Source organism: Oculina patagonica, chromosome 10, assembly GCF_052425735.1.
Source record: "Oculina patagonica isolate OP01 chromosome 10, crgOcupat, whole genome shotgun sequence".
NCBI lineage: Eukaryota > Metazoa > Cnidaria > Anthozoa > Scleractinia > Oculinidae > Oculina > Oculina patagonica.
Window position 1 is genome coordinate 2,599,722 of NC_135767.1, and position 65,941 is coordinate 2,665,662.

Consider the following 65,941-nt stretch of genomic DNA (forward strand, 5'->3'; position numbering starts at 1 on the left):
CGAGTAAATCGGCGACGTAAATATATGCTTTAGCTTAATGACGCAATTTTCTTAAGTTTCCCAACTGGCTTATTACTGGACAAGTAAAATTTAATTTATTTCTGTTGCGAATATTCGCCATGATGTTTTACTGAAAAGCCTTTGCAGCCTTTATCGTTTTATTGGTTTCCAGGCTTTAAAAGGGCAAGTTAAAACCGAAGAACTGGACTATGCAAAGAAAGTCGATAAACATATAGTGCAAGAGATGTGAAAATGTACTTCATATATATCCGTAAAAGTTGTTGATTGCGCACATTATACCAACTAAACCTGTTTCTTAAGCGAGTTAAACCTGTTTGGTCTAAGTTAAGCTTATTTACGTAAACCGAAAACAGGGAGCTGACTTTGGCGGCTATCTTGAAACGAAATGGAAGCTTGTACATCGCTACAATTGCGCGCAACGTTTCCTTAATTCTAAGTGAGAGCAGTTTTTATAGATCTTGCTTCAAGTTTTCCGGATCTCGAAATAAACATTTCAGCCCAACAGTCTTCGCTGAATGCTGTCCAGCATTTGTACCAGTTGCTGTAGATCTGGGATTTCCGGTATCGCCCTCTTTGCCATTTGCCTGTTACTCGGCTGGGTAGCAGTGGGGCTAAGTAACTGATTTTCAATCTGCCGTAAGATCTGCAGCGTTTCATCTGCGAAACAAGATAAGAAGAGAAGTGTTAATAAGCTAAAGTCTTTAATCACCTTACTAACTCTTATCTACATAGAGGGGGCCTGAATCGAAGGGGTAAAATGAGAATTGCGATTTGGGACACTGGGACTGGGAATCACAAACAAATAAACAATAGAACAAAGGCTGGGAAATGGGATTTTATACTCCACCTCGGACCTCCTTCAGGACTCTCTATATAGGAACTACACAGAATCAATACACAGATTATGAACTGCAAGATTTAGCAATCTCTAAGGAATGCAGGAACTTCACAAACTACACGAATAACTTGACCTGTACTACCTCACAAAAGGCAGGGGCTTTATAAGGAACTACACTAAATACACAAAGTGTAAAAACTACAGCATGTACAGGAACCACACAAACTGCCCCAAAAACATAAACTTCAGGAAGATCTGATGTTAGGTGCATTGTTTTAATGTTCCAAGTTGATGATGTTCTATATTTTCATCACCTGTTTGCTTGACAATATATTGATATTGTAAGGAGAAGTTAGATTTTTAGCGGAGCTCCTTAGCGGCCCGCAGGCCGCAGAGCGGAGCCCCATACCCATAAAAAAGCACAATAAAATAAGAAAAAAAAGCACAAATGCAGGAAAACCTTGCCTCTCAGTTTTCATGGTCAACATGGATAGCGGCATGGTTCGCGGGCGCGTACGAACGTCGTACGGAGTTGCGCAACATGGCCGCCATAGTTTGATGGTAGAAATAGTGAAGCAAGAAGGCCGTATAAAGGCGGCCGTATAAAGGCGGCCTGTAAAATTTAAAGAGGTTTGAAAAGAAAAACAAGAAGCAATGAAACAAAATGTGGCTGAAAATTACGTGTAGAAAGTAATCGACCGCCAAAAAAGTGGACATTGAGAGCCATAATCGATCGACAGGAGCCCATTACTAGTAATGGGCTCCTGCGATCGATGACTTTCGTGTCTATCTGTAAAGCCAGCATCGTACATAAAGGAGCATTCGAAAGCTAAATCGGGTTGATATAATAAACAAACCATTTTATTGCAACGGGGTAGTAAAAAAAAAAAAAAAAAAAAAAAAAACACCCTGACCCTCTGGGGTTTTGAACTCGCGACCTCCCGATCCGCAGACCGGCACCTTACCGATTGAGCTAATCCGACAGACACTACGATTCACGTTGAATATATCCTATATCAATGTAATAGATATTGTGGAGTCTACTAAACTGCTGCGAAACTATAACAGGATCGCGAAACTATTTTCTATTGCCAGAAAGCAGGTAATTTACTGTACTCTAAAGTAATTTTTCGTGCCATGAGCAATGATTTTGCCCCGCTTTAAGATTATTATTTTTGTCGTACTGCTGACATTCAGTTTAACCGTGAGCTATTTAAATTTGTCTTGCACCTATAAACCGCCATAAACATTAGTACTTTGGCCGCTTATTCACTAGAATGAAAACATTGTAAGCTCCAGTGAAAATTAAATAAATGGGGAGCTCCGCTTTTAGGCGTGCCTAAATCTATATATTATCGCTCTTGCTGTTAAGCTGATAGCAAGGAATCGCACAGTGTTCACTTACTTCGAAAGCTTTCGTAGTCTGCAGGAGTAATCGGTTTGCCGATAAGTCCTGTAATCTAAAAAATAAAAACAAAACCAATTAGTCAGTGGCAGATGGATAAGTATTTCAAAAGAGAATTAAGTATGAAATTAGTCTCAAACCGAACCGGGTGAATTAATTTGCCAAGAATTGTAGTCCATCATATATTTTGTAAGCGCGATTTTTTTTCGAAGTTTTGATTCTTTTCGGATATTCACTTTTCGTCCACCTTAAATTTTAACTGAATAGAACTGAATCTTTTGAGTAGACTTGCAAGGTTAACTTTCCGGGCTGGGCCTAAAACCCCCACAAAGACCAGCCTTTATAAAAATGCAAAGCCTTATTTGGCTTAAAGCATATGCACAAATATTTGTCCTTGACGAATTACAAGATACGTTGAGGCAGCGTGGCCGAAAAGCTTAGGGCGCTGGTGCTGCAACCCAGAGGTGCAGGGTTCAAGCCCTCCCCCCTACCACTAGCTGGATTTTGTCGTCCCGAGTTCAAACCCTAGGTCACGCTTTGTGTATAGCCAATCGGTCTGCCTCCTGCCAGTTGGGATTTTTAACTATGTTATGTTCATTTGAAATATTTGTTTCCGCTGTTTCAGTGGCTTGCCTGGAAACCAGCTTTCTCGACGCTAAATGCTTGACCACTATAAAAAAACAACTTTTTACATTTTTTTACAAGAACTTACCTGCTGCATAATTTGGCTGACAGAACTGAGTAAATCAACAAGCACCCTACAAATGTAAATAACGCAGTTATTACATAAGTTACATACATGATAAACGACTGAACTCATCATGCAATCAGCCAGTAGATTGATCGATCAATCACTTATAATTAATAGTTAAATGAGTAATAATCAGTTAAATGAATGAGTCAGTCACATGTCTTATTTATGATCAATCGATATATCATTTAGTTAACTACCTGATCGGTCGATCGATCGGTTGGTCGGTCGGTCGGTCGGTCGGTCGGCCAGTCAGTCAGTCCGTCCGTCCGTCCGTCCGTCCGTCTGTCCGTCCGTCCGTCAGTTAGTCAGTCCACCCATCCTTCCATCGATCAGTCAATCCGCCAGTCTGTCTACCATTCAAGCCAACCAACCAACCAATCCACCAACCAACCGACCAACCAACAAACCAAGTAATCATTCCAAAATCTAAATAGTAATCTTTTGTCATATGATCGCTCTCTCATCGATCGCGACAACGAGCGTAAGGTCATCAAACAAATTCAAGCTTACAAACATCATGAAACATTGAACTTATTTCAGCCTACCTCTGGACATCAGGCGGAAGAATTACCGGTGGCACAACCGCAGATGTCATCACGGGTGATAAGCTAGGAGCAGTTGAAGGTGTTGGTAGTGCTGTGGGCAAAGTGGTTGGGAAAGGAATGGAACTCAATGTTGGTAGTACTGTGATTGGCGTGGTAAAGGGCACAGTAGGAGTTGGTGGCACTGAAAGACAAAGTATCAACGATTAACGTCAAATTTATCCGCACAATATTACACACTGTTTATTGTGCTAAATGAATAGCTAGTTACCATGGTTACGTTGTTATTACTTTTAAACCAAAAATTCAACTTCTGAGACTACGGTGACGCAATACGGTGGATATTTCTTGCAGTTCAAGTTGAAGACAAATTCGGTAAAAAATTTATAGGATCTTTATTCAGAAAGGATATTTGTTTCAGAAGATAAAAGAGTTTATTTAGCCTATGCTATTATCATCTCGCAGCTGCCGCGCGGTTAGGTAATTTGCTATCAGCTGGGATATTCAGGCTCCATGGGTTCTTAAGTGAGGCCTGTGTGATTTCGATCCTCTTTCGTTGACGTTCTTAACAATTTAAGGCTCTGAAGACTTGAAGACTTAACTAAGATAAAAGTTCTTAAACCGAACTTTTCATGTTTTACTTCATTCCGGCTTTAATTAATTTCCAGTTTGTTTAGCATGTCGGCTTTGTAAGAAGTAAAAGCATTAGTTTATCGTCTTGAGCATTACTTACAGGGTATAATGTGGTACTGAGCCAGGAAACCTCTCCTTCTAACAGATGAGTCAGTGTCCAAACTGATTCTTACCAAGTCAGTTCGGGTGCCGTCCACTCTGACAGTGTATTGGGGCTTAAAACCACTGAGCACTTCTATAACCTGTCCTGCGCTATCGATCAACTCAACCATATCACAGCTGCGAGAAAAAAATGAATAAAATTACAATGAACGCATTCGTGTGCGGCAAAACAAGCCACTTATTGCAGCCACAACGAATGAACTGAATTGTCTAAACTCGAATGAAACATTTAACGTGTGGATTGCAATCTCAAGTGCGGGAAAAATTAATGTCGACGTCAAAAATTAATGTCGACGTCAAAGGTAGAGAAACCTGTAGCTGAGTGCTAGAAACGATAATTTTTTTTGTAAAAGGCGGGAAAATTTGCAACCGATTGCAAGCGCGGGAAAGCGTGCAACCAATACAAAACGCGGGAAAAATTCGTGGTAACCGCTTAAATTACTAATTTCAGCTTATTACTAGGACGTACCATTGCTCTGTATGAAACACTATAAATTTGAGCCTGAGATAGCTATCAGCGGAAATACGCAAAGTCCAGATACAGATCAAGTTGTTCGGGTAAAGCGAGGGATATCCAGGAGTCGCGAATGATCCTGAAGACCCGTTCAACATCCCGCCACATCCTGAAACAAAGAAATGTCAAATACGTGTCTTAATATTTCCAGCAGATCAATGCTTAATAAATTAAAGGGTAAAACAACTGTATTCTGTTTGCTTTAGACTAAGGGAGTTTCGTTGGTTGGAGACAAAATTACTCGAAGAATAATACTCGAAATCTGCAAGTGATACAGGGGATGCGGGGAGGGGGGATCGGTTGTGAGGCCTCCGCTCGTATTGAAGCATGGATAAAAAGCTTAGGGGTCAGTTGAATCTTTTAAGTAAGTAAGTAAGTAAGTAAGTAAGTAAGTAAGTAAGTAAGTAAGTAAGTAAGTAAGTAAGTAAGTAAGTAAGTAAGTAAGTAAGTAAGTTGCCTTTCTTTAAACACGATAAAGTTAAAAGCTTACGAGCTTGTGGGGTCGTGTAAATTAATATAAAAGTTAAAAATATTTAAAATTATTTAAGCTCTTTACAATTGAATTTAATTTTAAACTAGTAAAAATTAAAAATATTTAAATTATTTAGCTATCTAAGTTTGAATTTAAATTTTAAAAACAAGTACCAAAGGTAGGTAAAATCTTTCTGTTTAAAATTAATGGTTTTCACAGATAAAACTTTAAAGGTAAAATCGGTAAAAACATCCGAAGTTTTAAACATGTGGACGAGATCCTTTCGGCGTGTCACATATGCCAGATCCTTATGTATGGATTGGCCGTATGTCAATCCATACACTTAACTCTTATCAAAACTTCCATACAGCGGCCATCTTTCTATAAGGGCTGGTTTACAAGAGCGATGCAAACACAAGAGCAAAATAAATGCAAGGGTAACTGCAAGGAAAAACACGTGTGAACTAGCACAACGCAACACAAACGCAAGTATAAATGCAAGCGCAAGGAATGGAAAATTGCTCTTTTTTCTTGCAACTGGCCTGCTCTTGCATTTGCACTTGTTTTACGTGTGAATATTGCTAACGCAAATGCAAGGCGGGAAGCGTGACTTGTCCGCCATCTTGAAAAAAAACTTCAACTGCGTCTGCGTATCGCACGTTCCTTGCGTTTGTGTTCTACGTCTGAACGACTCTTGCATTTGCGCTTGCATGTGGGTTTATATTTGCATCGTTTGTGTGAACCAGCCCTATCGGCCAGTTAATTCGATTCTTCCCCAGGGCGGCCGCTGTAGAGGGTTACAACCTTATCATTAATCATAACTATTTTCACTAACCAATGAAGGGTGGTTGTGTAGTCACTGGCATTGTGGGCGTTGGTGTTGAAACAACAACTGAAGAGGAAGGTGTAGGTTAATGACTTAAGTTAAAATAAAAAAAGAAGCTATATTAGCGGAGTTCCCAGCGGCCCGAAAGGGCCGCAGAGCAGATCCCCATACCCATAGAACGTTAACAGACCCATGCTTTTGGTTTTTCATGGTCATGGCTCGCGGGCGCGTACGAAGATGTTGCCCCAACATGGCGGCCATACTCAAGAAAAAAATTGCCGAAGGAAAGAAAACGCCTTATTTGGACAATGACGTCATAATAAAATGCCCCAAAACATCATCTTAACACAAGAATTGAGCTTGGCAACAATGACCTTTTTTCGGAATTAGCGTACACGAGTTAGTAAAAATAGATATGTTGCCAAAAATCAGACAAAAATGCCCGTGGGTATCACATTTTGGGCTCCTGTGTACTGTTAGACCATATGTACTTTCCTGGCATCTGGTTGAAACAAAATACTCTCTGCTATGTGCCCATCTGAAAGTTACGAAAAAATTGACAGTTTCAAGGAGACACCACTTAGCACTAGCCTGTTTGATTTGCTTTAGCTTTCGTCGTTTGAATGTTTATTTGGGTCGTGATGATTTCCCAAATTCCCGACAGACAGGCAAAAAATCCCGCATCCCGTGCCCAAAATTTTGGTGAATCCAGCTTTACGGGGAGCAGCCAAATCCCGTATCCCGTCAAGATATTTTACGCTCTCCCGAATCCTGCACCGTATTTCGGTCAAATCCCGGATCCCGAAAATACCCTTACAGACCCTGATAGAATTTTCTTTGAAAGATGTGTCAAATCTTTGTAATCGTGGGTCTACAAACTAAAGTTGATTTTATTAATACGTGCCTAGTTTTCTTTGTCACTTCAATACATGAACATACACGGTAAATTACATCAACTTTGCAACATTTCGACAATCTTGAAATATCAAGAACGTCAATATCAAGTGTTTAATGAGCTTTTGAAAAGGGTTTCAAACGCTTAACATGATATTTTTCGTAACTTTCAGGGCTAACATTAATTCTGATTAACTGCTGATAAGCTCCATATGAATTCAACTTCTTTTATTACTTATTTTTTATTTCAAGTTTTTAAAATATTGGCATTCTTTTTCTACATGAAACAATATAGCGGCGATCCTTTTTATTTGGCGTTACTAGTATTTGCTTTAATAAGTTTTCAAAGGAGCGACGCTCCAATGCAAAAATTTTCTTAATTAGACTCCAAAAGTAAAAACATTCATGCATTCTGTTAAATGACTACTTCTTAGACAATAAATCTTGTTGTCTTTTAAGTGACGGCATTTATTCCCTATTAAAGTTTTAGCTTATTAATTTAGTAGATTTTGTAAAGAAAAGCTGCTTTAAAAATGTTTTTAATCTTTTCAAGTACTCTCTAAAGTGAGACATAGATAATAATCTGGGTTCCAGTAGTCCTTGCGGACAAGTTATAGTAAAGTTGATATTAAGTGGTTTTCCTAGCGCGGCCGCGGGGAAGGTTTCGGTTGGGGGGCCCAGCCGAACATTCTTCTCTATCTGTTGTAACTGATGCTCTGTTTTATACAAGCCTCTATATATTAACACTGTGGTAACGTGTTAGTGGTAACGAGGCATGCATATATAAGCTGTTAGTACTAATACTGGACCCCTTAAAGTGTTAAAATTGCTTCATGACATGACTTCAGGCACGGCGCGAAACATTTTTTGTATCGTAAAAAAAAAAAACAATTACGGGACCTCCTCCTCTTCTTCGGAAGAAAGAAAAATTAAAAGTCCCTTCACGCCACCACGCATTCTCAAAGGGCAAATGTTATTATTATAGGAAAAATGCGTGCTGTCCCAGGACTTACGATGAAGTGGGGCGCCGTTTATTTGTTTTATTTGCGTGAATGATTTGCTTTTAACTTACCGAGTTCACAACACGTTCCGTTATATCCAGGCGGACAAGAGCAACCGTTGCTTGTAGGAATTCCTGAATTCTGACATTTGTCTCTGTTACAAGAGCGAGTCTCTGACAAATGGTACGGACATGATCCACCACAAGCCTCGAACACAGTTTTTGTTCTCGTTCTTGTCTGCGTTCCACTTGTCCCACATTGATGAGAGCATGGACTCCATGTTGACCAGGAGCTGACTTGACAAGGGCGAGGACTGCATGGAGGGGAGCGTCGTCTTCTACTCCAAGATTGCGTGTATGAAACAAAAACTAGCAACAACAAGACCGTTACCTTATACATTATTTGTTTTGAATCTACCAGCTGAGTAGATCGATCGATGGTTGTACCTTGTACAACAAGTAGTCGCAATGAAATGATTAAAAACCACCTCGGGCTTCTTAATATTAGAGATATTGCGAAAAATAAACGCTTCATTTATTTTCATTAATATAATCGTTGATAGTAGTCTTATCTGCTTGCCTTGGGCTGATTTGACAGGTACTTATCAAATGACGTCAATAACTATGGCAACCGAGTTTGCTAGATGGCATTTCCATAGTGACGTAAACCACGTGACCTTATTTGCATAATCTTGTTTTGGAAGCAAAAAACGACAAACCGGAAATAACATGTCCAAATGTATTTATATTCGAGTGTGCTCGAATGACATACTACATTAATAAATTGCATTTCCACGAGGATGTTTTTTTTCGCCATCCCTCTCCTACCGAAAATATCGATGAATTGTTGAATTCTACCCCTTAAACAAAAACTGCGAATCTGTAGATGGAGGGATCTGACTATTATTGGAAGACCCTAAATTGTCAAAACATTTATCATCCTTTTATTTTTATATTCAGCCAGCCTGATCTCGATAGATAAGGAATTTGTTAAAGAGGTAAACAAAATCATTTTTGACTTAATTTGGAAGGGTACGGACAAGGTCAAGGGTCTGGCCCTCATTAGTGAGATGGAGAGAGTGGAGCACTGAAAGCCCCACATTTGGATTTTATAACTGAAACGCAAAGGGTCCCTTTTTGCAAAAAATAGCAAGCGACCCACACAGCTGGAAAACAATAATTATCTTGCATTATCTGAGACCTGTAGGGGGCGAATCTGTTTTTTGATGCAATTTTGATTTGAAGAAACTGCCAATAAAGCTGTCAACGTTTATGAGGAATACTTCAAAAGTTTTGCAAAATGCTCGGCAGCAAATTACGCCAGTGTGCAGGAAACAAAAGACCTTTCAAAAACCATTTTATGGAACAGTAATTTATTTGTATTGGAGGCAAAAAAGTCTATGTATTTTAAAGCACTTGCAGAAAAAGAAATTCTTTGAATGAGGGATTTGATCTCCGATAACAATGAGCTTATTTTTAAAAGCAATTGCAAATTGAGAGAACTGAATATCTCGCCATTAGATGTTTTCAGACTTGTTACTTTAATTGATGCTCTACCAGTTGAATGGCGTGAATCATTAAAAACGTTTGTATATGTGGGTGATGATCCATTTTACATGCATGATAGATAAAAGTAATTTTAAACGGGAAAAGTGTTTTAATCAAAACAGTGGTTTCCAAAACTGTCTATAAGAAACTTCGAGATAAAATCATCACCCCACCAACTGCTCAACTGAATTTTAATGCGCAATTTTTAAATGATTACTTAGAATGGGAAGAGTTATAGCTTGCTTTTTCGCGTTGCATTGGATACAAAACTGCGTGAAAGAGAGTGTCCACCAGAGAACCAGGCAGAAGGTGATACAGCTCAAATCACCGATTTCGCCAACACTTGGCACAAATGTTGGGTATGGTGAGCTTTCAACTGTGCCAAAATATTAGCTTAAAATGTTTTATTCCCTTCACGTTATGGCACATTTTGCAAAAATGGCCATTTTAGACTAATTTATGCATATTTAATTAGCTGACTTTGATTGACCTTTTCCACAAGAAAAAGGACTTCTGAAAATAAAATTCACTGCATCATATTCTGTGGTTATTAGGCTAAAAGTACAATAATTCACTTCAATTGCCGATTTGATTACTTCTCCTCACACGGTTTTGTAAGGTACACATTTAGTACTGTTGCAAATAGCCTTTAATTAGTGCCAAATATCTACCACGAGCAACAACCTATATACATAATTATTACATAGGTGATGAAAGCCATCATTAAACTTCACAGAAAAGGCACAAAAAGTTTGGGGACGTCAATATTTTATTCGTGCTAAGGTTTTAAAACACACGTGACTTAACGATTTCTGGCTATTTTATCATCAAAATTCACCGAAACGCAGAAGCCATTTAATTGCCTTAACTTGACACAAAATTGGTACAAAATAGCTTATCATGTATTCATTTATTGATAACAATCAAAATATCGGCGAAAAAATGCACCTGGGGCATTTTTCGGAGCATTTTCAGAGTTATATATACAATACGAAATTAATGCTTCATACATGCCACTTATCGACACTTAGATGATTTCTTCTGAAGATTTAGTACTTCCTTTGATGAGCGTGCTGCAGTTCGATCAACTTCGATCGATTTACTGCTGCTTTGAGGCGTTGGAGAGGTCAAAATGTACTTCATAAACAGTATCTCTGAAAAAGTTGTTAAGTGCGCAAATTGTACCAACTAGACTTTTTCTTAAGGCAGTTTAACCCGTCTGGTCTAAGTTATAGTTATTTACTTAAGCCGAGTCTTTAGAAATTGGAAATTACTGAGTGAGAGCAGTTTTTATGGATCTCGCTTGCTTCAAGTTTTCCGGATCTTGATATAAAGAATTCAGCCCAACAGTCTTCGCTGAATGTTGTCCAGTATTTGTACCAGTTGCTGTAGATCTGGGATGTCAGGTATCGCTCTCTTTGCCATTTGCCTGCCACTGGGCTGGGTAGGTGTGGGGCTAAGTAACTGATTCTCAATCTGCCGTAAGATCTGCAGCGTTTCATCTGTGAACAAGAAAAGAAGAGAAGTGTTAAGCTGAAAGTATTTATTGACCTTAGTAACTCTGATTTGCACAGGATCCACACTGAATCGATACACAGATTAAACCTGCAAGACTTTTAAAACAAACATTGCGGATTGCAGGAGCTACAAAAATTACCCGAACTTTCACACAAACTGCGGAAGCTTCATAATCTACACAAAATATACAAACTATAAGAACTGCAGGAGCTATAAATACTGCATAAAGTAGACAAACAAACGCTTTATGTGGCTTAACGTTTAAAACAGCCAGCAAAAGGAGCGCCGTTTCTTTATAGGTTAACGAACTACACTGACTATAGCTATACAAGAAATGCACAAACTAAAGAAACCAGGATCATGTGTATTTTGTGCACCCCCCCTCGACCGACTACTACTACTACTACTACTACTACTACTACTACTACTACTACTACTACTACTACTACTACTACTACTACTACTACTACTACTACTACTACTACTACTACTACTACTACTACTACTACTACTACTACTACTACTACTACACGCGCGCGCGCGCGCGCCGCGCTGCTGTCTACTACTACTACTACTACTAATACTAATAATAATAATAATAATAATAATAATAACAATAACAACGGCTTTATTGGAAGAGCTTCCACAGGGTGGCTATTCGTCTTCCAAAAAAACTAAATTTACAAAGGATTATTACAATATTATTTACAATAAAAGATTAAAAGATTATTATTTACAATATTTACAATAGGAATAAAAACTATAAAAAGCTAAAGCTTCTCATAAAATTGCACAAATAATATAAAAATGGATCACCAAAAAGTAATTCGATTTGTAAAAAGAAATAAATAAAAATAAGGAAAAAAATCAACCTATGCGAGACTTTGCATTTTAAATAAAGTCTCTTTAACGGCCTTGATAAAAAGGGAATAGGTGGAAATATTTCTTATGTTTGCTGGTAGGCCATTAAAACTAGTTGCGGCCATATGTTGAAAGGTATCCGCCTCTCTCGGAACTGATAGTTTGGGTGCCACGGATGATCGTAAGTTATAAGCTGTAACTGAGTGTACATCCAAACGTAGATAGTCTGGCCAGTGATTGCTATGTTGTGCTTTGAATGTCATTTTTAGGAGACTTAACTCCCTTCTTTCACGCACCGGTAGCCATTTCAAACTAATTACATCGTTAACAGTTGCAAATTTCCCCAACACAAAAGCGGCGCATGCATTCTGCACACGTTGCAGGCGCTTTAGCATGTACTCTGGTATAGGGTTATATACGATATCACAGTAGTCAAGTTTTGATAAAACCAGAATTTCAGCCAGCTGTTTTCTTAATGAGAAAGGAGCAAAATGTCTTAATTTCCTTAAGACTGCTAGACTGCCATAACAAGAAGATAATGTCTTTGTTACGTGTTCACTCCACGATAAGTCAGATAAGTGATCATCTAAGTAAACCCCTAATAGTTTAGTTTGGCGAGTACGATCTAATGTAGCTCCGTCACAAGTAAGATGCAATGGCCTTTCATCCAATGAATGTACACGACTCATCTGTGCAGTAGACACCAACATCCAATTTGTTTTAGCTTTATTTAGTGATAGGTTTCAATTATTAGAATAGGAACCAAGCTGTTGCATGACATTGTTCATCTCAGAGACAGAACTTTGCAGGTCGCAGACTTTTGAATGAAGGTATAGTGTAGTATCGTCCGCATACTGGAAACGGTCGAGGGGTGCACAAAATACAGCACATTCGATACACATGATCTAGAAACCATATTTATAAACTTAAAGGAAAAACCAAACATACCCCAGCAACAAGTACCAACAACGTTGTAACACTACAACAGTTAGCTTTTTACAACACAGTTAGATTAGATTCAAAAGATTTTTATCGTTAGTTAGTTAGGGTTAGTTAGTTAGTTTGACAGTTAGTTAGGTTTCGTTTTTGCTGTTTAACTGGCAGCAGGGAATCACAAAGTGTTCACTTACTTCGAAAGCTTTCGAAATCTGCAGGAGTAATCGGTTTTCCGAGAAGTCCCGTAAGCTAAAAAATAAAAACAAAAACAATTAGTCAGTGGCGGATGGAGAAGTATTTCAAAAGAGGATGCCGAGATTCCCTAAAATGCTCTATACTATATATGTCATTGAATTAAGTATGGAATTTGTCTCAAACCGAACCGGGTGAATTAATTTGCCAAGAATTGTATTCCATCAAATATTTTCTCTGCGCGATTTTTTTTTTTCGAAGTTTGATTCTTTTCGGATAATCACTTTTCGTCCACCTTAAATTTTAACTGAATAGAACTGAATCTTTTGAGTAGACTTGCAAGACCAGCCTTTATAAAAATGCAAGCCTAATTTTGCTCAAATGATATGCACAAATATTTGTCCTTGACGAATTACACGATATGTGGTGGCAGCCTGGCCAAATGGTTTAGCGCGCTAGTGCTGCAGCTTGATGGTCCAGGGTTTAAGCCCTCCTCCCTCCGGGGCGCGGGACGGACCGGAGGGGGGAGGGAAAGTGAGGCGTTTATTCACTTTAACTGATCGACAACAAAAAAATAGGATGCGTAGTTTGCTAACAAAATAGGAGACTAAATCTAATCTGTGCTAATGCAAAGCCTAGAGATGTCGTTCATAGTTAGGGGTGTCGAATGGTTAATGCGAGACTTTGCGAGACAGCGAGATTGTTTTTTTTTCTGGGGGCCCGAGACCTTTTTCCCTTTAAAAAAAAAAAAAAGACAAAAAAAAGGAAAAAAAAAAAAAAAAAAAAAAGACACCCCAATTTTTTTTAAAATATTTTTTGGCCCGCCCCCTTTTTTTAAAACCCCCACCCCCCCCATAGTTGAATATCGATGTTTTTATCGTCATTGGGGTCAAACATGTTGGCGCGTTTTTGGCCTCTTCTATGTCCGAGTCAAGCAAGAAACTAATAATAATGTGTGATTTTACTCTATGGAGCATTTCCCTGGTTTTGAATGATTTTTGGACGAGGCGTCTATTAGACACGGGGCGTTTATTAGAGAGGGGCGTCTAATACAAACTTTACACTTCTGGGGAGGCGTTAATTAGATACGAGGCGTTTATTCGAGAGTGGGCGTTTATTAGATCATTTACGGTAGCCAACCGGTCTCCCTCTTGCCAGTTGGGATTTTTAACTATGTTATGTTCATTTGAAATATTTGTTTCCGCTGTTTCAGTGCCATGCATGAAAACTAGCTTTCTCGAAGCTAAGTGCTTGACCACTATAAAAAAACAACTAACATTTAAATTTTTTTACAAGAACTTACCTGCTGCACGATTTGGCTGACAGAACTGAGTAAATCAACAAGCACCCTACAAAAGTAGATAACGCTGTTATTACATACATGATAAATATATTATTATTAATAAAACAAACATCAACTGTACACATCAATTACAAGCAATCAGTCAGTAGATTGATCGATCAATCAATCAGTTAATAGTTGAATGAGTTCATAGTCAGTCAAATAAATGAGTCAGTCACATGTCTTATTTATGATCAATCAATTAGTCAACTAACTGATCGGTCGATCGATCGGTTGGTCGGTTCGTCCGACCGTCCGGCCGTCCGGCCCTTACGACATTCAGTCAGTCAGTCAGTCATGATCAGTCAGTCAGGTCCGTCCGTCCTTCCACCCATCCGTTAGCTCAGTTGGTAGAGCGACGGACTACAGTGCGGGAGGTCTCGGGTTCGAGTCCCAGACCGGACCAACACTCAGGGTCTTAAAATAACTGAGGAGAAATGCTGCCTTTGCAATAACATCTGCAATGGTTAGATATTCCTTCTTCTCGGATAAGAACGAAACCTAGCCCCCTTTTCTTTTCTTTTTTGTCAGCAGGGGACGAAAAAAACCCCCCCTAAGATCCGTTTTGTTCCCTTTACCGTTTAACCGGAAAAAAAAACCACCCATCCATCAATGAAACATTGAACTTATTTTCACTTACCTCTGGACATCAGGTGGAAGAATTACCGGTAGTACGACTGAAGATGTCATCACAGGTGATAAGCTGGGAGTAGATGGCTGCACTGTAAAGTCTGTGGTATCGAAAGGAGCAGATGAGAATGTTGGTAGTGCTGTGGCCAGAGTGGTTGGGAAAGAATGGAACAATGTTGGTAGTGCTGTGGCCAGAGTGGTTGGGAAAGGAATGGAACTCAATGTTGGTAGTGCTGTGATTGGCGTGGTAAAGGGCACAGTGGGAGTTGGTGGCACTGAAAGATAAAGTATCAAAGATTAACGTCAAATTTCTCCTCAAAGTATTACACACTGCTTGTTGTGCTAAACGCATAGCTAGTTACCATGGTAACGTTGTTATTACTTTTAAATCAAAAACTCAAATTCTCAGACTACAGGGTCTACGGTGATTTACTTATCCTGACCTATATGATGCAATTCGGTGGATATGCCTCGCAGTTTTGGACGATTGACAATAAATTCAGTAAAAGACTTAAAGGATAAGTAAGGCCTGTGCGATTTTGATCCTCTTTGGCTGACGTTCATTAGAGCAGTTTTCAATTGAGTGTCGTAAAACTAAAACCAAATTATTTGCTCTGGCCAATCAAAAAGGGCACAGACATTCCAGTGAACCAATCAAAACTCGAAGCATTTATTGTTCTGGCCCGAGGGGGGGGAAAAGGGGGGGGGGGGGGTTTTTTTTTTTTTTTTTTTTTTTTTTGGAAAGTGGGGGGGGATTTTTTTTACAAAATAAAGTAGAAAAAAAAAAAAAAAAAAAAAAAAATTATTTTACAAAAAAAAAAAAAAACTAACAAGTTAAGACTCTGAAGACTTAAAGACTAAACTAAGATGAAAGGTCTTACACCCGCTTTCAGTGTTACGTGCATAGCTTTTTTCTACATCCATCTTTAGACATCATTTTTTTAACGCGTCTTTCGACGTTCTATTTGAAATGAACCAATCAAAGCCGATGCACACTGGTGTTGGTTTCATACAAATGAGCACACAAAGTCAGAAGGTCATGCTAGTGGGCTGTGATTGGCGGACTTCGATCCGTGTTGTTTGTTTAGCACCTCGAAAGATGGATGTCGATAGAAAGCCGCTATGCACGTAACACTGAAAGCGGGTTTAAACCAAACTTGCAAGCAAGCAAGCACGTAAGTTAGCGTGTCAGCGTTCTATGAAGTAGAAGCGTTTGTTTATCGTGTAGAGAATACTTACAGGGTATAATGTGGTACTGAGCCAGAAAACCTATCCTTCTAACAGATGAGTCAGAGTCGAATCTGACTCTTACCAAGTCAGTTCGGGTACCGTCCACTCTGACAGTGTATTGGGGCTTAAAACCACTAAGCACTTCTATTACCTGTCCTGCGCTATCGATCAACTTAACGGTATCACAGCTGCGAGAAAAAAATGAATAAAATTACTATATACGCATTTGTGTGTTGCGAAACAAGCCACTTATTACAGCCACAACGAATGAACTGAATTGACTAAACTCGAATGAAACATTTAACGTGTGGATTGCGATATCAAGTGCGGGAAAAATTAATGTTGACGTCAAAGGCAGAGAAACATGTAGCTGGTGCTAGAAACGATAATTGTTTTTTTGTAAAAGGCGGGGAAATTTGCAACCGATTGCAAGCGCGGGAAAAGATGAAACAGGCAGGCGCGGGAAAGCAGCAACCAATACAAAACGCGGGAAAAATTCGTGGTAGCCGCGTAAAAAAAAGCGTTAAGCACAATAAACTATTTACTTACAGTTACTGGAAATTACTTATTTCAGCTTATGACTAGGACGTACCATTGCTCTGTATGAAACACTATAAATTTGAGCCTGAGATAGCTATCAGCGGGAATACGCAAAGTCCAGATACAGATCAAATTGTTCGGGTACAGCAAAGGATATCCAGGAGTCGCGAATGATCCCGAAGACCCGTTCAACATCCCGCCACATCCTAAAACAAAAAAATGTCAAATACAGGTCTTATTATTTCCAGCAGTTCAATGCTTTATAAATAAAAAAAAACAGGGTAAAATAACTGTATTCTGATTGGTTTAGGCTGAAAGCAGTTTCGTTCTTTGGGGGCAAATTTACTCGGAGAATAATACTCGCAAATATACAAGTGATACAGGGGAGGCGGGGAAGGGGATCGGTTGTGAGACCCCCGCTCGTATTGAAGCATGGATAAAAATCTTAGGGGTCAGTTAAATTTTTTTCTTATATTTAGCAAATTGTAATTATAGCTGTACTTACACATATTAGATGCAAAATATTTTAATCGACATACTAACAGCAATGAAACTTGATCGCGGTAAATGTAGTTTTCAGGATAGCACAGTTGAAAATTTTGTCTATGGCACACATACCAAAAAATTACAAAGAAGTTAACGCACGACCAACACCCACTACAATACCCCTTGCCATCAAGAATTACGTCCCTTCGTATATGAACGTCGCTTGCAGGTGCGTTTGCATTTGCATCGTTCATGTAAACCAGCCCTATCGGCCAGTTAATTCGATTCTTCCCCAGGGCGGCCGCTGTAGAGGGGTACAATCCTATCGTTATAACTATTTCAACTTACCAATGAAGGGTAGTTGTGTAGTCACTGGCATTGTGGGCGTTGGCGTTGAAACAACAACTGAAGAGGAAGGTGCAAGTTAATGACTAAAGTTTAAATAAAAAAGAGGATTTATTTGTACATGGTGCGTGTTTAAGACTTTAGGCTTGTCGAGGCCGTTCGTATGAAACATAACATTCAATTTAACACGTCATATTAAGAAACAAACAAACAGTGTAGTTTTAGGAAGCCCTGGTATATTAGAAGGATGCTTGCAATCTGAATTGTTGCGTTTCTGGATAAATGACATTCACCGATTTTTAGAATTCGTACACAAAACCGGTGATTTCAGACCTGGACATTTATGCCTGAACGCACTGCGCACCACTGCGCACTGCACAAAAATTACTTTCTACATCTACAACATTACGCGAAGAAATTTTAATGTTTGTCTACTACCTAACAAAAGTGCGGGCAATAGCGCGGCGCAACTACGAGCCATTTCCTGTCTTCTGGCGCAATCCAATCTCCCAAAACTTATTTGCTGCATTAGCAATGTTGAGTTAAATATTACAGCATATGGCCACGTCGAAGCGCAATGTTGCTATGTATGTTCGCGCCTTATCGTCCACTTGACATTTTAATTTGCAAGGGGACCTTGATCTTTAAATCTCAACTCTCCCTACTACTTCCATACCGTAATGATTCGATTTAGCGCCCTCCTTCCAATTTGCGCTCCCTTCCGAATAAGCCCCCCCCCCTTCGAATGTGTTTTTGTAAATAAGCGCCCCTATTCCAATAAGCGCCCCCATTGTAATAGGCACCTCCATTGTTCGCGCCCCTATTGTATTGTTTTGTGGATAACTGCCCCTACTGAAGTCATATATATAACCTCATGAACATTTACCGTACCGTACATGTACGTATATACTGCTAATTGAAAAATTCTTTTAAAGGTAACTGAACTTTCAACAATTTGTTATTGTTAAAGTTTTTGTTATTGTCTTTCTCAAAAAAATTAAATAAGCACCCTGTCTCGAATAAGCGCCCTTGAGGTGCCAAAGGGAAATAAGCGCCCCGGGCGCTAAATCGAATCATTACGGTACATTTATTTTAATGTCACTTTTGAGAATTTGCTAATTTTTCTGCTTGTTGATGACTTCCCTGTAAAAGTTTTCTGCTTGAAAATGCTGGTTAACACTCACGTGGTGGTGGGATAATGGTGTAATCTACTTTGAAGCCTTTTTCATTTCCACTGCTGTCAGAGGAAAACGCTATTGTGATTACTGTGTTATCATCATAAGATGTCATACGCGGCAAAGAGAAGGGCGTCCGGTGCATCAGGTCCCCCTGGACAAGTTCGATTAAGCGTGATCCATTTCGAATTTCCAGCCTATCACAGCTAAGAAGAAAATACAGTAAAAACCCGCGAGTAAGAACCTAAATTTTAAGAACCTGTTAGGCTAAAATTTACCAGTTAAACACCGGCCCTCTGTTTAAACACCTCTTTCGTCTTAAATTTGTAAACAGGTTCTCATTTTCTAAAATCGATTTAAAAATGTTTGCTTTTAGGGAAATAAGATAATTCGATATTCTGGATTCTCTTTGGAGACACCTAGGAGCCTTATCACTCCAGTTGCAATGTAAATGCCAATGTTGAAAATCAAAAAATAGTATTATTGATACAATCACATTAAAATAAAATGGCATGCAAATTTCACATAAGGGAAAAGCTAAATACCACTAAAAATTCTTTTAGCAACAATGTAAATTTTTCTTCAGAAAATAAGAACCTATTTAGAACCTCAATAGTCTAAATTTGCGCTAATTACCATTTATGTAAGAACCTGTTTAGGTTAACTTGGGAAAATACAGGTTCTTAATCGCGGGCTTTTACTGTACTTCATTCAAAAAAGGACTTACAAGAAATCTTAATGATTCCGTCTAACCCTAAAATAACACATTTATTGACAAGGAAACAAACAAACAGGCTTATTTACTTGAAGTATACATTCTAGTATCCAGGTGTTCCCTTCCTGCTAAACTATGACGTCAGGCTTCTGTGACGCCTCTCTGACTAACTCGTACACAGGCCCTTAATGCCCGGCCAAACACACGCAACGTTTCAACGCAACACAGCGCAACATTTTCCAGTGATGAAGGGGCAGAAGTCCCGAAACGCCTGGGATTATTCACAAAAAAAAGCACAGAAACGAAACTTAAATTTTATTATACAGCGCGACATTGTTGGGTCGTGTTGCTAGATTTCAAGAAGGAGCTGGCCATACGCACGCCACATGTTGCAACATATTGCAACGGGGTGACCAAACGTACGTGTGCAACATTTTGTGTGCAACAATGTTGCGAACTGCTGCCATGAAATGATGCTTCACGCTAAGCCAGGAAAAATTCGGTCTTCACTCAGATTCTCAGAGCTCTCGGCTTCACCGCTCGCCTTTGTATTTCTAAAAACCTTAAAAAGGAAGGGACTGTTCGTAGTACATTTGGCGCTCGAAAAACAGAGAACGCTGATTTTCTAGGCTGTTGATAGCATACAAATTCGACCGTTAGAAATATGTGACAAGCACTAATTACCAAATTAATCACGCGGTTTTCGGCGCCTTTACCGGGGACGACAACCCAGTTGTAAAAAGGGCGAGAAATCATACGGTAGGCAGAAAAGAGAGGCAGTGGATTGAGGGAGGTACTAAGGTAGCAGAGGGTGGGAGGCACGGTGGTAGCGGAAACTGCGAGAGAATAGAAAAATCTCACAACAATACGAAAAAGCACAAAAAAGGGGGATCCACTGGGAAGGGTATACTAAGAAGAAGCAGGAAGGGGAAAGTTTCAGAACTTTCCCCGTCCCTCCCCTTGCCTTTCTAAATACATTTTGCGATAATTGTATTGACCTACCATCCTTCAGTAATAAACTCTCTGAAAATAAAATTCAATGTTGAACCTCGAGCCAGGTTCACTCTCCACACGCAATTGACGTTATTGGGATAATACTGAGGGAAGCCTGGGGTGGAAAATGACCCATTTGGACCATGAAGTTGACCACCGCAAACTGGAGAGAGATATTAGAAGGCATGCATGTGGTTATTTTATATTATTATTTTAATTTCAACTTTGCACGGCCTTAAGAAGTTATGGCCGCTAGTTGGAACTGAGTCCCAAGTAACAACAAGTGTCCTAGGGGAACCCATTGTTTCCTTTTACAGTTCCAAGACGTTTCTTAAGATTCTTGTTGATCCCAAAAGAGCAGTCTTCTGGATCATCTCCAGCGGTGTACCGACCCCAATCATTCTTAGATATTCAGGAAGTCTCCTTGGGACTATTCCCAGTGCACCCATCACTATCGGAATCACTTTTGCCCGTTCCTTCCACATTTTTCATATTTCTCTAGCTAGGTCTTGATATTTTTCTACATTATTATTATTATTATTATTATTATTATTATTATTATTATTATTATTATTATTATTATTATTATTATTATTGTTATTAGTAGTAGTAGTAGTAGTAGTAGTAGTAGTAGTAGTAGTATTTTATTTCTTATTAAAGCTCGATAGTGGGATGAGGTCTGATATTATATCTGACAACAGTGTAAATGAAAAGGGCTTGATAGCACAAGGGTAAGCTCTATTAATTTATTAGCAAGAAGATGAAAGACGATCTCTTGGAAAATAGAAGGAAGTGGGAAACATTTTCCGCAACAAAATGATTGAAAATGGAAAATTACAACTATAAAAAGTGAATGTTGAGCAGTACATCATCATCATCATCATCATCATCAAATTCTCCAAGCTAGTACTGCAAGAAATGTACGGAGAGCAGTAAGGAGAATTTGTATGTTGACATCAGGGCTTAAAGGGTTAATACATCATCAAATTCTCCCAACTAGTACTATAAGAAATGTTCAGGGAGCAGTAGGGATAATTTGTGTGTTGACATCAGGGCTTAAAGCCGTTAATACATCATCAAATTCTTCTAACTAGTACTATAAGAAATGTATGGAGACCAGTGAGGAGAATTTTTATGTTGACATGAGGGCTTAAAGTGTTAATACATCATCAAATTCTTCTAACTAGTTCTATAAGAAATGTATGGAGACCAGTGAGGAGAATTTGTATGTTGACATCAGGGCTTAAAGCCGTTAATACATCATCAAATTCTTCTAACTAGTACTATAAGAAATGTATGGAGACCAGTGAGGAGAATTTTTATGTTGACATGAGGGCTTAAAGTGTTAATACATCATCAAATTCTTCTAACTAGTTCTATAAGAAATGTATGGAGACCAGTGAGGAGAATTTTTATGTTGACATCAGGGCTTAAAGGGTTAATACATCATCAAATTCTCCCAACTAGAACTATAAGAAATGTTCAGAGAGCAGTAAGGAGAATTTGTATGTCTTATTTTAAGTCACCTGGTGTTGGTGTAGGTGTTGGTCCAATGGCAGGTATTAGTGTCACGTGATGCCAGCCTCTAAAAGTGTGCTCCGCATTTGGAAGCAAGCCTGGTTGCACGTCGAGTGAAGAATGATAAGCCCATATAAGGAAAATTGGCGCCCCTAGCTAGAAGATAAAATGAACTGAGAGATGAATGACGAACATTAACATAAAAAGCCATATATGTCCTACCTCAACCATCCTGTTTAATTTTTTAGAGACCTCGAAAATCCTTAACTCTTTTTCAATTGTATCTGTGCCTTGAAGTTCAGTGATCGTCGAGCATCGCCGTTGCCAATCATTTTGATTTTCGTAAAAAGGTAATATCTAAGAATATATCTTGGACCAGTGCACATTTTACGGCAAAAAGAAGGTTATTGTTTTCATCTTTCCACGCCAAATTAGGGACGTTATCATTCTATACCGTGACTAAAAGCGCGTTAGTCAAGGCATGGTCAAAAATAATAATTAAAATAATCAAAAGAGTAATTATGGTTGTTATGTCGACTTATCTTACCGGAACAGCAGTATCATTTTCTCGATCGGTTGTGTTTCGGTCTCGAAAAAACTTCAGCGTTGTTGTTCCGTTGTCCTCTTTGGAGTAAGTCAATACCCAGTCTTGCTGAGTGTCCAGTTCTAGTGCTGCTATACCTATGGTTAGGTAATCCTGGTGGAATAAAATTAACATCAGGCAAAAAGTGCGCGCTCTTATTATTTGAGTTAGCGTATACTATTTGTCCATCACCATGGGTGGACGCTGACAAATGTCTTCATGGCGCTAGCGATCAACGCAGAAAGTAGGAGGTGCAACTCTTCCTGAGTTTTTTCTACTTTTTTGATGATTTTCTACTAGTGAATTTGAAAGGAATACATCCCCACATCAATACATGCGGTTCATACTTCGCTATGTACAAAATCTAAGGATAGTATTTCAAACATTTTTTTTGTCTAAAGAAAGAATAAAACGTCGATACAATGAATGTGGAAATAAGTGAGCATATGGAATTTGTTATTCTCTCCTAGAACTTATTTAAAATTTCTGAGCGTGAAGTTAGGAGTAACATAATAACGCTTAACGTTACCTTCATGTAGCCAGTTCCGTACATGTCATTACGAACTCCTCCAACAGCCACATCGTACCCGATCATGCCAAAAGGTGCTTGAGTAGCAAACCCAAATCCGACCCATCCAGTCGTCATGACCTCGGTCACAAAGTGTAACCTGTCTGTACTGCTGTTGTACATCCACGAAACATTATAGCTTCCATTGTTAAAGGAAAGAAAGTTCGCGTAATGCGCCGGTGGAGCCTCTGCCTCTAAATAATTGACAACAATATTTGATTATAGTAGTAATTAAAGCACCGAAAACTATGCCTACATGCATGATACTGTTTTTAGCTAACATCTGCATTTAATAATATATGATATTTAGTTCTGGCGCAGTAGACAGTGGAACCTTTTTTATATGAGCACCAAATGACTAGGAGTATTTCTACTTCACCCTTGATGGGATGCCACTGTACCCCAGTACCCGATGATAGCCCTGTTGGTGGAGAGAGTCACTGTGAGAGTAAAGTGCCCAAAAACGCAACGCAGGGATCTCGGCCAGGGCCTAACCCCGGACCGCTCGATCCGGAGTCCAGCGCGCTAGCACTAAACCACCGCGCCTTCCTCCCTGTATGGGGGTGGGGGGGGGGGGGGGAAACACCAGTTTACCGGTACAAGTACTCTTAGGTGGAGAGAGTCTAATGTACTAATTATTAGCCATTTCACTTCCCACTCTGAGATTTTCATGATTAGAAAGTAATTTAGTACATCACAATTAAAAAATTGGCCTGATGGATCGTGAAATACTTGTTCAGCTACTTTGTTTTTCCGGAAATAACGTTTTGTATGATATTATATATATTCTAGTTAAACTATTTTACAGTATTTTCCTACAAAGAGAGTGTGATATTTATTTGTTTTCGAACATGCGCACGTCCTTCCTTATTGGATAAAATATCGGCCTTGAGAACTTCGAATTTTTTTTTTAATAGCTCTGTCACGTACCTGATGTTTTTGCAAGTAAAACGGTCGTGAACAATACCAACAGGAAAGAACTGTTCAAACTCATTTTGATCTGTGTTCCACTAGCACTTGCTCTGATGTAGTCTGGTGTAGAAGAAAGATACATATAAAACATAACTTGTAGTAATCAAAGCAAAAAATAACTGGAAGCACTTTAATACTATTAGTTGAGCAACTCCTAAATAACAAAACTCTTTTTGATTAAGGGATTCTGTATGTTACTAGCGACAATTCTTGAGTTTGTGCATTTAGTGTTGGACATACCTTTAGCTACTACTAGTAAAATAAGCACTGTCAAACCAAAATCTTATCCAGAAACTGGAGAAGTGTCCGATAAACGAAGTATCGTAGTAAATTTAAGAGTCTTAAAGTAAATATTTTTTTAAACGATTAATTAAGGGATACTAAAGAGACTTGAAGCGTCAAAATCAGTTTTTAACGAGGAACGACCCACCATGCACCAGCCAAAACCTCGACCGTAGACACAATGAAGACATATGAGACTTCATGTTTTAGCTTCCGTTTATTTGTTGGTAGAATATATGACGTTCTCGATGATTTGTTTTTATTATTCTTGTCCGTGATGTTGTCCCCCTGGGAGGTTATAAGAAAGATCTCGAGAATAAGAGCTATATCGGTGCTTTTGATCTGATTTTTCGGCCTTGGTTCTAGAACAAGGAGGTTGAGGGTGGGGTGGTAGGGTGAGGGGTGGTGTGATACAAATTCTTTGACAGGGCAGTTTGTTTATACTAACTTCCATTAACTAGCTGATTAGCTGATTCTAGCTTTACTTTTTTTTGCATTACGCAAAAAGCGTGTTGCAAAAGAAACACTTACAAAGTTGTTTTAACTTCTGAGACAACATTCAAATGAAAGATATTGAAGATTATTTTTGAGGGCTGCTGTTTCGATGGTGATTCTTACTTTCTTAGAGTTTGAGCATGAAATCCTAGTGTGTTACCATTCAAATGCAAGCTATTGAGCATTATTTTCATGCGGTACTGTTGATTATGCTTTACAAGGTGGTTCTAGCTTTAAAGTCTGTGAATGAAACCCTTAATTAAGGATGACCATTTAAATGAAGGCTATTCTAGCGCTGTGTAAATTTTTCGAGGTTTCGAATCCGCAATTAAAAAGCAATATTAAGAAATTGGCGTTTCCAATTTCTCGCGAAAATATTTCGCGATGTACGATCAGTCAATATTTACAGGCAATATTTACCTTATATTCTATGCAAGAATAAGTTCTCCCTCGTTAATTTTGCCCAATCATTAATTAGAAACGACACAGGAATTAAACAAAAATTAAATCGTTGCGCAAATATTCGTAAGGCAAAAGGGGTCTTCAAGTTCGAGTTGTGAATAAATAACTTTGATGTTTAATTAATAAAATAAGTTCTTTGGTGCTGTTTGTTTTTTCAATTTCCACCCACTTGTGGAAAATAATTGTTTAAAAAAAATGTGTCGATCAATTGTTTGTGGTCGTGGGCTCACAAGTTATGCTTCCTGAACTTGATTTTATTAATACGTGCTTTGTTTTCTTTGTTACTTCAATATATGACCATACACGGTAAATAACATCAACTTTGCAACATCTCGGCAATCTTTGAAATATCAAGAACGTCTTTAAGAGTTCAATGAGCTTTTTAAAAGCTTTTAAAACGCTTAACTTGATATATGTTTCGTAATTTTCAGGGCTAACATTAATTTTGATTTACCGCTGATAAACTCCAATTGAACTCCTTTTAGCGATTATTTTTCATGCATTTCTGAATATTTTAATATTGGTGTTCTCTTTGTATTGGGCAATATAGCGACACACCTTTTCATTAGCATAACTTTTTTATTTTTATCGCAACTTCCTGTTTTCATATTTCTCTTTAATAAGTTTTCAAAGCAGGCGCCTATTATTACAGGCGAAACTCATTATAAACATACTCCAAATCAACTCTTTAATGGTCAAAAACATTCATTCTGTTGCAAACGAGTAGTTATCAGGTAACAAACATTCGCCTATTTATCTTAAATGTCAGTTTAGGTTATTAATTCAGTAGATCTTATAAAAAAAACGACTTTTGTAGGGTAACACAATTACTGGTGTCTCAGTAGTTTTTTATTCTGGCGCTGAATCCCCGATCGAATTGGAATCTAGCAGTGTTGATTTTTGCGGAGGGAGGAAAACCGGAGAACTCGTGGAAAAAACCTCGGAGCGAGGACGAGAACCAACAGCAAAACTCAACCCACATACGACGCTGGTCCGGGAATCGAACCCGGGCCACATTGGTGGGAGGCTAGTGCTCTCACCACTGCGCCATCGCCGCTCCCGCAGCTTAAATTATTTTCAATCTCTAAAGGAGATAACGAGGGGGTCCCTTGAAAGTAGATAGGCGATAGTAAAGCTGACGCATTTTCATTCCTTTAGCAGCCAAACATTCTTCAATATCGGTTGTATCTGATGGTCTGAATAAAACTAGCCTCTATTCAGTGTCAGTGAGAATATGATTATCTATAAGGAAAATTCACTCTCTCCCTTCCCACTTGCTCCTTAGAGAGTTGTTGATAGGTTTATATATTCTTGTCACCTAGAGTCCTTGTTCTGTATTGATATTTGTAGGAGAAATTAAAAGATGATCAGGTTTATTTTTACGAGAGTAGGAAAGACTTTTCGTATATGTGAGGTGATCGCTGACAAAAAGTTTTACACATCAATTGTAATTTGACTGAACGATCGACGGTGTCACTTTAATAGAAGTTTAACTTGTGGTCAAGAAGTAGTCGCTTAGAAATGTTTGACTATCATGTTTCCGGCGAAGAACAAAACAACAACAACAGCGACAACAACAAGTCGCGGATTGTGAAGAACAACTGTCAATGCTAAGTAGATCGAAGACAAATAGAGATTAATGATTTCACCTTCACGGAACGGAATATTGACTTGCTGTAAAATTAAAACGACACCCATATATAGGCAATGTTTCTCTCTATATATTAGAGAGAGCATTACATCGAAAAAGAGCAAAAAGCTGACTGGTTTCAGTAGGGCGTAGACACGCTACGTTCGGCTAAGATATCTACGCTCACGCCTTGCTCCCAAAGTTCCAAAATGAAAAATATTCTTGTGATTTTTGATATTCGCAATATCAAAGAACAAACAGCAATGCATGAAAGTACTGCTCAATAGCTTACATTTGAATTGTTACACACTAGGGTTAATTCCACAGACTTAAAAGTTAGAACCACCTCGTGCAGCAAAGTAAACAGTACCACATAAAAGTACTGCTCAATAGCTTTCATTTGAATGGTGACACAGGGTTTCATCCACAGACTTAAAAGTTAGAACCACAAAGTATTTTAGCACAATTAACAGTACACATGAACGTTTTGCTCAATAGCTTTCATTTGAATATGATTAGGATTTCACAAACAAGACTGACTGAACAATTAAGGATTTCACACACAGACCGTTAAGTCCGTAAAAACCATATGGATTTACTCAAGGTGTGTATTTGGGGGTATATACGATCCATCCTTGCTAACTGCAAGAATCGAAGCAAATTGTTTCAAATAAAGCTGTCTCTATCTCTAGGTTTTTAAAACCAGCAGTACTTATATTACTTAAATCTATCAATACTTAGGCGCTCATTGTCTTTTTCGTTCGGCTAGACAGTTAAAGTCAAACTTACCAGCAATATTTTTCGTGGAGAATCTTCGGACGCTCGTTCCCTTCGTCTCAACACAACAAGAATGACAAAATATCAAAACATTTCAAAGCGAGCTGAAAGATATATTGACTTAATTGACGGGCCCTGATGCCTGAACAATATGCTCGTTTCGCAGAGATTATTAAATTGTAAAATAATAATTACCACCAAGTTAAACATTTTGGAGTGTTCAATTAAAACTTTTTTAGTGAGGAAACGGTTAGCCTAAATATTGTTTATTACAGATTTACCTAAAGAACAAATGTCATGGAAAACAAAAAGATAAAATCGCAAAAGTATATTGGAACTGACAAAAATGTTGGCAATGTGGGTTTAGATATTAGTTAAAAAATGTCACTTATTTTGAGAGACTTAGTTTTGGCAACATAACAGTTAGAGTCAACATTTTTTAAAATTAAGTTTACTCAGAGTCATTACTTGTAAGACCCTGAAGTTAAGAAGAAAGCCAGTACCTTTCGAAATCAGCCTTGCTCGTCACTTGTAACTATAGCAACAGCTGAACCCGTTAAATGCACTCGTAATTCTAGCCTTAAGTGCTTTCAGAGCCACCTTAAATTTTGAAAATTTGCCGTGCGTTCCGTGATGCGTTCCACGCGCGCTCCGCTATACCCGTGTGTTTAGCTATGGTTTCCCGGCAGGTTTCTTCTCACGTTTCCTGCGCATTTTCTGTAGGTCCCCCTGGCATTTGCACCTCCGTTACAACATGCATTCCGGTCCTAATGCATTTTTCGTTCTTTCCCTTAAATGTTCCTTGGCATTCCATCGTATCTTCTTGTGTTTCCCGTGCGTTTCCGCAACCGTGTTAGTTCTGCAGGGTTCACATTTGGTTCCGTCCTACCTTCCCTGAACATTTTTTGTGGTTTCCACAATGCGTTCTCTTGCACTTTCCCTCGTGTGTTCCTCCATGTGTTCCCTGTGCATCATCTGTGCTTTCCCTTGCATTTCCTCTTCGCTGCCCAATCCATATCCTGTCGCAATGCGCAGTCCCGTGCGTTCCTTTATGGACATTTATGGGTGCCCGGTGGGTTCTGACCTACTTTCCCCGTGTATTCGCTGTTTCCTATGCATTTGCTTGTCTGAACGTTCCCTGTGCACCATTATGCACTTTCTCGTTTTTTCGGATTCGAATTCCGGATCGTGTGGTACGAGTTGGAGCCCTGGTCGATCTAACTTATTATTGGAAGGATTTTTATTTTATTGAAGAATGCTATTTTAACACTAAACCTGCTATTTTCCCGCGCAACCGCAAAGAGTAAATTACCTCTCCTCTCGTTGCTGCCAACTAGCGTAGGTAACGCGCGAGTTGCGTGGAACTTCCCAGCAAGTTTAACCCGTCTGGTCTAAGTTATAGTTATTTACTTAAGTCGAGTCTTTAGAAATTGGAAATAACTGCTACAAAACAGGAAGCTGAATAAGACGGCTATCTTGTATATCGCTACAATCGCAATGTTTCCTTATTTCAAAGTGAGAGCCGTTCTTATAGATCTTGCTTCAAGTTTTCCGGATCTTGATATAAAGAATTCAGCCCAACAGTCTTCGCTGAATGTTGCCCAGCATTTGTACCAGTTGCTGTAGATCTGGGATGTCAGGTATCGCTCTCTTTGCCATTTGCCTGCCACCGGACTGGGTGGGTGTGGGGGTAAGTAGTTGATTTTCAATCTGCTTTAAGATCTGCAGCGTTTCATCTGTGAAACAACGATAAACATATTAAACTGGAGATTTCTATTGATCTTACTGAACTCTGATACACACAGGAACTTCACTGAATTGATACACAGATTATGAACGGCAAGATTTAACAAACTTTAATTACGGATTAATACACAATCTACGTGAATTACCCTACTACCACACAAAATGCGAAGGGTCATCAGGAACTACACAAAATACAAGCACAGAAGATTCATGCAAGCATAAAAACATGCAAGTATAAAAACTATGGGAACCTTACAACTTGAACTGCATAAAAAACGCACAGACTACAATAACTTTTTATGTAAAGTGCATCGTTTGATTTAAGGGTGCCATCAGACAAAGTCCTCTTCTTTGACGATTTTTTTATTCTTATTTTCTGCTTACCTAAACATTTATTGATATTTACTTACTTCGAAAGATTTCGAGATCTGCAGAAGTAATCGCTGGCTTTCCAAGAAGTCCTGTAAGCTAAAAATCAAACAAACGAACAAACAACAACAATGAATTAGTCAGTGGCAGATGTATCCTGGGTGCCAGAGGGTTTTTTCCATTTTTGTGGTAACCCAGGACCTAGGGTATGGCAAATGTTGAATGATAAATGAATAGAACGGAATGTTTTGATGCGACTTGTAAGTTTTACTTTGAGGGCTTGGCCTAAACCCCCACAAAAACCACAAAAAATGCAAAAAATTCTAAATTGGCTTACTAAAAACATATGCACATATATTTGTCATTTTACAGACTAGCAGTAGTTACCTTCTGCACAATTTGGCCGACAGAACTGAGTAAATCAACAAGCACCCTGCAAAAGTAAATAACGCAGTTATTACATAGATGATCAACGACTGTACTCAATAGGCAATCAGCCAGTAGATTGATCGATCAATTACTTAATAGTTAAATGAGTTTATTATCAGTTAAATGAATGAGTCAGGCACATGTCTTATTTATGATCAATCATTTAGTTAACTAACTGAGAGGTCGATCGATCAGTTGGTCTGTCCGTCCGGCCCAATCAGTCAGTCAGTCAGTCGGTCGGTCGGTCAGTCCCCCGTCTGTCCGTCCGGCCGGCCGGCCGGCACTTACGTCAGTCAGTCAGTCAGTCAGTCAGTCAGTCAGTCAGTCAGTCAGGTCAGTCCGTCCGTCCTTCCGTCAGTTAGTCAGTGAGACAATCCGCCAGTCTGTCTACCATTCAAACCAACCAACTAATCCACCAATCAACCGACCGACCGACCAAGCAACCAACCAACCAACTAATCATTTCAAAATCTAAATAGTAATCTTTTGTCATATGATCGCTCTCTCATCGATCGCGACAACTAGCGTAAGGTCATCACACACATATTCAAGCTTACAAACATCATGAAACATTGAACTTATTTCAGCCTACCTCTGGACATCAGGTGGAAGAATTACCGGTGGCACGACTGAAGATGTCATCACAGGTGATAAGCTGGGAGTAGATGGCTGCACTGTAAAGTCTGTGGTATCGAAAGGAGCAGATGAGAATGTTGGTAGTGCTGTGGCCAGAGTGGTTGGGAAAGGAATGGAACTCAATGTTGGTAGTGCTGTGATTGGCGTGGTAAAGGGCACAGTGGGAGTTGGTGGCACTGAAAGATAAAGTATCAAAGATTAACGTCAAATTTCTCCTCAAAGTATTACACACTGCTTGTTGTGCTAAACGCATAGCTAGTTACCATGGTAACGTTGTTATTACTTTTAAATCAAAAACTCAAATTCTCAGACTACAGGGTCTACGGTGATTTACTTGTCCTGACCCATATGATGCAATTCGGTGGATATGCCTCGCAGTTTTGGACGATTGACAATAAATTCAGTAAAAGGCTTAAAGGATAAGTGAGGCTTGTGTGATTTTGATCCTCTTTGGCTGACGTTCATTAACAAGTTAAGACTCTGAAGACTTAAAGACTAAACTAAGATGAAAGGTCTTACACTCGCTTTCAGTGTTACGTGCATAGCTTTTTTTCTACATCCATCTTTAGACATCATTTTTTTAACGCGTCTTTCGACGTACTATTTGAAATGAACCAATCAAAGCCGATGCACACTGGTGTTGGTTTCATACAAATGAGCACACAAGGTCAGAAGGTCATGCTAGTGGGCTGTGATTGGCGAACTTCGATCCGTGTTGTTTGTTTAGCACCTCGAAAGATGGATGTCGATAGAAAGCCGCTATGCACGTTGCACTGAAAGCGGGTGTAAACCGAACTTGCAAGCAAGCAAGCACGTAAGTTAGCGTGTCAGCGTTCTATGAAGTAGAAGCGTTTGTATATCGTGTAGAGAATACTTACAGGGTATAATGTGGTACTGAGCCAGAAAACCTCTCCTTCTAACAGATGAGTCAGAGTCGAAGCTGACTCTTACCAAGTCAGTTCGGGTACCGTCTACTCTGACAGTGTATTGGGGCTTAAAACCACTTAGCACTTCTATAACCTGTCCTGCGCTATCGATCAACTCAACCATATCACAGCTGCGAGAAAAAAAATGAATAAAATTACAATGAACGCATTCGTGTGCGGCAAAACAAGCCACTTATTGCAGCCACAACGAATGAACTGAATTGTCTAAACTCGAATGAAACATTTAGCGTGTGAATTGCGATATCAAGTGCGGGAAAAATTAATGTCGACGTCAAAGGCAGAGAAACATGTAGCTGGTGCTAGAAACGATAATTGTTTTTTTGTAAAAGGCGGGAAAATTTGCAACCGATTACAAGCGCGGGAAAAGATGATCTAGTGCAAGCGCGGGAAAGCATGCAACCAATGCAAAACGCGGGAAAAATTCGTGGTAGCCGCGTAAAAATTAAAAAAGCGTCAAGCACAAAAAACTATTTACTTACATTTACTGTAAATTACTAATTTCAGCTTATGACTAGGACGTACCATTGCTCTGTATGAAACACTATAAATTTGAGCCTGAGATAGCTATCAGTGGGAATACGCAAAGTCCAGACACAGATCAAGTTGTTCGGGTACAGCAAAGGATATCCAGGAGTCGCGAATGATCCCGAAGACCCGTTCAACATCCCGCCACATCCTGAAACAAAGAAATGTCAAATACGTGTCTTAATATTTCCAGCAGTTCAATGCTTAATAAATTAAAGGGCAAAATAACTGTATACTGTTTGCTTTGGGCTGAAAGCAGTTTCGTTCATTGGAGGCAAAATTACTCGGAGAATAATACTCCAAATCTGCAAGTGATACAGGGGAGGCGGGGAAGGGGATCGGTTGTGAGACCCTCGCTCGTATTGAAGCATGGATAAAAAGCTTGGGGGTCAGTTGAATCTTTTTCATATTTTACAAATTGTAATTATAGCTGTACTTACACAGATTAGATGCAAAATATTTAAATCGACATACTAACAGTAATGAAACTTGATCACGGTAAATGTAGTTTTCAGGATAGCACAATTAAATATTTTGTTTATGGCACACATACCAAAAAATTACCAAGAAGTTAACGCATGACCATCCCCCACTACAATACCCCTTGCCATCAATAATAATAATAGCAACTTTATTAACGTGTCAAATCTGTAGTAGCTGAGGGGAAAAGTCCCCTCTACTAATTGTGGACACCTAACCTGCCTAACTAAAAAACGTAATTAATATATATAAAATAGAAAATATTTATATACATTTAAAAAAACCTAAGTACAAGTACATCAAGAATTACGTCCCTTCGTATATGAACGTCGCTTGCATGTGCGTTTGCATTTGCATGTTCATGTGAACCAGCCCCATCGGCCAGTTAATTCGATTCTTTCCCAGGGAGGCTGCTGTAGAGGGGTACACTCCTATCGTTATAACTATTTCAACTTACCAATGAAGGGTGGTTGTGTAGTCACTGGCATCGTGGGCGTTGGTGTTGTAACAACAGCTGCAGAGGAAGGTGTAGGTTTAAGACTCAAGTTAAAATCAAAAAGGAGCTCTATTTATTTATGCGTGTTTAAGACTTGAGGCTTGTGAGGCAGTTGATATGAAACATAACATTCAAATTAACACATCATATTAAGAAACAAATAAACAGTGTAGTTTTAAGAAGCCCTGGTTTATTAGCAGAATGCTTGCAATCCAAATTGTTACTTTTCTCGATAAATGACACTCACCGATTTTTAAAATTCGTATACAAAACTGGTGATTTCAGACCTGGACACAGTGTTTGCACGGAATTAGTTAACAAGGTTTAAAATTTTCATGTGTTAATGCCTGAACGCACCGCGCACCACTGCGCACTGCACAATAATTAAGGTCATTGCCCTGTATTGCATTGCGCATCCTTACTGCGCAGAATTTTACGCGTAATTAGCACGCGCACATAAACAAAATGACGACCGCGAGAAAAATAAATCGTCTTTTCTCGTAAACGAGTCTGGTGACCTATCAATTTTTTCTCATATTTTGAGTGTAGTGATCAATTTCTTTCTGTAAAACAAAAACAGATCAATTCCGATGTTTGAAAAATAAATTACTAATGGCAATATGTACTTTGTCATTGCTTGCAAGGAAATTATTAAGGAATTATGTGGTATATGAGGGGACGCAAGCGGCGTCAACTGTAAGTTCCTGATTTCTTAAGAGGATTAGTTTGCGGTTACCGAAAGTGTTATAATCTTTCAGCAGCATTTGAGTTATCTTCTCATCAGTTGTGTTATATTACATGGATCAATTTCCATTCTGGCGGCAGAATAAATTATAATGTTCGCGGCGAATTCTGCTTTGGCGGCAATTGGGGAAATACAGAAGAAGCTCATCTAGCAAGGAATGATTTCTAGATACTTTGATGTCGCGTAAACGTTTCGACCTTTTAAGATTTAAGTTGTTTTCGCCTTTTGCAAGATGATCATTTCTATGTTCTATCGATCGATCATCCATGTGGATTTACAAAGTGAAAATTACGGTGAGTTTGCAAACGCGAGTTGCGGTGACGCTGGCGCTTTCCACGCAGAAAGTCGTTCAAAATCCTAAATATGTTACGACATATTGCAAATGGTTCGTACCTTTCAGTTGTGCCGTGAATATTAATTGTCGGTTGCACGGACACTCGTTCTGCAGCACTAAGGCAAGCGCTCAACTGCACGCTATCCTTCGAAATGTTGTGTTTGTTTCAGTTCAGTTTTTCAGTCATACACAAGAAACGCTTTAAATATAATCATGGCCCGGGCTATCACGTCATGGATCATTAATAAGGAGGTCGCCAGGTAAGTCAATCCATTAAACATTACTATTTTTAGGTCATGGTCAGTAAATTGAAGATTCCATCTTGTTGTAACATTTGGTCAGACTCTTGTTACAAAAACACAGATTTGAGCGGGCTCATTTTATTTGCGATACATTATGTTTCGCTTCATTCATTTTCTATTCGTTCTCTAAAATATACAGCCGTATCGTCGAAGTAAAGATTTATTTTAAAACTGACCAGTACAAAAGTATTAGCAATGTAACCTGCAATTCTAATTCTGCTCAATTCTATAATGTGTATATAGTTAGTTTATTTTAATAATTTTATGTTTTAATATTGTAATGTATATAGTTAGTATATTTTAATATTTTTAAGTTTTAATATTGTAATGCGCTTTTGCTCATTTACATGTTAAAAAGCGCAATATAAATTCATAAATTATTATTATTATTATTATTTTCTCCATCGGAGCTGGCGGGCGGCGCGCCTCATACAGTCCGATGTAACCTGCAATTCTAATACTGCAACCGCTTTAAAATATTTTCTCCATCGGAGCTGGCGGGCGGCGCGCCTCATACAGTCCGATGTAACCTGCAATTCTAATACTGCACCGCTTTAAAATATTTTCTCCATCGGAGCTGGCGGGCGGCGCGCCTCATACAGTCCGATGTAACCTGCAATTCTAATACTGCACCGCCTTTAAATATCTTCTCCATCGGAGCTGGCGGGCGGCGCGCCTCATACAGTCCGATGTAACCTGCAATTCTAATACTTCTAACTAATCAGTAGCTGGCAACGTTTGTTTTGTCTGTTAGGTGGTGCAGCGTTATGGAACAACTGCAAAAAATAATTTTATGTGCATGTTTCTATTGAAGACGGCTGCACACATATGCTTGCCACAACACTTGTACATTGTACAGAATGCTGAAAATGGAAACAGTGCGGCGTTATTTAGCATTGTTTTCCATTGGATGCGTTTTTCTTCTGAAGGCTTTGCTTCGATACAGCTTTAAGATTAAGTTTCGTGATTTTACGGGCCTGTTACCAGTATGAGTCTAGTACGCAAAAGGCCGCTACTCTCGCAGTTCAAGAATTAAACTGCTTTGGCCTTTAAAAAAATCATAGGAAAATTCCTTTCTATTATTGTCGGCGGCTCATTATGCAGCTAATTCAGTTTGGTAAGTTACTTGCGGCTATAATATGCGCTCGTCAGTTCAAAAATTCTATAGTTTTTTGATAGGCTCGATCAGGAGAATCGAACAAGGTGTACCGATACAGCAGTCCGGCTGTATTTTATTAACAGCCTCCCCGGTATTATAAAATGTGGTGTGCATTTTCGTTGTTAGTTTAAAAATTTGTTTATTTTCACGCTTTCTTCAATAATCATCTTTAAAACTGGTTCCTTGTTTCTCCGATTTTGCCGAGGTACATCGACAACATTTAAAAAACCCGAAATCACAGCGCGCTGTTATCACAACATCACAAAATTATTAGTCGACGGTATTATGATCATCTTTTTCTGGTCTTCGTTAGATTAAGTAATGTTTTTGACAGCGAAACAGATTATGACACCTTTCGCGGCTCAAGCGAAGGAACCTGGTGTGAGGTATGTTAGGAATGCTAGGATAATATCCTAGCATTCCTCTGAAGTACTTACAGTTGACACCGCCTGCGTCCCCTCTCTTAAAGGAATATGGGGACCCCAGTTTTTTTATTTCAAAATTTAAGTCTCCTTAAGGTAATCAACCAGTAGGCAAAGTTTGGTTGAATAACTATGTTCAGTTCTATTTCAGGGCAATGACCTTAATTTCTACTTCTACAACATTACGTGAAGAAATTTTAATGTTTGTCTGCCTAACAAAATTGCGCGCAAAAGCGCGGCGCAACAACGCCAGCCATTTCCTGCTTTCTGGTGCAATCCTATCTCCCAATGTTCCAAACACGACGATCTTTTTGGGCCAAATTTCTAAACAGCTGCAGTAGACTCTTTGGCTTCTTGACCTAGCTACCGTCGCCAAGTATGAAAACTTACTAGCTAAGTTAGCAATGTCTAGTTACGTATTGCATGCAGTGCATAGCCATGTCGGCTTTACATAAAGCGTTGCGCACAGTGGTGCTGCGTATATGTGCGCCTTAAACGGCGTGGAAATTTCACTATTGATATTTTTATCTGCATGGGGACCTTTTTCTTAAAATCTCAACTCTCCCCACTAATTACGTACTTTTCTTTTAAAGCTAGTTCTGAAAATTTAGTGCTACATGGAAACTATTTTCTGGTTAATAATTTTCTTTATTCTCATAACATATCCGTGTAAAAATGTATTGATAATGTACAGAGAGCCCCGCACTACCTTACTAAATTTCGAGAGGAAAACAGTCTGCAAGCAGTCTAGGAGAAATTCGATGTTGGTCAACACTCACGTGGTGATGTAGTAATGGTGTAATATGCTTTGAAGCCTTTGTCATTTATACGGTTGTTAGAGGAAAACTCTATTGTGATCTCAGTGTTGCCATTGGAAACTGTCAATGACTCAGAGAAGGATCCCATCTTTCCCGAGAAATACCAATAATAAGAGTCGACAGAATATGATCCATTTATTCGAATATTCAGGACATCGCAGCTGGAAAGAAAAGAATTCATTAAAAACACACAAGAATTCTTACTGATTCCGTCTAACTGGAAAATAACAAATTTATCGACAATGAAACAAATAGAAAGGTTAATTTACTTGAAGCATATCCTGGTAGCCAGGCGTTCCCTTCCCGCTAAACCTTGACGTCACGCGTATGTGACGCGTCTCTGACTAACTCGTACACAGGCTCTTGAGGTCAAGCGCACGCATCATTTCAAAGCAACACAGCGCAACAAGGTTGGATGGTGTTGCTAGATTTTTTGACCATTAAAATGTGTGATGAGCAGCCAAACGAATCACGCAGTTCTTGGCTTTCTTGTAGGGGGCAACACCAAAGTAGCAAAAAGGGCGAGAAGAGAGGGAGACGGGAAAAGAGAAGCGGGGGTTGGAGGGAGGACCGGGTCTCCCAAGGTGGTGGGAACAAGGAGAAATAAGAACACGTCTCACAACAAAACGAATACTTTGCAATAGAAAAAGCACAAAAGCGGGAACCACTAAGAAAAGAGGGGGGGGAGGAGGAGGAGGCGGGGCGGGTACCGGGTATAGTAAGGGGAAGCAGGAAGCCAAACGTTTCAGACCCACCGGTCCCTCCCCTCGATTTTCTAAAAAAAAAACGTTTTGCAGTAATTTTATTCACCTACCATGATTCTGTATTAAACTCAATGAAAGAAATGTTCAGTGTTGAACCTCGGGCCAGGCTTATGTTCCACATGCAAACGACGTTATTGGGGTAATTTTGAGGGAAGCCTGGGGTGAAAAATGTCCCATTTGAACCATGCAGTTGGCCGCCGCAAACTGGGGAGAGATGTTCCAAAAATTGCAGTTAAATTTGTTATAATGGCCTGAAACACTTGTTAAAGTTCAATAGTGGGAAAAGAGGTCTGATATTATCTCTGACAACAGTGTAAATAAAAAGGGCTTGATAACAAATACAGAGCAAGCTGTATCAATTTATCAGCGAGAAAATGAAGGACGATCTCTTGGAAAATGAAAGAAAGAGGGAAGCATTTTCCGCTACTACTGAAATGATTAAAAATGGAAAATTTAGAGCACTGAGTACATCATCATCATCATCATAATCATCATCATCATCATCGTCATCATCATCGTCATCATCATCATCAAATTCTCCCAACTTGTACTATAAGAAATGCACTGAGACCAGTGAGGAGAATTTGTATGTTGACATCAGGGTTTAATGGGTTAATACATCATTAAATTCTCCCAACTTGTACCATAAGAAATGAATAGAGACCAGTAAGGAGAATTTGTATGTTGACATCAGGGCTTAAAGGGTTAATACATCATCAAATTCCTGTAACTAGTACTCAAGAAATGTATGGAGGCCAGTGAGGAGAACTTTTAACTTTATCGACTCACCTGGAGTTGGTGTAGGTGGTCCAATGGCAGGTATAAGTACCACTTGATGCCAGCCTACAGAAGTTAGCTGCGGAAACAGGCCTGGTTGTACGTCGTGTGAAGAGTAAGCAAATACAAGAAAAATTGGTGCGCCTGGCTGGAATAGAAAAAAAAGAAATACAAACTGACAAATGAAACTCAAAGAATACAAACAGAAACAAGCAATAATGTTATGCTCTTATAAGCAGCTCATCAGGGTTATTTCTGCTGTCTAATTTTTTTTTAGGGACGTCAAAAATCTTTAACCATAATAATGAGTTTAAATATATACATGTTAATTTGCGCCATAGAAATCTTAAATATTACTAGTTGTACCTATCGGTAAGTGCCAACGAGCGAAATACTCATGTTTGTTCATAAGAACAGATATTGAATGGTTTTTGATAGAACTATAATTGAAATGACCAAAATATGGTAAATTGTATTTTAGGTAATATACGAAAAAAGTGCTATTTCTCTGGTGTTCATAAATGACACAGGCTTGATAGCCTGCGTAGCAGGCGCCGTAGTTTCCAGCGCGCGTATTCTCGCGATCGCGCACTCTTTTAAACACACTAAAAAACGTACACAGATGTCTGCTACGCAGGCTACGGGTTTGACAGATTGATAACTCTTGACAAATCTTTAAATTCTTTTCAACGTTAAAATGTCACAAAATATAGGCAATAAATGAGGTTTAATCACTTTTTTTTTAAATACAACACGCGATGGTTAAAATGTTTCCGTCCACAAAAGGGATAGTTGCATTTCAAGAACTTCTTATAAATCAAATCCCAAAATCAAAACTGCTAAGATGCTTATTTTAAAATAATTTTCAGTAATCAGAGACAGTAATGCACGGGTCAGATTTCAGTCTCGCATGCGAAGTGTCATGTTCAGTTTATACGCAAAACTTGAAAAATTTGAACAGAAAACAAAACTTGAACGGTCAAGGATTATTTGGAGACAAAATTTTTATTCAAGTTAACATTACATTTGCCGTTAGAAGCAAAAAACCTTTGACTTTCTTGTGTGTATGACATGCAGTAATTTTAGTGAGCGTCGCTTTGTATTGATGATATTCCTACGCGGAGCGAAAATGCGTGCCAAATAAAATATAAGCGGTATTTGATTTGGAATAAATCATCGGTCAAACAATTACTATAAACACAATCAACACTAAAATGAAGCATTTACCCGACTTCAGCATTCTTATAAGTCAAGAAAACTCTATTTGAAGTCAACAGTCCGCTATGATTTTCATGTCTCTCCTCGATCGTAAATCAAAGGACTCCAAAGTCGAAAGATTATTTCATCGCTTTGGAGACCTTGATGTTCATTTTTTCGGCGGTCGAATATTCTATAGGGTATTTTCTTTCGATTTATAATTCCCTAAAGGTGTATTTATGACCACATTGAAAATTTTAACAGCGAGCCGCGTGGACGCCATTTTGGTCATTTGCTCTCTAGCAAGGAGTGAGAGACTGGGAACCAGTTGGGAAGAACAATACAACCCAAATGGGGTTTACTTACACCCAAATATGGTAAAAAAACGTCCCTTACGTAAAAAATTTAAATTTTCTCTGCCTATACACTCATACGCACACGGCTCTATGATTCTGCCGCCTCGACAGCCTCGCCTCTTGGCTCGGCTGTCTCGTTGGCAATTATTATATTATCACTTATTGTTTGAGTGGGAGGGCCGCACGGGAAAATATTTGGCCAGAAGTCATGGCATTAGGACAAAGGACAGCGAGATCTGTGTAAAATTATAGACGGCCATTTATTTCTGGTTGGGAACGGCCTTTTAACTAGGGCCATTTTAAGCTTTTATTTTTGAAAAGTTGAAAAATGCCTCATTGGTGAATGTTTAAAATTGCGCGCACTGATAAAATGTAGACGTGTTAGGGCTAAACCGGATGGCGTTTATTAATCTCTTCTATTTATCTTTATGAAGCGTCCAAAGGACAATAAACACAATAACTTCATTTTGGCTTTAAAATTATGCCGAAAAAAAATTGTCCTTGAACATCGCAGGTTCCTTGAAGCTCAGTATTCGATTACCATCATTGTTGGTAATTCGTTTGCGTTTAGTACTTAAAAAAATAGTGTCCACGGACAAAGCTTGGTCTAGTGCAAATTGTTCGTCAAAAACGAGGTTATTGTTTGTATGTTTCCACGCTAAAACTGCCAGGGGCGGATCCAGGATTTCAAAAGGGGGGGGGGGGTGGATGGCAGACCATAAGGGCCTAACCCTAACCCTAACCCTATCCCTAACCCTAACCCTAAGTGGCGGCAGACGGCGAAACGTGGCGTAACAACAACCAGACATGAGCGAGAGCTAATTTTTCTTTCTTTATTTATTTTCTATTTCAAATAAAGTGACATTTCGAATTTTTTTTACTGAAAAATGGGGGGTGGATATCCACCCTATCCACCCCCCCTGTATCCGCCCCTGACTGCGTTATCATCTATACCCCGTAAAGTGCGTTCGTCAAGGCATGATAAAAAAGTGAAAAGAGTAATTATGGTTGTTACGTATCTTACCGGAACAGCTGTATCATTTACGCGATCGGTTGTGTTTCGGTCACGATAAAACTTCAAAGTTGTTGTTCCGTTTTCTTCTCTGGAGTAAGTCAATGCCCAGTCTTGTTGAGTGTCCAGTACTGGTTGTTGAACACCAATGGTAGAATAATCCTGGTGAAAATAACAAGTTAAATTCGTTTTGTTGTTGTATCCTTCTACATTAATATTCAGAGGTGGCGGAGCGTTTTGGAACGTGGGAGGTGGGGGGGGGGGGGGTCTGACTAGTTTCTAGACCGATGATTTCAGAAGATTCTCGGATTGTTGTTCGAGCCATACGAACGTTTCCGATCAATTTTCCAACTTTTCCAAAGATTAACAAAGTTTCTTGAAGGCTTCTAACGAAGTTTAGAAGATGTTTAAACTTACTCACGGACAGAATGTACTGACAAACCTTTTTTTACGCTACGCTGGCGATATTTTTCTGCAACAAAACGTGGGGAGGGGGGCTGAGCCCCCAAATTTTCGTTTGAGGGGGCTACAGTCCCCTTGCCCCCCCCCCTTCTTCGCCGCGTATGGTCTTGCACTCCTCACAGCAAACACAGAATCGAATAGAAAAAGAAAAAAATTACCGCGAAGTAGCCAGCTCCGTCATTTAGAACTCCTCCAAGAGCCACGTCGTATCTAGTCATGTTATCCGGTGATTGATTAGCAAGCCCAAGTGCTACCCATCCAGTCGTCATGACCTCGGTCATGAAGTGTATCCTGTCTGAACTGCTGTTGTACATCCAAGAGACATTGTAGTTGCCATTTTCAAGGGAAAGAAAGTTTGCAAAATGCACTGGTGGAGTCTCTGCCTCTAAATAATTGACAACAATATTTGATTATAGTAGTAATTAAATGAACAGGTCAAATTTCTTCCTAATGCGCTTTTTTTTTCATGTAATTGCAATTTGTGGAGCAAAAGCAACCTGAATCGAGGCAAATTTCGCATGATTTAGGATTTAAGATATTTTAGCTCAACCCTTAACATGCTAAACCCGGATTTCCCCGGGATTTGGAGGAATGGCCATTCAACCACTTATGACGTCACCAATTTACACGGCAGCAGATTTTTGTGATGTGCAAGTTATAGAAGTTGGATAGATCTTTCCACAGGACTGTCCATCTTGAGTATTGACTGCATTCCGACAGAGCTAATCGAAAAAACGGTCATCAATTTTTGGTGCAAAATTGGTGCTAAAACAGGCCAATATACCCGTACTTGATCAAGGTCTCCTTTCCAGGGTTTTCCATTGATTAAGATCAAAACTTTTCAGGCCAGTAGAAGGGGTGCACAGAGTAAAAGAAAGAGGGAATAAGAAAGCAGAGAAAAACGAGAAGGAAAGGAGCAAAGAAAAAAAAATCGGAACGGTTCAGCCAAAAAAAAATGTCCAAATTTTGGCTTATGCGCATGCGCCAAGTTAAATATTGTACATTTTTACATGGAAATTTCATCAAAAATTTACTGCAGTGTCAGAAAGTGCATTTCTAGCAAATTTTAGAGAAATCAAGGGCCGAAGAGCCAAGAAAATCAATTAACGGTTAAAAAAAACGTGTTTTTTGGACTAATTTCAGCATATTAAGGGTTAAGGCACCGAAAACAATGCCTACATGATACTGTTTTTATTTAACATCTGCATTTAATAATTTATGATATTTCGTTCTGGTGCAGAAGACAGTCTAATGTACTAATTATTAGCCACTTCACTTCCCACTCTGAGATTTCCATGATTAGAAAGAAATTTAGTACATCACAATTAAAAAATTGGCCTGACGGATCATAAAATACTCGTTCCCAATCAGCTATCTTGTTTTTCCGGAAATATCGTTTTGCATGATATTATATTCCAGTAAAATTATTTTACATTATATTTCTTCACAGTCAGTGTGATATTTATTTGCTTTCGAAGATGCGCACGTCCTTCCTCATTGGATAAAATATCGGCCTTGAGAACTGATTTTTTTTAAAAGAATAAAAAAAATAACCCTGTCACGTACCTGATGTTTTTGCAAGTAAAACGGTCGTGAACAAAACCAACAGGAAAGAATTCTTCAAACTCATTTTGATCTGTGTACCACGATGCTGATGTAGTCTGGTGTAGAAGAAAAGCACATATAACTTAAAAACCTGATTGAAGAATCGTTGACCCATGAAAAGTATAAACTATGAACTATGTCTCCCAATTGTTTACTGGGAAATCAAAAAAAATAATCCTCGTCTGTGACAAAACAACCACGATAATACGACAGTTTGCTTAAATCATGCTTTTGTGGCTCTCAAAGAAAGAAAATATCTTGATTATCAATAAAAGAACATTACTAAGCTTATCAAAGCTGTCTACCCAGAGTACTATTGGGTCGTATCATTCATGGTTTATGCTTTTCACATGGTCAAGGCTTTTTCCTGCCTCGTCCCCAGGCGTCCTCGTCCTTGGTCGTGCACGGTTCGCTTGGCGTTGTGGGACTGACGTGCACGGTTCGCTTGGCGTTCTGGGTCTGATGCAGACGGGAAAGCGGCTCGCCCCCTTACCATCAACCCTCGCGCTCCCTGTTTTCCCGCCTTACCGCCTCAACGTGCGGCCAATCGGCGCCTGGGGACGAGGCAGGGCTTTTTAAATAAGGTGTATAACTTGTAGCAATAAAAGCTTATATATATAATAGGAAGCACTTTACTGCTTTTAGCTATATTTGAGTAACTTCTAAATAACAAAACTCTTTTTGTTATATGTTAACTAGCGACACTTCTTGCAATGCGCTTTTGGTGTTGGATATACCTTAACTAGTACTGCACTCGTAAGCACTGTCTGACCAAAATCTTATCCAAAAATTGGAGAAATATCCGATAAACGAAGTATTGTAGGAAATTTAAGATTCTTAAAGTAAATACGTTTTTATGATGAATTAAGGGATACTAAATAGACCTAAAACCCGTCTTATCACTCACAGTATTTAAGATCTAGCTTGTATGTTAATTTTATTAGTCTGATGATGGTATAGCTTATACCGAAATATTACAATTGATTTATCAAGATCTTCATTTGTGGTCTGAATTGTTGGACACAATGAACTTATTCGGGTTATCCTTTGTCCTTTATTTACTAAATAGACCTGAAGCGTCAAAATCAGTTCTTGACGAGGAACGACCCACCAGCTAAAACCTCGACCGTAGACACAGTGTAGACATACGAGACTTTATGTTTTTAGGCTTCCATTTATTTGTTGGTAGAATATATGACGTTCTTGATGACTTGTTTTTATTATTCTTGTCCGTGACCTTCTTCCTCGTGGCGGGCATAAGAAAGATCTCGAGAATAAGATCTATATCGGTGCGTTTGATCTGATTTTTCGGCCGTGGCTCTAGAAACGAGAGTTCGAGGGTGAGGTGGTCTGTTGTGTGATACAAATTATTTGACAGGGCAGCTAATTCTTTGGCTCTTTGATTAGCTGATTCTAGCTTCTCACTTTCAGAAAATAGTATTGCAAAAAAAGACTTTCAATGTTGTTTATACATTGGAGACAACATTCAAATAAAAGATATTGAAGATTATTTTTGAGGGAAGCTGTTTGAATGGTGATTCTTACTTTCTTAGAGTTTGAGAATGAAATCCTAGTGCATGACCATTCAAATGAAAGCCATTGAGCAGTTCTTTCATGTGGTACTGTTTATTATGCTTTACAAGGTGGTTCTAGCTTTTAAGTCTGTGGATGAAACCCTAGTGTGTGACCATTCAAATGAAAGCTATTGAGCAGTGCTTTCATGTTGTACTGTTTATAATGCTGCACAATGTAGTTTTTAACTTTAAAGTCTGTGGATGAAACCCTTAATTAAGGACCAGAAGAAGGATGACCATTTAAATGAAGGCGATTCCATGGCCAGCGCTGTGTATTTTTTCGCGAGGTTTCGAATGCGCAATTAGAAAGCAATATAAAAGGAATTGGCGTTTCCAATTTCTCGCGAAAATGTTTCGCGATGTACGATCAGTCAATATTTACAGGCAATATTTGCCTTATATTCTATGCAAGAATAAGTTCTCTCTTGTTAATTTTGCCCAATCGTTAAAAACAATTAACCGCAACGCAGGAATTTAACAAAAATTAAATCGTTGCGCAAGTATTCGTAAGGATTAAGGGGTATACAAGTGAATAAACAACTTTGACGTGTAATTGATAAAATAAGTTCTTTGGTGTTGTTTGTTTTCTATTTCCACCCAAATAGAAATTGTTTTAAAAAATGTGTTTGTGGTCGTGGGCTCACTGAAGTTATGCTTTCTGAAGTTGATTTTATTAATACGTGCTTTGTTTTCTTTGTTACTTCAATATATGACCATACACGGTAAATAACATCAACCTTGCAACATCTCGGCAATCTTTGAAATAGGTCAAGAACGCCTTTAAGAGTTAAATGAGCTTTTTAAAAGCTTTTAAAACGCTTAACACGATATTTTTCATAATTTTCAGGGCTAACATTAATTTTGATTAACTGTTGATAAACTGCATATCAACTCAACTAAACTTCTTTTAGTGATTATGTTTTTATGCATTTCTGAATATTTCAATATTGGTGTTTTCTTTGTATGGGGCAATATAGCGGCAAACCTTTTCATTGGCATAACTATTTCATTTTTATCGCAACGTCCTGTTTTCATATTTCGCTTTAATAAGTTTTCAAAGCAGGCGCCTATTATTACAGGCGCAACTCAATATAAACATACTCCAAATCAACTCTTTAATGGTCAAAAACATTCATTGTCAGTTTAGGTTATTAATTCAGTAGGTCTTATAAAAAACGACTTTTGTAGTTACAATTACTGGTGTCTCAGTAGTTTTTATTGTGGCCCTGAATCCCCGATCAAATTGGAATTTAGCAGTGTTGGTTTTTGCGGAGGGAGGAAAACCGGAGAAAAAACCTCGAGCGAGGAATCCGGGAATCGAACCTGGGCCACGTTGGTGGGAGGGCCCGGCGCGGTGCTCTCACCACTGCGCCATCCCCGCTCCCGCTGCTTAAATTATTTTCAATCTCTAAAGGAGAAAACGAGCAGGGTCCCTTGAAAGTAGAAAGGCGATTATCATAGTAAAGCTAGCGCATTTTCATTCCTTTAGCAGCCAAACATTCTTCAATATCGGTCATGCTCTGAATAAAACTAGCCTCTATTTCAATTATTACCATTCAGTGTAAGTGAGAATATGATTATCTATAAGTAAAATTCACTCTCTCCCTTCGCAATAACTCCTTAAAGAGTTTGTTGATAAGTTTACATATTCTTATTACCTAGAGTCCCTGTTCTGTATTGATATTTGTAGGAGAAAATAAAAGATGATCAAGTTTATTTTAACGAGAGTGGGAAAGACTTATCGTATATGTGAGGTGATCGCTGACAAGACTGAGTTTTACTTATCAATTGTAATTTGACTGAACGATCGAAGTGTCACTTTAATAGAAGTTTAACTCGTGGTCAAAAGAAGTACAGTTGAATCCCGGTAACTCGAACTCTGAAGGGAAACGACGAACAGTTCGAGTTAGCGGGGTTTGTTGAGTTAGCCGAGTAAAAATGACTGAAAGTGGGTCCAAGGGAAATGGAAGTTAGTTCGAGTTAGCGGGGTTGTTCGAGTTATCCGAGTTCGAGTTACCGGGGTTCTTACTGAAGTCGCTTAGAAATGTTTGACTATCATGTTTCCGGCGAAGAGCAAAACAACAACAACTACAACAACAACCAGTCGCGGATTGTGAAGAACAACTGTCAATGCTAAGTAGATCAAAGACAAATAGAGATTAATGACTTCACCTTCACGAAACGGAATATTGACTCGCTGTAAAATTAAAACGACACCCATATATAGGCAATGTCTCTCTCTATATATTAGAGACTCGAAAAAGAGCAAAAAGCTCACTGGCTTATAGCGTAGATATACTCTGCGTTCGGCTAAGATGGCTTCCTTTATACCCTTCTCTCAAATTTTAAGTTCCAAAATGAACAAGTTTCTTATAATTTCAAATTTTCACAATATCGAAAAAGAAATCGCAGTGCATGAAATAACTGCTCAATAGCTTTATATGAATAGTCACTCATAAGGGTTTCATCCACAGACTGTAAAGCTGGAACCAACTTGTGCAGCATAGTAAACAGTACCACATAAAAGAACTGCTCAATAGCTTTCATTTGAATGGTGACACATTAGGGTTTCATCCACAGACTTAAAAGTTAGAACCACAAAGTATTTTAGCACAATTAACAGTACACATGAACGTTTTGCTCAATAGCTTTCATTTGAATATGATTAGGATTTCACAAACAGGTTTGTCTGAACAATTAAGGATTTCACACACAGACCGTAAAGTCCGTAAAAACCATATGAATTTACTTAAGGTGTGAATTTGGGGGTAAAACGATCCATCCTTGCTAACTGCAAGAATCTAAGCAAATTGTTTCAAATAAAGCTGTCTCTCTCTATTTTTTCAAAATCAGCAGTACTAATATAGCTTAAATCTATCAGTACTTAGGCGCTCATTGTCTTTTTTCTTCGGCTAGACAGTTAAAGACAAACTTACCAGCAATATTTTTCGTGGAGAATCTTCGGACACTCGTTCCCTTCGTTTCAACACAACAAGAATGACAAAATATCAAAACATTTCAAAGCGAGCTGAAAGATATATTGACTTAATTGACGCGCCCTGATGCCCGAACAATATGTTTTATTCCGCAGAGATTATTATATTGTAAAATAATAATTACCACCAAGTTAAACATTTTGGAGGATTCAATTAAAACTTTTTTAGTGAGGAAAAGGTTAGCCTAAATGTTGTTTATTACAGATTTACCTAAAGAACAAATGTCATGGAAAACAAAAAGATAAAATCGCAAAAGTATATTAGAACTGACAAAAATGTTGGCAATGTGGGCTGAGATATTGCTTCAAAAATGTCACTTATTTTGAGAGACTTAGTTTTGGCAACATAAAAGTTTAGAGCTATCCTTTCTTTTTGATTATGTTTACTCAGAGTCATAACTTGTGAGACCCTGAAGAAGAAAGTCGGTGCCTTTCAAAATAAGCCTTGCTCGTCACTAGTAACCATAGCAACAGTTGACCTGTTAAATGCACTCATACTTCTAGCTTTAAGTGCGTTCAGAGCCACCTTAAATTTTGAAAATTTCTCGTGCGTTCCGCAATACGTTTCCCGTGCATTTTCTGTAGGTTCTCTAAGCGTTTGCTCGTCCGTTACAACATGCATTCCCTAATGCACTTCCTCATTCGTTCTCTTTAACGTTGCATTCCCTCGCATCCTCTTGTGTTTCCCGTGCGTTCCCGCAACCCCATTAGTTCTACAGGAGCTCGCATTTGGTTCCGTCCTACCTTCCCTGTACATTTGTTGTGGGTTCCACCATGCGTTCTCTTGTACTTTTCCTCTTGTGCTTCCCCATGCGTTCCCCGTGCATTCTCTGTGCCCTCCCTTGCATTTCCTGTTTGCAACCCCACGTGTTTCCCGTATGTCCCGCTATGCGCAGCCTCGTGCCACCAGGAAAATGTTGTGTACACAAATGTTTCCCTGTTTGCACCCCGCGCGCGCAACACTTGTTGCGGACGCAAAATTTCTGTCCGGGACACAAAAAATGTTTCTGATTTCTTTCAGAAAGATTTTGTGTCCACAACAATGTTTCTCCGTTTGCTCGCCCAAGAAAACATCATGAACAACAACTGAATGTGTCCGCCACAATGTGTTCTCGTTTGCCACCACCTTTATTGGTCCCCGGTGGTTTACCTGTCCACTCCTTGTCGCGAACTCGCGTGGGAAACGCGTGAGTTGCGTGACACTTCCCAGCATTCTTTGCAGGTACAGTACTATACCGCCATTTTGGCTGAACAGGAAGGCAAACAGGTTATTGTTTTACGTGTTTTCTTCACCTGCTGCGGTGTACGTGTTTCCTACGTATGGCATAAGGTTTATAATGCTGCATTCTTTCATATTTAGGTGAAGTTTGTCGCTAAGTTCTTCTCAAAGTGTTGGAGTTGACTTGACGTGCGATTGAACACAGAGTGACGACAAGTCGGGTAAGAAGATAATTGTAATTTGATTCTTAATGAGTTCACTGCCGTAAATTTGTGTTTTAATCCTTGACGAATGATTTCTTATAATTCCGCGAACTGTATTGAAAGTGTACAATTTGTAAGCCTATTTGGTGTCGGCCATAGTTGGGGCTTCAGTGGAATTGGGGAAGGGGGGGGGGGGAGGAGACGGTGGGGGTGGTAGTGGGATCCAAAAGGTAGGATTGCAAAAAATTAATTTTACAGACTGCTACATGCCCATAAACATCACATCAAGTCACTTTTCAGCGCATTGTATCACAGTTCACTCCATAAACTGCAGAAATCACTGAATTAATTTTCTGCAATCCCACACTTTACTAGGGCTGAAAGGGGTGGACCATTGAGGGAGGAGGCAACGTAACATAGAATATAGTTCTGTAGAATCTGGAATATAAATGCAGCTGGAATGGCATAACTATGCAACCTACATGTACCAGTTTGTAGTGACTCACCCATGGGAAGTTCTTCCACATTTTTGTGCCCAAGGACCACATACAATTTACCATTTGAAAGGTTTTGTTTGTGGTATGTCATAATTTATAGTAACAGATGTAGGGAAAGTCACTTCTTCAATTCACAGGCATCCAAAATGAAAAAAAATTAAATGAAATTAAAAAAAATGTTGAATGATATTTCATTTCTCCTTTATTTTTGGTATACCCCCAAAATTACAATTTGCAGCCCTTAAAGTGTATATGACATGAAAAATATTTTCTGCTTATTTGAAAGGCCTTTCGAAATACAGAAGAATGGCGTTTTTCTTTTCGAAATATCTTTTTTCGTTTCAGAGATATTGACGTTTTTGTATTATGCAAATTAGATCAGTGATGACGTCACAAGATTTGACTCTAAAAAATGGTAAAATACTGAATAAACAACATCTCTAAAACTATTGAAGCAGTGTTCTTGAAACTTGGCACCACAAATGTGCATCACAAAAGGAACAAAATGACACCCTTAGTATTGTTGCCATAGCAACTCTTTCAGCTCCAGTCTCTCTCTGTCAAAAAGACAAATATCCCCATATCTGACCTCTAAAGTGAGACAAAGGATCCTGCTTAGAACAGACATAGTTCCCATATTGCCTTAATTCCCACCATTGGTTTGGCTGCGCTAGATGGTTCTTGGTTTAAGACAAAAACTGTGAATTTCAGTTTTTATTGAGACAGCACCAGCGGCAAAACTGTTGTCATGGCAACAGCCCTAAGAGTAACATTTTGTTTCTTTTGTGATGCACATTTGTGGTGCCAAGTTCCAAGAACACTGCTTTAATAGTTTTAGAGATATCGTTTATTCAGTATTTTACCATTTTTTAGAGTCAATTCTTATGACGTCATCACTGATCTAATTTGCATAATACAAAAACGTCAATATCTCTGAAACGAAAAAAGATATTTCGAAAAGAAAAACGCCATTCTTCTGTATTTCGAAAGGCCTTTCAAATAAACAGAAAATATTTTTCATGTCATATACACTTTAATGTGTGGGTTGTTGCCACATAACAAAATTTACTTGATACATGACTAAGGATATTTTCTTTGGGTTGTAATAACAAGACGGTTGTAAGGCATGGTTCCACTGTAGAATCCTTTAAGTTCAGTGCCTCATGCACATTTAAAAATAATGATTTTTTTATTTTATTTCAGATTCCATTGTAAGAAACACCAGGAATGAACACAGTTAAGCTGAATTCAGCAAAAAACTTTAACAATGACCTTGGTTGGCCAGGTATGGAAATCTTTAATTTGTCTTATTAACAACATTCATTTCAAATTGTAAATACTATTAAATTGTAACACCAATTTACAAGCCACGTGATTCCACCATAAAAATAATAGATTTTTACAGTCTACTAAACAAATAAAATGATTTCTAAAATATCACTGATCATTCAATCAGTTACAGTTCGTATTTTAAAGATCTGCACATAGCTTAATACCTGTACATTATGACGCCCAAGTCTGCTATGGTTTTTTGCATCACCATTCTTTAGCACCCATTTATACTTTTGAGTGAAGAGAGGCACTGAAAGTATAGTGTCTTACCTTTATTTAAGAACATAGCTTAAGGATGGTGTCTAAATATAACCTCCTTTGATCTGGCAGGAGACTAACGGTAACTTACTAACTATAAGGCCAGACCACAGTAGCCAGAAATTATATTGCCTAAATTTTTCTTTTTCTTCTTTTAAACAGGTGGATGCAGATAAGGACATGACAAGTAGAGGATAATCATCCATTAGCTTACTCTAGAATGATGATTTTATTGCAATCCAAAACCCAGGTAAACACTTGTGTTCTAAATAATGCATTGATCAAATCAAAATTTAACCTGGCTACCCCAGGGAATCTCCCTAGGGCACCCCTGCAGGGTACTCCTGAAATATTGGGATTAAAACCATCAATGGCTAGACATGAAAAAGTTGCACAAAGACACCAAACTACACAATACAAATTTGACTAAACAAAATTAATGGATTGAAATTTACTATCAATGAATACTAACTTTCCAAAATTCTTAAAATGGCAATATCCAATTCTGGCCAATCAGTTTCGATGACCTCAGACTCAAAACAATTGACTGACCAATAACTTTTCACTTGAATCTAAAGAAAACTTCCACTCAGGTTGTCATACATAAGGCCAAACATTAGCAACAAATTTTCTCTCTTTCAACTTTTGGGCAATCACAAGTTACATTTTGTAGATGAACTACTGACACATTTTTTGAGTTCAAACTTCTGTATTTACTTTTGCTTATTGTCAATCAAAATTATTTTGTGATCACTGTCAGGGGAAAGTCAGGGATGTTTTTACTCTATGGATGGAAACAAGAAAGTTTAATTTATTTTTCCTTTGGGCATCTTGGAACAGGGCAGAGTAGGTCCCCCTTCCCTCATCCCAGCAATTTCCCGGGTTTGCCCAGGTTAACAAAGTTTTGAGTTGATCATTGCATTGTATGACGTAGACCAAGTTCTGCTTTAGGTTTTACCGACAAGACCACAGACATGTTTACTTTTAATTATTTTAAAAAAATATAATTGGCCCCTAAACAAATTGGTTTGAAAAAAATTGAATGAAAGTGGATAACACATTTTTTTTTGTATTCTATTTAACATGTTACTGTATTTCCTTTGTTTGTAGATTTTTTGGTCATGCTTTTACCAAGGGGAAGCTTTTCGGAAGGTCTTGTTAGAGTGGGGAGAAGGTCTTATTAACAAATTATGTTAATGCCTAAAGGGGGTTCTGTGTTGTGTTCATTTACGTACCTCTAAAAAGGGGTCTTATAAGATATTTCTGAGTCAAACTTCTGTAATTACATGAAACGTGTTACTGATTGGTGTCACAAAAACATCAACAACATTACCGAACATTCAGATCAAAAGCAGGTAAATTTTTGAGATGAAAAAAAAAATGGGAGGCTACGGGGAAAGGGCTTATTTGTAGCTTTGTCGGAAAGGGATTAGATGCTATGTTGTTCATTTGCATAACACAACTGATCATATTTGCTGTCAACACAATTACATACTATGTAGGTGAAATGGGAATTTTATACGTGTGTGCATGAAAAAAAAAAAGGATTTAGGTATTTTAATACTGAGATAATCCCTGGGTGGTGTCCACTGTCAACATGTTCCCCTACCCCACCCCACCCCTTATTCTGGTCAAGACTGCAATTTTCAAATTAAGAAAACTAGAAGGGGGAGGAGGGGAGGCTTATTTACATGGTTGTTTATAGGATGAATGGTGGAGGGATTAGGCTGCAGATATCTAGGAGTAAAGGTTATCTGGAGGAGGGGGGAGGTAGGAAGAAGGCTTCTAAAGGGGGTGGGAACTATTAATAACTTGGAGAAGTGCAAATAACAATTTCACAACAGTTCAGACTACATTTTGCTGTTGATTTAACAGTCCCCCACTATTCAGATTGACATTGCAAGTTTTACAGATAAAAAATCAAAATGAGGGATACTATGCATTTATTTCTGATAGGCATACACCATCGACAAAATCTCCTGCCAATCAAACTGAATTTGGTTTCGATTTTGGATAATACATCTGTAGGTAAAAATAGATGGGTGGGGTGTGGTGGTGGCTTTTTGGAGGCTGGGGAGAGGGGAGAGGAGGAGGGCTTAATTGAGGAAATACAGTAACTTGGCCGGTTTAAAAACTCTTTTAAAAGTACATAAGTTGTTTTGTTAGGCATTCATACTTTTTATTGCCTTTTGAAAAACTGCTTTGTCATGAAAAATGGAAAGAAAGTGAACAATTTTCAACATTAAGAAATTACTATCTGTTGACTTACTATTTCAAAGAAGCAAACAAAATGCTTTAAATTATTTTCTGGTCTTTTTAATTAATTGACTGAGTGAATGAAAACTGTACAGTTCAGACCACTGTATTCATAAATGCTATAAACGTTAAGAATATAATTTGACAAATTTATAACTAAAAATCTGGCCAAGTTTATTATGACTACTAATTTTTGTCTTGACATCTGAAAAAAACATTGAGGAGCTTTACTCGCACAGAAAAAACTGCTTTACAAATTCAGTGGCTTGCTTCAATTTTTTTCTTTTAAAATGTTTTGATTTTTTTGCTCAATATTTTTCTTACCTGTTCCCAAAAATATGCGTGTTTGTTAACAGGTGTTATCCACTTTTTATGCTGATAATTTTTTTTCATTTGTTTTTGTCATAGTTTTATCTTGACATCTGCCAGGAAATATGCATGTCTGTGGTACTTGTAGACATTACTATACAGTGGCCCATGTGAAAATATAATATTACTTCTAAGTTTCTGAACACTTATCCCTTCAGCTTGAGTTGCAAAAAGATAAGGTTTCAAATTTTGCCAAAGGAACAAAAATGTGGGCATAATTTTTGAGAGCAATACCTACAGTAGTGTTTGTGAAGTTTAATCAATCAATCAATCAATCAATCAATCAATCAATCAGTTTCCTCCTCTCTTTCCCCCCCTCCTCTCCCCCCCCCCTCCTCCCCCCCTCCCCCCCCCCCCCCCCAATCAGTCAGTCAGTCAATCAATCAGTCAGTCAGTCAATCAATCAAGCAATCAATCAAGCAATCAAACAATCAATCGTTCGTTTATTCAATGAATCATTCATACATACATTCATTCATTCATTCTATCTATCTATTCTATTAAAAATTTCTATTGCACCTTCCAAAATGCTAATCAACTACAGTGAATACTATTGTATAGTTATTAAACTCTTACCGATGAAAATCATTCCATTTCTGCTTGTTGGGTTCCAGAACTTTGCCAGTAGCACAATGAGGAAATTTTAAGATTGAATTCTTGATGAGTGAAACAAAAAAAAATTCTGATTCCAAATTTCAAATGTCAAATAGAATAGCCGTAATAAAGCAATTTTCTAGTCGATTTTATTTCTCTCTTAATTTCATAACCTTGTCTTGCTCCTGCTGAAGAGATAAATGTGTATAAGGAATGTGATTTATAATCGTATTTCAGGATTTTTAGTTAAATGAACTAAGAAGTCATTGTTTTGAACTGACGGAAGCCCAAGAAAATCTTTATACCTCATTTCGGTTGCGTATTTGAGTTAAGTCTTTGAATGAACATGGGCCACTGTATAGTTTGTAGTATGGGTGAAGGGAAATCACAGCTGAAATACAATGTCTGTTACAAAACACTCTCAAACACAAAGACGCATTATTTAAGGTTGTACTCCTATTATTGGAAAATAATTTTTTTTTGTTGGGGGGTAAATTGGATACAATTTAATCTCTGATTCATTTGCAGATTGTCTGGAAATACTGTAAAATTCTTAAAATTCTTTGCAAATTTAAAATTACCAACTTATGTTGGTAAATGTTTTAAAAACGTTTTTATATTCTCGGGTCGGTCTTGTTATAAAATCATTTGAAGTGCGTCTTTGTGTTTATACCCAGTTCATGGTATTGTTGTATTTGTAAGGCACAAAATGTGCTCCGGTGCTCAGTTTGGGAGTTGGTTTCTCAAATTAAAACATTTTTTTTTTTGGCAAATTTTCAAACTTCAAACACAAATTTCATTGTCAAAATAGGATGCAAAAGCGCAATTTAAATATTGCTACGAGATCGTGTGCGCGTTTTTATTGAATTAGCATATTTTTGCACGCCACTAAAGTTTTGTCGCGTTTTTTTTCATGGAGTAACAATGAGTTACAAAGTGCATTCACGCAAATTCGGGGCTTTTATAAGCGCGCGGTTTTAAGTTTATTTTCAGCAGCCAGTCTCAAAATTGCTTGAATGTGTTTACACATCTAATCAGTGTTTCAATTCAGTATAACCATTTTATCGTAGTTTGAAGACAATGAAAAAATCTTTTGGGAGTTTACGATGTTATATCTTAAGTGTACGCCTTTTATCAATTGTCTCGATTTATTTACTCAGCCAAAATTCAGCGTGACACGCAAAGACAAACACTCTTGCATCACGCTTCTGTGTAGGCGTTGTGTGACAGTTTAGTTTACAAAATTTGAATATTACGGGAAGGGCAGGAAGTTTTTTTTAAACGACTTCTTGAGCAACACAGTACAGTTTGTAACTTGTGAATACTACAGCGAAAATACCGCGGTAGCGGTGTAGTGGGAGTTTTAGAACAGACATTGTTTATTTCAGTGGTGGTTTTCCTTAAAGCAGAACTTGGTTTGAGTCCTGTTATATAGTGTAATCTTTCATGCAACTAATCTCGCAATTTTGTCGAAGGCGGCGTGACTAGTGCTTTGCGTGAAGCATTGCGTCGTGTAGCCTGCCGTGAGACGGACAAATTTCGTGCGAAATAGTTCACTTCAGCGGTTGAAGAAAGTCAGAACTTAGTTCTATTTTCTGCTGCCGTTGGAGCGTCTTATTTTGCAGGGATTTGTCCGTTTTACGTGTGTTACACGACGTATTATTTCATGAAACTTGTCACGCCGTTTTCGAGAAGATTGCGGGATAAGTTGTGTGACAGATAACACTTTATAGCAGGACTTAGTCATGAACACAAGTGTTTACCTGGTTAGTTATGGAGGATTGCTGGTAAAAACGACAACACAAGAACTGCCTCTTTGTCTCTTTATTTGCGTTTTATTTTGTTTAAAAAAAAATAAAAACTCTAGCCGATCTTGCCCCTGCTTGTCGGGTTGTTTTCACTCTGCTCTGAGTTGAAGTGTTTCTTCTGTTCCTCTTTAATATTCCAACTTTAAAATCCTGGTTTGTTTATCTGATCCGCCATCTTTGATGACGACACTTGACGCACTTTAATGGTATGGCCGTTTGCTCCCAAGTGGAGATGGCATAATGAGGGGAGGTGAGAGTTTGCTCCCCATACCTCCTCGGTTTCACTCAACTACGTCATAATACCACTCTATTTGAATTTGGAATGTTCATTAGTTTTGAAGGCCGTCATTTATAATTATGCGAAAAAATTTTAGCCAAAAAATAAAATTTAAGATGTGTGTCTTCAACAAATGTATCTAGAAATTTCCGTCGGAAGACCTGAAAAACCGAAGTGCTAAAATACAAATCATGTTCAGCACATTTCCATGGACGTCTAGAAAGAATCGAACGCAGAAAACCACTAATCTGACTCCCCGACCAAACCTCCTGCCGACTGTAATCCCACAAACTTCACCAAAAGAGCACAAGTCATTTGAAACTCTCCCGTCAAAGCTGATACAAGTTTAAGAGTTTTCTATCCCTTATGTTTAAATATTAAAAGGAAAGATAATTTTGTGGTATTTTAAGCGAATAAACTGTTTAAAGTAATTTGTTTAAGGTTATTATAAAGAACTAAGAATTTGGTTGAGTAAATAACAATTTGAAAGCAAACGGGCGCTTTTGCCCGTTTGCATTAGCTAGATTTGCAATAAGCCTGTTATGAAATAAGATATTTTAATCTGCGTCGTACGAATCGAAGTATTTCCCGAAAGAAATCGCGGTTTAAAATGTTTTGCGCGTAATTTCAAGTCGAGAATTTGATGGCAAATCATAATTAAATATTCCAGATTGGTTTCGATTCAAAATGCAAATACGCTGGAATTTTAAAGTTGTTTGTTTCATTGTTATTGTTATTATAAATTTTGGTTTTGAATAACATCGAACAACGAAGCATCCTCGGGAATCCAGCGGCAGTTAATCGGAGCGAGACGAAGTGAACCGAAAGGCAAAGTCGTCACGACGATTTCAAGTGCCGACTTACCGCTCGGTTTTTCTCGTCTCGCACAGATTAACTGCCACTGTGTTACCGAGGATGCAACGAAGTTAATTGAGAGTAGAAAAAAAACGAATATTTTTTTCCCTACGTTTAGTTTTGTTTTGGAAGAAAAAAAAATCGTTATAATATTTGATTATAAAATAGAGTTTAATACGAAAGTTTTGGAATAAAAGATGAATAATCAGCCTACGAAATTAAATATTTGGTTAAAAAATAAAGTTTCCTGGGTTTAGTTTTGTTTTTTGAAGTGAAGAGCGAAAAATTGGCCTAGGAAATAGGAAATCGAATTATATATTTAGATGTATACTTAAGTTTTCGAGGTTTAATATTAAGCCGGATTTGGAAGACAAAATAAACAATTGGCCTACAAAGTCAAAATCGAATTAAAGTATATGTTTGGTTTCAAAATAAAGTTTCAGAGGTTTAGTATAATTTTTTTGGAAATCAAGATGAACAATTGGCCTACGTTTCGTAATTTGAATATGGAAAATGGAAAATACATGTTTAATTTCCGAAAATCATTACTAAAGAAGTCTCCTTTGCAGGCGTTACTTGGACCATCACGCAACACTTCAGGAGAGAAGCTTTGCGTGACAACTCAAGTAAGGCCTTCCCCGGAGACTTCTTTAGAAGTGCTTCAGATTAACTAACTATTTGAGTTAATCTGAATAGTAAATATAAATTGGAATTTTCTAAAAATTTTCATTTACTTATTTCGTTTGGTAAGTTAGACTTAAGTTTAGCTTAGGTTTATTTGATGCTAAATTTGTTGTGAAAAACTAAAAGGAAATTTATGATTTAAGATTTAAGAAAGAAAATCCCTAAACAGGTATCAGCTCGTTCAGAAGAATCCCAGATGACTATCAGCTCAATCTAGTGTCGCTTGGGAAATTCCAGTTAAGCCAGATTAGTGACATTCCTTGTTCATAGACTAACCCCAACATCTAGGAAATGTACCGCCCATCACCTGCACTAAAGCACTACTGTTTAACGTCCTCAACAACGGAAGATATCCAGACACATTGATTGAAGACAAACATCTTTGAAAGCCAATTTGAATAAAGGTGTGGTATTCTGACGAAGTTAAGTAAAGCCGAAAAGACATGAAAAGCAAACTCTCACCTCCCCTCACGATGCCTCCTCCACTTGAGAGAAAACGACCAAATCATCAAAGTGTCCAAGTGCCTCCATCAAAAATGAACGGATCAGATTAACTCACCAGGATTTCTCAGTTGGAATATTGCAGAGGAACGTCAGAAACACTAACCTCAGAGCAAGAGTTTCCACAACCCTGCAGGGGCGTTGATCGGCTAGATGAAAATCTGACCATTTGTAATGTGTGCGGGTGTGTGGGCCATCTCAGTTCCTGAAAATAATCTAAAATAGTACTAAGTTGAGTGGAAAATATAAAATCCATTACAAAAAAAATTAAACAAGCTCATTAGCACAGTAAGAACAGAAAAATGCCAACCGGTACCCCCAAAGATTCCCCACTTAGGTAACTAAAACAAAACTTATCCCCCAAATTCACAAAGAAGTAGCCCTTAAATGGTAATTAAACAGTAACAATACTTAAACCTACTTAACAATGCTTAGAGACATTGTTTGAAAAACAGTTTTGTAAAAAATATATATTTCTATGTTTAAAACAAAGGGCTGTGCCTTTGACGCATACTTGAAGGGCAATACCTAAGATTCCCTAAGTTGTTTTGACTCTTGCTTGAAAATGCTACATTGATATCCTAAGAAAAGAAGCCCTGTAATTTCCTGTTCTGGCAAGGCCCATCAGTTTCAAAGGGACTATTCTAAAATTCCCAGATTGTCTGTCTATTCCAAGATTGACCCTTATGTATTTTTATGTGTAAAAAATATAATTTGCCCAGTTTTCAACTGAATAAATTAGGAACTGCTTACTTAGAACTGTGCTAATGAGCTCGTTGTGGCACCTTTAAACAAAGAAGGCAAAAGAATAAGGAATAAAAAATCCCACGCTTAGAATTTGTCATTTGAAATCTATCGAGAGTAAGAAACGATAAGTTTTGTATGAAAGTACATTTCTGAATTAAATTTGTCGAAATCCAAACAAAAATGGAACTGAAAAATAATTCATTAATCAGACAATTGAATTTAGTAGTTTTAGGAAGCCTCCTTTGTTTAAAGGTGAAAAAAATATTGTAGTCTCAAGTACCACCATGCTTTTGATGAAGTCTTATCTAGAAAATATAATTGATGACTGAATATATGGCCCCACCCGAAAAAGTTGCACCAACAATTAGTAATAGTTGAATTGGCCGACAAGGTTGTTTGTGAAAACATGAAAGAAAGGCCTTGAGCATGATGTACATTGAGACTACAATGCATCTTACCTTGTAAAATAGAGAAAATATTTTCTTGAATACAATTAAGTTTCCTATTGAGCAGCTAGTATCCATGAAATTTTGAACTGAGTTTCATAAGCAAATAAGTGGCTCCAGTAAGATTAAAGAATGAGATTATTAAGATTAAAATGTTTGGGTAATTGTGAAAGGAAAATTAAATTTGAAATGCTTAGAAGAGCTTCAATTAATTTGATTTTTTGGGTGATGTTACCTATCAACAAAAATATTTATGTGACTAAAATAGAAATCGAGCAAAGTTTGATATTTTAAAGAAAGAGGTAATTTTGGCTTCAAAATACCAAATTTCTAGAAGATATATATGTATGACAAAAGAGACTCTTAGTGTGGAATTTGTAAGCAAGCCACTTATTTGCAAATGAATGGCACACACACCACACACTGGCCAGTGCAATACTCTAGATAGCTGTTTATACAGTAGCTACATGTGCATCAAAGGAATCTAAGTTTAATGAGATTTTTAATGGTCCTTAGTCCTTGATTAATTGATTTACAAAATTGTTTAAATGATTGGTTGTTGATTGATTGACTGATTGATTGAATGATTATTTGATTGTTGATTAATTGATTGACTAATTGATTGATTGGTTGATCGATTAAATAGTTGATATTGTCAATTTATTGAATGATTGACTAATTGATTGATTGATTATTTGGAATGAATGATTGATTGATTATTTAATTGATTGATTGATTGATTGATTGAATGATTTATTGATTGTTGATTAATTGATTGACTAATACAGTAAATTGATTGAATGAGTTGTTTGATTGGTTTTAAAAGATTGATTAAATAGTTGAATGATTGTCAATTGATTGAATGATTGACTGATTGATTGAATGATAATATGATTGATTGATTGATTGACTGATTTAATGATTGGTTGAATGATAAATTGATTGACTGATCTAATTGGTTGATTAATTGATTGAAAGATTGACTGATGTATTGTTTTGTTATTGATTGATTGATTGATTGATTGGCTAATTGATTGAATATTTATTTATTATAATTGATTGATTGATTGATTGATCAATTGGTTGGTTGAATAAAATATTGATTGGTTGACTGACTGATGGATTGATTGACTGATAGAATAATTAATTGATTGATTGATTTGTGATGTACAGTAAAAACCCGCGTGTAAGAACCTACTTTTTCAGAGTTTGGCAAAACAGGTTCTTGTATTATGGGGTACTTATTGACAGTTTAGGCTAAGTAGGTTCTTAATTAGGTTCTTAATTTCTACAGAGTAGACATTGTTGTTGATTATCAGAAAACAGTATAAAATCTGGTCTGTTCTTTATTATACATATTTATTAATGTACCCATGTTGCCAAAAGTCCAACAACGTTAATTGATCAATGATACAGTACTGTATATAACATCACCTTTTTGGTTTTTGGTAAATTAAATAGTTAAACCATACATATAAGAACCTGTTGGAATTTGTTTGGCTAAACAGGTTCTTATATTTTGGGGTATTAAAAAAGGAAATTTCTGCCAGAAGGTTCTTAAATCCCTAGGTTCTTACACGCGGGTTTTTACTGTATCATTTTGTGCACATGTAGCAAGGTAATAAACAGTAAGTAATAGTGTTACATTGTAAAGCAAATGTTTACCATGAGTTATGAAAACAAAATGTTTGGTCTAGTGCAAAGCAGCATCACCAAGTTGTTAATAGTAATTTTGTTGCTTAATTACTCAAAATGAAGAAGATAATGCAAATTAATTTTGTACATGTACTTCACTTCATGGTAAACACTTGTCAGTGATCAAATTTTGGAATAATATTACCTTACATATGCACATAATTATTACAATGCAATGTTAACACAAGTTCTTGATCATCCATCCTTTATGATCTGTCCTTGCTCCTTCCTTTCGTCTTAGGTCCTTAGTCATCTGCCCATGGTCCACTGCCAATGTCCTGGTTCCTGGGTCCTCCCTCCTGGGTCCTGCCTGGGTCCTCTGTCCTGGGTCCTCTGTCATGGGTCTTCTGTCATGGGTCCTCTCTCCTGGGTCCTTTGCCCTGGGTCCTCTGTCCTGGGTCCTTGATCCTCCATCCTGGGTCCTCTGTCCTTGGCCCTTTTTGCTCTGTCTCTGCTAACATGCCTGCAAAACCATGCAAAATTTGACATTAATTTAGTATTTTGTACATAGGCCCTTTCTTTGGAAATTATTACACTCTGCATAAACAATGTGAATTCAGTAAATATTCTTGTTTTCCCTGGCCAGGGTCATTTTATTGTGTTCTTGCAGGGCAAGACACTTGACTTTTATGGACACAAATAACTTCTTAATAACATAAACAAGAAGAGAGACGCATAAAAAAAACTGAGGTCGATTTGTTATGTGATTTTAAATCGTCAACATGCATATAGCAAAGAAATTAAACTCACCATGTCAGTGTGTAAAGCCTGATTCAAGTCTCCATATGGTTTGGTTTGTCTTGGACAGTGTTCTATCTCTTGTGCAGATGTGTCTGTCCTCCTCTTGTCAGGAATGAATGTCCTAAAAGGTAAGACACAAAGTCTTAGTTAAGTCCTCTAAGAGAGGCCTAATGGCTTGCATATAAGATACATGTAGGTCTAGATGTTGGGGAGTTTAACCTGTAAATCATTGCCCTTTTGGCATGTTCTTGGGCAGGACATAAATTTACACTTTGACTCACAGGCCTTTCTCTCCACCCAGGTGTATAAAAGTAATGTACATGCAATATCCCACCTGCTGTGACAGGGGGGTAGGGAGGTGGGGAGATCATAGATTGAAATATTCCTTGCAACAAATTGGAACCCCTTGTCCTAGCTTGTATCCATGTACTACTATAGGGAATGGCTACTGATCTTGCCCCAGTTGTTCAAACAGTGGATAGCCCTATCCACCCGATAAATCGCTATCCAGTAGATAGATAGAGCATAGATAGAGCATAGATAGAGCAATAACTAGAGCATAGATAGAGCATAACTAAACTATGTTTTGTCAACACTTATCCACTGGACAGCGATTTATCCAGTGGGGGATAGCGTTATCCACCCTTTTAACTACCAGGGCCTGTAAAGTAGTACACAAGGTGCACACAGCCCAGGAACCTTGATGAAGTACAATTATATCAGTCTGCATTAGAGCCTAACCTGCAAGTATCTTCAGTTTCCATAGCAGGAAGTGACAAGGAGCATCTCTACTCTCCCTCTTGGACTAATTGCCAGTCCATGGCAGGGTTACCCCTCCCCCCAGCATTTAATTGTTGGGTACCCATTTATACATCCTCCGGCCTCAAGATTCCTCATGGACTCGATGAGGATAAGTAAGTATTTATACATCCTGGGTGAGTCTGAGTCTGAGGCACTGTAAGAGTAAAGAGTCTTGCCCAAATACTAACATATTAAAATGACCCTGGCCAGGACTCGATTTGGAGTTCAGGGCACTAAGTGTATTAAACAGAGTAAAGAATGTTTCGCAAGATAAACTTGTATCAATCTATGGATTGATGGATCTACAGATCTACACACTGTAAGGATCTAAAGTATGGATCAATAAAAAAAATAATTTATTGATCCATGTAACTGTCACTCATGGTCAAGCTATCCGTCTGTCTGTCTGTCTGTCTGTCTGTCTGTCTGTCTGTCTGTCTGTCCATCTATAAGGCCTTCAAGGTAAACCATACCCTTTTAACAAGAAAATATCATTCTGATTCAGATCACTCACCATGACTAGATTCTGTATCTCATCTGGACACATTCCATCTGGCTCAGCTCAGTCATCTGTGCCCGGCCCATTAGGTCACATCCATCTGCTTAAGTTTGATCTTGAACCTTTGGTTTGGTATATTACGTCTTGGCTTGTTTTCTTTCAGGTCCTTAAAGATAATAAAGTAACTGTTTAATCTCATGATGTATACATGTATGGCCTGTACACAATGTATATTTGGAGATCCAGTGGTTGTAGACAATATCTGTACAGCTATAAAGAGGTAGATCTAGCACTCCCTCACCCTTGGAGCACTAGGAGGGGCCCCCCTTTTGTCAAGTAGTCACTTAGTTTATACAGTGGAACCCCGATATAACGATATGCCAAGGGGACAGTAAAATTATATCGTTATATCGAGGAATCGTTATATCGGGGTTCTGTCCCATACATTTTACTATTGCCGGGACATAACATATTCATCGTTATATCGGGAATATCGTTATATCGAAGATCGTTATATCGGGGTTCCACTGTAGTTAACTCTGCCTTGTGAACATCTCGCTATTACAGATGTTTTGACTGTTAAACTACTAGCCTTTATCAGGCAATGAAATCAATTATTGTCATCAATCGTCAGTCATATTCTTCTTTCCCTAGGGAACTTCCTAGAGGCTGAGTCGGACGACTACTCTGCAAGGGCCTTTAGTTGAAGCTTATGGTTGAACTCAAAGGTCTCTTCTTGTGGAATAATATGGCTCTTAATACACTTTGTAAGAAAGGTGATTGATGGTTGTCATAGTGAGCAAGCTTATGGAAGCAAATGCTCATGGCAACAAATCAACCTTAGGGTTGTACAATCAACCTCATTGAATGATAAAAAACAAGCAGTACAGCAGTCAAAACGTCATGACCATCACCTCGAAGCATTGCTATCATGAGACTAATGAAAAAAACGTTCAACTATCAAATAAGAATAAAGATGCAGATTTATCACATCTGGATGAAATTTGCATGGTTTATTGTTACCATTAAGAGCTGCACACAGAAATTGATAGCACAAGGGATGTAGCTAAGTAAATATTCAGCCAGCTAGTCAACAAGGACAGGTGGCTTTTCTGACCTTAGTAGCTCTAAAGTTTACTACCTAAGTCTTCAGGGATGTAGCTAAGTAAACACTTAGCCGGCTCATTAACAAGCCCAGCTGGCTTTTTTGGCCTTGGGAGCTCTAAAAGTTTACCTAAGTCTTTGTTTTCATGAGAAATTTAAACCGGATTTAAGTTCTCTTTCAGCCGGTGAAATTAGCCAGCAGCCGGCCCTTAGTGACATACCTGAGTCTTTGTTTTTGAGAAATTTCAGCCAGATTTAATTATATTTCAGCTGGTGAAATTACATGAAGCCAGCAGCTGGCCCTTAGCAACATCCCTGTAGCACATTTCCACTTCAGGCTCCTACATACCATACTTATTCGATTAAGCGCCCTCAGGGCCCTTATTAAATTTTTGGACCTTGAGAGTGGGCGCTTATTCAAGGTGAGCGCTTATTTGAGGCTGGGCGCTTATTAAACTTTCACCATTTTCAGCAAGCAGTAAGTTTATTTTGCAACAAAACAATAAATAATAACAAAACGTGAAGATGACTACCAAAGCAGAATTTTAACTCTTCATTCAAAGTTTCTATAAAATACAAGAAAACTTGGTCTTCGGGGAAGTCTCTTAGTAGTACTAATCTCATTGTCACTAAGGTCACTAAGGTCAATTAGCGAACTTTCAGGGGTGGGCGTTTATTAACTTTTTCTACATACAGGGTACGTGGGCGCTTATTCGAGGTGAATGCTTATTCAAGGTTGGGCGCTTAATCGAATAAACATGAAGTTTTATCCTTTTCAGTGTGGATATAAACTTTAGCGTTTCTTTTTTTTTACCAGCCTTTAAAGGTAAAGCCTGAAATTTAATTCTTGGTTTTCATGTTACGTCATAAAATTCTGAAATCAAAATTCACTAGGCCTACTAAATTTTCGTTGTCATTAGACGTAAGATGAACTAAAAATATATCTTTTTGCAAATTTCCAGATCGATAGTGTCATTCGTTTTTTAAACAGAGCATTTTGAATATTTGAGTTCTCCGTCGTATGTGATATCAAGCTGAGTGCCGTG

General features: G+C 38.1%; 3 protein-coding genes across 3 annotated transcripts; all 3 read right to left on the reverse strand.

The window, feature by feature from the left end:
- Positions 1-375: 375 nt before the first annotated feature.
- On the reverse strand, positions 376-6,290 carry LOC144628631 (uncharacterized). The gene is made up of 7 exons (XM_078486773.1): positions 6,177-6,290; positions 4,825-4,978; positions 4,294-4,472; positions 3,564-3,744; positions 2,977-3,022; positions 2,265-2,319; positions 376-678 (listed from the first exon to the last, which is right to left on the reverse strand). The coding sequence occupies exons 1-7, from the start codon at positions 6,205-6,207 to the stop codon at positions 515-517; spliced, it is 810 nt and encodes a 269-aa protein (XP_078342899.1). The 5' UTR covers positions 6,208-6,290; the 3' UTR covers positions 376-514.
- A 4,070-nt stretch (positions 6,291-10,360) lies between these two features.
- Positions 10,361-27,879, reverse strand: LOC144628599 (uncharacterized). Its single transcript, XM_078486718.1, has 14 exons — positions 27,872-27,879; positions 24,172-24,273; positions 23,203-23,435; positions 22,638-22,787; positions 22,099-22,246; positions 20,582-20,735; positions 18,874-19,070; positions 17,693-17,749; positions 16,911-17,064; positions 16,328-16,506; positions 15,099-15,363; positions 14,420-14,465; positions 13,119-13,173; positions 10,361-11,111 (listed from the first exon to the last, which is right to left on the reverse strand). Exons 2-14 carry the CDS (start codon positions 24,233-24,235, stop codon positions 10,948-10,950), a joined length of 1,866 nt encoding a protein of 621 aa, XP_078342844.1. The 5' UTR covers positions 24,236-24,273; positions 27,872-27,879; the 3' UTR covers positions 10,361-10,947.
- Positions 27,880-29,431: 1,552 nt separating this feature from the next.
- On the reverse strand, positions 29,432-48,013 carry LOC144628817 (uncharacterized). Its single transcript, XM_078486932.1, has 9 exons — positions 47,951-48,013; positions 43,402-43,496; positions 33,449-33,505; positions 32,509-32,662; positions 31,918-32,096; positions 30,996-31,215; positions 30,362-30,407; positions 30,016-30,073; positions 29,432-29,595 (listed from the first exon to the last, which is right to left on the reverse strand). Exons 2-9 carry the CDS (start codon positions 43,463-43,465, stop codon positions 29,432-29,434), a joined length of 942 nt encoding a protein of 313 aa, XP_078343058.1. The 5' UTR covers positions 43,466-43,496; positions 47,951-48,013.
- Between the last annotated feature and the right edge of the window lie 17,928 nt (positions 48,014-65,941).

Bases quoted from the DNA above. Each gene is read 5' to 3' on its own strand.
- LOC144628631 (XM_078486773.1), bottom strand. From the start codon at position 6,207: ATGCCAGTGACTACACAACCACCCTTCATTG. The intron at 3,023-3,563 runs GTAGGCTGAAAT...TTACATTTGTAG, and splicing joins CTTCCGCCTGATGTCCAGAG to GGTGCTTGTTGATTTACTCA. The intron at 679-2,264 runs GTAAGTGAACAC...CTTGTTTCGCAG, and splicing joins AGACTACGAAAGCTTTCGAA to ATGAAACGCTGCAGATCTTA.
- LOC144628599 (XM_078486718.1), bottom strand. From the start codon at position 24,235: ATGAGTTTGAACAGTTCTTTCCTGTTGGTATTGTTCACGACCGTTTTA. The intron at 23,436-24,171 runs GTACGTGACAGA...TCAATTATTTAG, and splicing joins TTTACTTGCAAAAACATCAG to AGGCAGAGGCTCCACCGGCG. The intron at 22,247-22,637 runs GTAAGATAAGTC...TTTATCTTCTAG, and splicing joins AAAATGATACTGCTGTTCCG to CTAGGGGCGCCAATTTTCCT.
- LOC144628817 (XM_078486932.1), bottom strand. From the start codon at position 43,465: ATGAGTTTGAAGAATTCTTTCCTGTTGGTTTTGTTCACGACCGTTTTA. The intron at 30,074-30,361 runs GTAACTACTGCT...TTTGATTTTTAG, and splicing joins TCGGCCAAATTGTGCAGAAG to CTTACAGGACTTCTTGGAAA. The intron at 29,596-30,015 runs GTAAGTAAATAT...GTTGTTTCACAG, and splicing joins AGATCTCGAAATCTTTCGAA to ATGAAACGCTGCAGATCTTA.